The 72,089-nt window shown below is 45.9% G+C and overlaps 1 protein-coding gene across 1 annotated transcript; it reads left to right on the top strand.

The window, feature by feature from the left end:
* Positions 1–12,063: 12,063 nt before the first annotated feature.
* On the top strand, positions 12,064–67,027 carry CDHR3 (cadherin related family member 3; the record flags this gene model as incomplete). The annotated part of the gene is made up of 19 exons (XM_080911993.1): positions 12,064–12,127; positions 13,900–14,099; positions 17,920–18,085; positions 19,819–19,916; positions 32,992–33,086; positions 33,817–33,921; positions 38,907–39,055; positions 41,960–42,149; positions 47,753–47,924; positions 49,100–49,206; positions 50,713–50,807; positions 52,818–53,044; positions 55,295–55,466; positions 56,745–56,989; positions 59,349–59,530; positions 61,539–61,552; positions 63,056–63,078; positions 65,375–65,423; positions 66,879–67,027. The coding sequence occupies 19 exons, from the start codon at positions 12,064–12,066 to the stop codon at positions 67,025–67,027; spliced, it is 2,502 nt and encodes an 833-aa protein (XP_080768119.1).
* Between the last annotated feature and the right edge of the window lie 5,062 nt (positions 67,028–72,089).

Raw genomic sequence — 72,089 nt, 5'->3', positions numbered from 1 at the left:
AGTCTTCCCCTCAATTAACCATGAGCCAAATAAAATTTCCTTCCTTTAAGTTGTCCTTGTCAGGGTGATTTAAAAAAAAAAAAAACAAACAAACAAACAGTTTCCCATGGGCTAAATTGTGTCTCCCAAAAAGAGACATTGAAATCCTAACCTTTCTGTGCCTCTCTTTTGAATATGACTATAATAGTTGGGGCCTTCAGAGAAATAGAATGAACATAAGAGTAAGTGTTCAGATAGACAGATACATAGCTATCTAGGTATAAAGAAAGAGATATAAAGATAGGTAGATGGTAGATAGAGGTTGATAGATGACAGACAGATATAAAGGATACACAAAGATGGATACACAGAAATATCTAGACGTCTAGAAGGATGGACAGATGATGGAATATGATGGGTACATGGATGAATGGATGAATGGATAGATAGTTGAAACCATTGACAGATAGACAGATAGATGTTGGACAATTTTAAGAAACTGGTCATCGGCTTTGAAGTTTTTGAGGTAACTAGTAGTCAGGAGACCAGTGGAGAGCCAAGGTTGTGGCTCACATTTAAAGGCATCCTACAAATACTTGAATGAAAACTTAATTTTTAAAGTGGCCACTAATCATACAAACATATATATATTCAAGGAATCTCATATAAAATTATACTATGCTTCTGAAAAGATGTGTAGTGACATACTTTTTATGAGCTATGATGGTTTGTATATGCTTGGCCCAGGGAGTGGCATTGTTGGGAGATATGGCCTTGTTGGAGTAGGTATGGCCTGTGGGAGTAGGCTTTAAGATCCTCACCCTTGCTGCCTGGGAATCAGTCTTTCACTAACTGACTTCAGATGAAGATGTAGAACTCTCAGCTCTGCCTGCACCATGCCTGCCTGGATGCTGCCATGTTCCCACCTTGATGATAATAGATTGAACCTCTAAACCTGTAAGCCCGTCCCAATTAAATGTTGTCCTTGTAAGAGTTGCCTTAATCATGGTGTCTGTTCATAGCAGTAAAACCCTAAGACATGAACTGAAGTTATTTTTATCACACAAAGGAATAACTCCAGTTTTTTTTTTCATTTTTATTGTTAGTGCTTTGACAATTTTCTATATGTATCTAATTCATTTTAATTGCTTTCTACTCTACCGTTTCTTCTCTTCCTCCCACCCCTATCAATAGTCTTTCCTTCCTATCTGAGCCTTTAAAAGATTTATGACCTTTGGTTTCATTTTTTGACCTTTTAAGTTCAATAAGCCTGACTTCTGGATTGACCTTGTTTATTGGATGCTGGTGGAGTCACCAATGGCTATGGCATAGAATTGAAGGCAATGAATGTTGGCTTTGATTTTTCAAAACCTATCTATAAGAAGGATTCTTAAATGCTCTAACCTTCCTTCTAGTCCACCACCCACTAGAGGTAATGCAAAGGAAAGGTTATTAGGATCATGGGGGAAGCAAACTTGTTTAGAAATAGTTCTTTGGAGCAAATCCAGTCTGCACTGTCAGGATATCAGCAGTTCAGTTCACACGCATCAGCGACAGCTCTATCGACCTGCAAACACTATTCATGAATCAGCAACAGCAGGTTGATTCAGAAGAAGCTCAGAGGCTCTGCTGTATGCTTGTTTAGAAGTAGTTTCTTGGGGCAATTTCAATCTCCAATCATCAGGATACCAGCAGTCTAGTTCAGGTAGTATCAGGATACCAAACATGAATCAGCAACTTTGGCACAACTCAGAATAAACATCCAGGCTTCCAGGCTTCCACTGAATCAGTACAACTCAGCAGGAGTGACCAGAACCAGCAGGGACACTGGGAGAAGTTCTCTCCTTCCTTCCTTCCTTCCTTCCTTCCTTCCTTCCTTCCTTCTTTCCTTTCTTCCTCCTTCATTTATTTATGTATTTATGTATGTATGTATTTATTTATTTATTTCTCTGTGTTAAAGACCAAATCTAAGGCCTCCTATATATTGGAAAGCAGTTCCATTTTTTGAAAGAAAATGCCAATTATAGTAAGTTTTTTTTTTTTTTACCTAACAGATAGATAAGCTATTTGATAATTGTAACTGTCATTAATTATCAAAAAATTGATAATTGTAACTGTCTAGAGTTGGATCTGAGGGTGTCTTCTAAGCTAATTAATGCCATTAATAGGAATACTTTGATAGCAGGTGTGATGGTTTGAATATTGTTGGCCCAGGGAGTGGCACTATTAGGCAGTATGCCCTTGTTGGATGCTGCGGGCATCCTTGAACACTGTAAATGAGGGCTTAGGATGGGTTTGCTTCAGACTAGGTTTAAGGAGCTTGGTGGGATGCTTGTGTCACAACAGGTTTGGAACTAAAAGTCCTCTACAGGCTAATGTTGTGAACGCGTAGTCTCTAGCTTGTTGTACTGTTCTGCAGGCTTTGGAGTCTTTAGGAGGTGGGGCCTGGCAGGAGGAACTGGGTTTCATGGCCCAGACTTTGAAAGCCATCCCTGCTGCTGGCTCTGACTTTTCTTGTTTCCTGGTCTAAGCCATTGAACAAGTTTATTTCGCATGCTCCCACAGAAACTGAGATCCCCTCCAAATCTTCCCTGTTATAAAAGACTAAAATCACTCTGAGGGAACTGAAATAAACCATCTTTTTAAACGTGTTTTTTCAGGTTTTTGCCTGGTTGTTTTGTTTTTGTCACAGTGATTTGAAAGTAACTAATAACAGCCCTGGTACCCGGCTCAGCTGATTGTATGTAGTGTGTTCTATGGCAAGCCGATTGAATACATAGATGGATGCAAGGATTGATGGATGAATGTATGCATGTATAGATGGGTGGATAGATAGATGGATGGAGAATGCTTGGATGGATAGATGTATGTATGTATGTATGTATGTATGTATGTATGTATGTATGTATGTATGTATGTATATGTGGGTAGATAAATGCTTTGATGGATGCATGCATGCATGTATGCATGTATGGAAGATGCTTGTATGTATGTATGTATGTATGTAAGTATGTATAAATGTGTGATGCTTTGATGGATGGATGGATGGATGGATGGATGGATGGATGGATGGGTTGGAAGAGCAGTGCTTTTAGAGTGTTATTGATTGGGCTGGCCAAGTGATTTTTGTCTTTTTCACTTTTACCTTATCATGCACAGAAGATACACTGTAGGTTATCAACTTTTAGGGAATAAACAACTGAATATCACAAAGAGGACAAAAGAAGAAGTGATTAACTGTTATAAAGATATTTGAAAATGATAACAGAGAAGTTACATAAGTGGAGACCCACAGTTTGGAATAGGGGATACTAGCTAAGGATAATAGAAACGGAGCTGCTCCAAAGCAAGTTAGATGATATTTGTGCACAGATTAATCCCTCAGTTGTCATGTGACCTGACATTTATGCTCATATTTCCTGAACAGAAATGCAAACACGTTTTCTTGTTAAAAACTTGTGTGTGAGTGCTCATGGCAGCTTTCAAGAAGTAGAAATAAACCAAATGCCTATCTGTGGATGAGTAAGCAATCACAAAGTAGCTGAACAAACTAAATGTAGCTCATCTACATAGCAGAATAATATTATTTGGCAGTTAAAAAAAAGTTAAGTATTGGGCAGGCTACAAGCCAGGTGGCTCTGGACGATATTGTGTTAAGTGCAAAAAGCCAATCACAGAACCTTACCTGCTAAGTGATTCCATATGAAATGTCCAGAATCAGAAAGTCAATAAAAACCAGAATAAATAGATGGTTGCAGGTTTGGGGGATGGAAGAACCTGGAAAAAAATGAGTTTCTGCTAAGAGGGCTGAGAGGTTTGTTTTTAAGGCAATGGAAATGTTTTAAGATTGATTGTGATGATGGCTGTACAGCCCTGTGGATATAATAGAAATCGAAGTGTTTTACAGTTTAGCTGTAAATGCATTTTTATTGTCTGTGAAATGTATCTTCATCAAACTGTTCTAAAAACACAAATGCAAATGACCTGGGCTTCCTGGACACAGAGTTCTAAAAGCCCTTAGGTTCCTTGTGGTCAGGTGGTACTGAGGCTCTGGAAGATCAGTCTCCCTACTCCTCACCCTGAGCTGGGCAGGCTGGCTGGAGGCTGAGTGTGAGTGCTGCTGTGTGGATGTTAGACCACTGGGTCTACCTGAAGCTGTGTGCCATCTGCAGGCTGGCCCCATTTCCAGTGTGGTGCTGGGAGGGCAGGGGATTCAAGATGCTAGAACAGCAAACCCCACATGTCCTGGGGTAGTGGCTACATTACTGGAAGCCAGAGTTCTAAGCTAGGATAGGCACGTGGAGGTTCACTTCCAGCCTGACCTCATGCCCTCAAAACTGGTTAAACCAAAAGGGAAGCAGAACAATTGAACAGTCACTGCACAGCTTCAATGCCTCACCTGCCTGTTTCTTTCAAGTATGCATAGATTACAAAAGAAAAGTGTGTTCCAAGTGCTAAGCCAACACACATCAGAAGGCAACGTCACTAATACACCAGACACTTGAACTGCTCCCAAGGAAGTTCCTAGAAGTACTCCAAGGCCTGACCAGGCTGCTGGGCTAGCCTAGACTTTGCAGAAGGCTCTGGCCCCCAGAAGTTCTGACCTGGGACTATGAGGAAGACTTGTTTTCCTGTGGAGATAGATGCTCGTGAGTGGACCAACTTGGCATCCTGGAATCTAAACAAGAGAGCGGGGTCCTCGGGTCCCTTGTAGCCTCTCTGACTTGTGAGAGGATGGGCTCCTCCACCTGAACCGTATGCTTTTGGAAGGAGCATTGGCATCCACTCTGGGGCTGGAAACAGAAGCTGTTTACAAGAGAAAACAAACAAACACAGGGCCCGTTCCAAATGTGGCCTCCACCCTCCAAGAAAGGGGGGAGGGAGCAAGCCGGGTCGACCCCAACCCAATGGAAACAGGACAACATTAAAACATCATGTAGTCAGGCTGAAAATTAAACAGATGTGAAGTTTTTGTTTTTTTGTTTTTTTTTTTAAATTCAAAGCCTTAATTATTCTGACGTTTTTTCATAACTTAATCTGAGCCATCATTTCAGCTTTAATTATGCATAATGAAATGGATTATTTACAGTAACTAATATGACAGGAAAAACCGAGGAGTGAGAATTGGTAACTTGGCAACTGCCATGCATTCCTCATTTTACCCAGCCAGGGAATACCGCACACCTACTATGTGTCCCTTGCCTGCCTTGTAGATGTCTGTCTGGGGGCGAACAGTATGTTAGAAGATGTGTATGAGCTGTCTGTTTCACTTCCTTGTCTCATTCACTGTACAGTCATACTAGATAGCAGCTTTTACTTTCCCTGACTGATGGGTAGCTGTTAGAATTTAGATCTGAATGGTTAGGTAATTTACTTAAGGTCATACAGCAAAGAGCCCCCCCCCCCCTTAATGCATTTAGCTGCTTCAAAAAGAAATCTCTAGACTTACATTCTGAATTTCCCTGCTTTATTCAGAAAGTTAGCTAAAGGGCAAAATACTCTGTTATTTTAGCTGCAAAGTGAAGGATCAGAATCATGTTTTGGTGACCTGAGCCTGAAAGTCTCCTGTAGGATGCACAGGCTGTGGAGGTAAGCCGTCAGAAGCAAGGGCCTCAGGCTGGAGCGGAAACGCACACATCCTGGAGGAGATTGCTGAGGGGGGCCAGCATTGGTGTCCTGGGGTTCTGAAGAGAGCACTGACTGTCAGTGCCACCTGTCTCTGAACCCCAGTTTCCCCCAGTCCAGGAGGAAAGGGGAGCAGCCCCCAGAGCAGCCCTAACTCAGAGAATTCTGAAATGCTTGGTTTTCCTCTCCTGGCTGTTTTCAACCAAGCTCTGTTACATTGCTCTTTTCTCTTTCCCTCTTTTCCTCCAGGTCCTCCTCTCTCTCATCTGGGTTTGGGGCTGTATCTTCCTCTGTCACTCAACGCTAGCCCCAAACTCACTATGTAGCCCAGTCCCAAAATCCTCCTGCCTCAGCCTCTTGAGTGTGAGGATCACAAATGTGAGGCTCAAATCTCTCCATCTTGTCTGTCCCTTAAAGCACCTTACTTTCTGGTCACCTGGAGTCACTTATTCATAACCGCCACCCTTCAAGCTCCTATGAATCTAAGCCTCATATCCTTCCTTGCTTTCACTTCCGGACTCATGGGGACTCTGAGCATTTCACAAGGCTCTGACCCCCTCCTCTCTGCCATACAGGTTTTGAGGAAAGGTTGGGCAGAGAGAGAGAGGACGGAAGGACGGGCCATCTCTCTAACCTCAATGCCCAACCTGTACCATTCAAGGTCCTACAAATCCGAATCTGACCCAGTCCCATCTCCTGGCTGACCCGGTGTGCTTGCAGGGTACAATTACACTTCTTGAGAGCACCTGAGACTTCCCCAACTGTGTCCCATCTGGATTCCAGGTTGGCCCCACCACTCCACATCTGGGGCTACTGGGATGTTCCTCTCCTACAGAAGGCTGGAATCCACTGCAGGGGAGTGTGTGGCGAAGACGGTATTTCCACTGACCCAATTACTCTTCTCACAGCTCCTCAGCCATCTTCCCTAAGTCTGCCATTACCCATTTTTCTGAGTAAAGATGGAGTCAAACTGTGATAATTCTCTCACCTCTCTGTGTACCCTGGCACAGTGCTGCCACAGTATAGAAATGTTGTAAATGGCCACACCACTCCCTGGTGGGCAGAAGCCTGACTCCAATATTCTCCAACCAACCCAAGGATAGCATCTGACATGGTTAACATTGTTGCTGGCATCGAGAATCACCTACAGCCCTCACCTCCCGGCATGTGTGTGAGGTAGTTTCTAAACTTGTTAATTGAGGTGGGACAGTCTACCTTAAATATGGGAGGGGGCACCATTGCACAGGCTGGGATGGCAGACTAGATAAACGGGAACAAGCCAGCTTAAGCCAGCACTTGTCCCCTGCTGCCTGACTGCAGATGCAGGCAGCACAGCAGCTGTCTCCTGCTATTCCTGCCGTGCGATGACTACTCCCGAAAATTGTGACATCAAATAAGCTTTTTGTTCCTTCTGTTGCTTTTGTCGGGTGTTTTATTACAGCAACAATCAAAGTAACTAATTCACAGCCACAAAGGGCAACATCAACCAGGTGTCTGCTTCACGGAGCCATCCGTTCCCAGCTCTTAGCTTGAGAACAAGTCTCAGTGAGTTCCAAGTCTAAGCCTTCACCTCAGTTCAGGTCAGCACAGACCCCTCACGTGCAGCCCCTGCCTGGGCAAATGACCACAGGCTTGGTTACAGGGCGGTGATGACAACCGTGTTCATGACAAGGATGAGCAGCTTTGACCAGTTTCTTGTGAAACGTTTTGCCCCCCTCTCTTCTCTCATGGGTTCTCTGTGGAAACTTTGGATAAGGGCTTTGGGGGCAGACATGGGCCTAGCTAGGATGGGCTGGCTGGCCTATTGAGTAGCAGGCTCTCACACGCGTAGGTCATCAAGGAACAAACAGACAGCAGTGTTTAGAATCTCCCTTAGCTACCATCATAGCCTCTGTTTGGTTTCCTGCCTGGCAACAAAGTCAGGAGGGAAAGAGTCGTGGCGTCTAGAGCACTGGATGCAAAGCCTCGGCAGCCATTCGTCCACAAGGAGCGGTCCAGCATGCAGGGGCCAGTCATTGTCCTTGCTCTCCTAGGGATCACCTCAGGTAGGAGTCCTGGGCACTGTGAAGCCATACCTGGCCTGCTTGCTTCACAGGACACCATTCTGTGAGAATTTCCTCTGAGAAGATGTGGCCATTGTGAGGCTATACTGCAGTAATGTCTGAGAGGCAGCTACCCTGGGGTCAGAGGTCCTGGAGCAGAACCTAGGCCTGTACACACCACACTCTGCTGTGACCGGCTGGTGCAAGGAGTCCCTCTGACAACTAAGGTTGGGAAAGTGCTTCTTAGAGTCTAGCTGTGTGTCAATGCCTAGTTAGCCTTTGTGACAATTAGTCCTTCTTAGAGGCACTGAACTTGGCAAGTCATCCTTCAGAGAAGTATTCATAGAGGAGCAATTGTCTCTCTAAGGAGCACACGCCCATCCTTCTGATTAAAGAGCCAAGATTCTACCTGACACTTCCTATACTCTCTCTCCCCCATTCAAGAGCTTCAAGAATGTTCCATGATTTTTAAGAATACCTTTAGGTTGTTGAAATAAAGCTTTTAAATGAAATGTTATATTTTGAATAGGTAATGTATGAGTAATACATTCACTCATGCTAATTTGAAGGTTAATTTAGGAGTAACTTACCTCCTTGATGAGTTATATAGTAAAATACTTACAGGAATACGTAGGAACATAGTAAAGGTAGTGGTGATGATTTCTGCTACATAGTTCTAAATATTTGCTCAAATCTTCCTCTCTTTCCCTAAAAGGAAGTTTAGTTTCCTTTATGTGGATATTTACATTCAGATCTCATTGTTTGGGTGTATTTTTCTTTCTTGACTTTTATAAATAAAAGCTTTTTTTCTCTTTCATCTTTATGTTAATGGTCATACAATGTATAGACACCTGGTAATGAGTTATCTCCCCATTTCAGTGTCTCCTTTGACTCACATGGACTTTTCAGGGCTGAAGAGAAGGAACATTGGCTGTCCCCTGCGTCAGTCGCTATGTGAACAGTTTCTTTCTCTTATCTAATCTCCAGCCCAGTCCTTCCTGACCACTTCTAACTAATAAGAGAAGTGTACATTCCTGTTTCTGTACCCCAAGGCATGATGCTAGCTTTTGGTGTAAGGTAGAAATGTTTTCTACATTTAGGAGATGGCTTTATCTAAATGATTAGTTCTAAATCAAAATGGATTTTTAAATCAAAATGCTTCTTCAAGATCCATAAAAATAAATATTTGATTTTCTTCTTTGATCTGCTAATAAAAAAAATTACCAAGCTTCCGAATATTGCCCTCCTTCCACCGAGGTTTTAGCTGTGGAAGGCAGGAAGTGCACAGAGTGAAAGCAGGCCGTGGGTGGTCTGGGCTCTTGAAACATTTGAAGGTTCCTCAGAAAAATGAGCCTTTGAGCTATAATTGAGTTAAGTGATGACATTTATTGTCACCAGGGAAAGAGTGAGGCTAGATGGATACAGTCAGTGTCTTTCACTTGCACACTGTCATTTGGAATGCTGTCATCAGATGTATGAGAGAAACAAGTTACACAGGTTTACAAGTACTTGTGTACTTGGGGTTTCCTATAGAAAAACATGTCCCACAGATTACACACTTATGCACTCATTGCCAACCATGATCAATCATTTTGATGGATTTCTGTGATATGTCCTTTTTTTCCCTCTCATCTTCTGTGAGCCTAAGAACCCCAGATGTAATGATCGCTCTAGAACTGTAGAGGTCTGGGAGGTTCTGTCTGTGAGAGCAGACAATGTGCACCTGCCTTCAGCGTGAACGACAGCAACCTCAAAGTAAGAAAAGTAGCCTCCTCTTTTTATTCCTTAGGTCCAACGTTTTTTAAAGGCCCATGCCAGGCGCACCATCCCCTACATCCTTCCTACTTGTTCTGGTTCATCATAAACCTTCTTCCCACTGCACCCTGGAATGGCCCTTGCCTTTATTCAAACAACTCAGTACTATTTCCAAATGCTCATCAAGATGTCATGAGCTCTGTAAGTCATCTCTAATATCTTCCCTTCAATCACAATGTCAGCCCAACAATGTCGGGTTTTCACATCTCTAGTGCTTTGAGGGCCCTTGCTCTCATGACAGCATCTAGTTTATATTTTGCTGGGTTGAACATCACCTTTTAAGCATCTGATGCAGGTGTGTTTTATGTTTACTGGTGAGCATTCACCAAATGTAGAGCCTCATATCCTCTGCTTACTTCACATCTGTATTTGACTCAGCTCCTGTCCCTGTCTCCTACCAACATGAGGAAAAGTGAAAGTTTCTGTTTAGGAAGCCATCATGTGACATTCTGACAATGACTTACAAAGAAAACCCCCAGAGAACAGAAAGGACATAGACTTTGTATGTCTCTATGGAAAAGAGTTGAGACCAAAGTCTTTGCATTCTACAAGCGCCAAAGAGTCAAATGTCTTTTGCCAGCCAGAAAATGGAGGACCCTTCCGAGGGCCCCAGAGTCTTTAAACCCTAGGTGTATGGAAGATGTCTACATTTTTAGCAAACCTCTAGAGAACTACATTTTTGTGACATTCAGTAGAGATGAGACATGTCACAACACGTTAGATCATATTATTGAGTTAGTTCCCTCCTTCCACCTTCATGTGGGTCCTAGAACTCAGGTCACCAGGCTTGTTTGGCAAATGCTTTGCCAATCTCTCTAGTCCACATGGCTTCATCTTTACACTCTCATCCTCGTGGTTTGAAATTTCAGGAAGAGAGTAAATTTCCAGAAAGTCTTTCTGTGGTATATACAATGCTCAAAGAGATTGCAAAAGGTTTCTCTTCTTTTTTTATAGCTGGCCTCAGAAGAACTTTCCTCCCAGCTCTCACCCCCGCAATCCCCGCCATTGCCCACTTCTAGAATTAGAAAACGTCTAAAAGAAACAAGCTCTTCTCAGGGCAACAGCAGGGTGAGGCTCGCAGACCAGCACACACTTTTCTTGCTAACTTCAAGCCAATGTGATGGTCAGAATCAGTACTGAGGTCCACTTCTTTTTTTCTGTGTCCTACTGGCGAATTGCCATGAATCTGAGGTCAGCCTGAGCTACATAGTAAGTTCCAGGACAACCCGAACTGCAAAATAAGATCCCATCTCAAGCAAACAGCAAGTTAGGCCTTATTCTCATTTAAAGAGGGTATATTATAGAGCAGCCAGAGTCCCTGACCACATGCCAACCCTCAATTAGGACCTCCTAGCCTGTATAAGTATAAGCCAGACAAAGTCATACTGTCTATAAATTGCCCAGTGGTGGTATTCTGTTACTGCATCACAAAGCAGCTCAAGACAGTATTTGTGTATGCAGCAGTGGGTCATAATCTAAGAAAGTACATTATGCCAAAGCCCTTAGAGAAGAAGTGAAAACAAATCCTGCCTGGCCTCTGCATCTCTTGTTAAGAGGTAGTCTTCAGCTATGATGAGCCTCCTTAATGTGTTTGCTCTATAGTACTTTCCCCTGAAACAAAGGCTCCTGTGGGTGGTCCTTAGCAACGGAACCCTGATTAGCAGTTATTTGGGTGATTCCAGTGCCATAAGAGAGGTGACACTGGAGTCCCACAGAAGTCCAGCACAGTCACATGTTTAAGCAACAGTGTAGCTGAAGGGGTTCCTAGTTCAAATCTCTGCTCCAAAACACTGGCTTCCCCCTTCCTCTGTGATCGAGGGAGAAAATAAAGGACTATCTGTTTATTTATTATTCGTGTATATATGACTGGGGGCATGCCATGACATGCACGTGGACATTAGAGAACTAACCCCACAAAGTTGTCCTCTGACACACGGGCAGAGAAAAGGTACAGAAAGGTGGATTGGCAGCCTCCTCTCAGGTGAGGGTTGCTTGTGTCTCAAAAGTGAGGCTGTAATTTAGAGAAAAGGTTATGCATTACCGTGTAGTGTTAGGGGACAAAGTGGTCAGCTTTCTGCCAGTAACTGAGGCTAGGGAGGCCTCAAGTGTCTCTCAGGAGGAGGCCCCAGAGGTTCATTCCTAGAAAGGCTGTGATTCAGGGAAAACAAGTGCGTGATGCATCACAATGCCACAGGCAGCTCTGTGACTGCTAATCCACTCGTTTTCTACATGTTAGATGCCAACAGTCCTAATTTGATTCTTAAAGCACACATGTAAGTCAAATTCCATTAAAACCTCCTGCCTGCTCACCAGCCTCCAAAAGAACCTTCTAGAAGACCAGCCTTAAGATGGAAATGAAGTGTCTAAGAAGGAGGGTTGACCTTGAGCCTTTGACCTCTCTGCTACAGCTTGGCTGGTCACCTCTGGCTACATCACTTTCAGTTGGGTACCTTGGGACATCCCTCAACTTTACCTGTGGGATGAATGGGTTAGTGCTCTGAGTATTGCATCTTACTAATGCACCATGTTAGCATGCAATGCTACTTAAGCTTTGCAATTGCTGTTACTGTCCCCACCTCTCTGTTGGCATGGCCTCTGGAGAATGGGGCATGTAGATTTTACAGTGGCTACCGTTATTGCCAGTATCTCCAGTGAAGGCTTCCAAGGTATTTTTTTCCTTCGTTGTCATGATCCTGGCACATGACCTCATCCTGAGAAGTCCCCAGAAAGATAGGACATCTCTTGTATGAATGTCAGCAGAAAGGGCATCACTAAGGAAAGCCTGCCTTCATCTGTAAACAGAATGAGCAGTTCCTGATACAAACTGCTTGAGGTTGCTGGATCTATTTGCTTCTTCCAAAATATCTCCCTTGCTGTCATTCAAAGCATGACATTTAAGGACTGAGGATGCTGATCTTGGAGTCGGGCTCCTCAGTTGGAATGCTATTTTTTCCATGAAATTAATCTCACACTCAGGTCTTCTCAAAGAGATGAGCAATGCAACAAAGTCAGCGTGTCCATTCCAGTAACACCAGGGGCTAGCAGTGGCTAACAGAGCTCCTTAAAGGAGAAGTGCCAAGGCTGTCAGCCCCAGCAGTCTTCCCACTGGGCAGTGAGGCTGTGGAAACCCAGATGAAGCTTATCAAGAGTTCCAGGCTCCCACTGAGCTTATAGACTAGCAGAGCTCTTTGCATGTTAACAGGTGTGTGGTATTAGGGACTCAACCCCAACCCTGTGTGTAGTAGGATAGCATTCACCTTCTGTGCCTTTAAAAGAAAATGGGCAAGGTTAGCTTAAACTCACTCTGAATATACACGTATCTTGGGCTTATCATCCTCCTTCTTCTCAGGCTACTAAGGAGCTAGGATTATTGGCCTGTATCACTATATCCAGCTTCTGATCCAGCTCTGTGCTTATATTTTTGCTGCTGTGAATGGCCATTTATTGATGGCCATGGTGAGATCTTTCCAATCTCTTCCTCCTCTACCCCGTACCCTTCTTACTTTGCATGTTTACTTGTGTCCTGACTGCTTCTATGGACATGAGCCACCGAACTAAGTGGATAACCTAATTCAGTATATACACCTGCAAGTGAGCTATTTCCATATAGGATATCATTGAGTTTCTGTGGGACACGAATCTTTGGAGGACACTAGTCGACCCAACCCACTCTCGTTAGCAATGCTGTAAAACTGAGAGAATATGGCCTCCGCAGTGGCTAAATCTGGCGTAGTACCATAGGTGCCTTGCAATGGTCCCTAGTCTTTCCTGGGAGAAACATGTGGTCACTTAAATAATAAAATCCCCTGTCTCTAGTGAGGTCCAAAGAAATCCATATGCCACCCTGACTCTCTCATTTTCTCCTCTGTGAAATGAGGATTGATCAAGCAAGAAGTCCTGACTGGTCGTCTAAAGGGTACCCCCAAAACAGCTTCCAACAACAGCATGCCATTCCTTGTCCTGACATTGCCAATGGCCGGGGGGAGAAATCCCCCATGCTGCTGGAGTTCTCACTGGAGTCATGCACATTCGATTCTCAGAGGACCTCATGAATCCAACAGTACCTCAAGGAGGAAAATAAACTTCCAGAATCTTCTGAGCCCCTGCAAGAGAGAGATGCCATTAGCCTGCTAAAAGCTTTAAGAGATTCTTTTCCTGGCTCTTAACGAGGCCGGAAGGGAGGAGGGCAGCAAGGAGGGGGTGAGGACTGAAGGCTTTGTTCTCCAGTGGCAGCGGATTTCATGCCTTTTTGGTCTGGCTGTTTCCTTGGCTCCCAGAAGAGCCCATGTTTTTACTTCCACTGCTTAGTGAAAACATCCAGTCTTGGGGATGACCAGTCCCCTTTGTTGCCAGGAAATGAAGCTGCAGACCAAGCAGTGAGCCTGTCTCCAGACAGTGGCTTTGTGTTATGTCACCTTGCTTCTGTTTAAACCTACAGGAGAAGCTCTCCACCTGCTCCATCTGCCTGCCACTAGCAATGTGGCAGAGAACGCTCCACCTGCCACGTCTGTGCACACCTTTTCTGTGAACTTATCAGTGTCATTGTCACCTGTGATCCCTGGATTTCCCATGGTAATCAACCCAAGGCCCTTCACGGAGGCCTTCAGGGTGAACAGTCTGTCAGCAACCAGCTTTGAGGTAAGTGGCCTCTCATGTATGCCCCCAGTCTGTAAAGGAGCTGTACACGGTACACCATCTAATGTGGCTCCAGACAAACCGGTGAGACAGAGCAAAGGACCTGAACCCAGGGTGAGGGCTACTTCCTCCATCTTCACGAAAATTCCCTTGGGTGATTGACATCTCCATGCCCCAGATTCATAGGCTAGTGAATTAGATTCAACTGGACAGTGCATGTAATGCCCCGTTTGGCACTTGGTTATGTAACAGCATCCTAATTGGCTGAAAAGTTGTACCTGTTATTGAACTAAATAATAACAGTTAGATCTCCACCCAGATGGTGATCTCCAGAATCTGACACCCCAGGCATCCTTGTAGTCTCTGTCTCTGCTTTTCCCAGACCCAGTTCTGACAGGTGAATCTGACAATTTGTGTCCTTGACTTTGAATCTACTCTGCTGTTATTAAATGCACCTCATCCCTCTCCATCACTACGAGAGCTTCCAATAAGCAGGAAGATCAGGAGCTTAGAGCTGGCTTGTAGAACCCGTGCTCTGAGTCATCATCCTATGGGAGGTCCCAGGATCCAGACACTGGTTCCAGGACTCAACTGCCCTGCCTATCTATTCTTGACATCTGGCCTGCTTTCAGCAGCTGCTGCCAGTCTGTTCCCCTAAGCCCTGCCAACTGCTCACACTTACAGAGTGCTGGACACCACTGAAAAATGATTCTCACTCCTGCTCTTGAAATCCTCAAGGTACACTGGTTGTGATTTAACATTCCCTCCTATTCACAGATGAGGAAACAAAGCACAAAAAGACTGTGCAGTTTGCCGAAGCTTTCACAGCGAATGTGTAGCTGAGCCGTGATTGGAACACAGGGCACATAGTCCTGGACCTCTCATTTTTAACATTTATTGAGCTATTAATTCACAAGTAGACCCCATTGCTGCCAAGCGGAGGGTCTCCTCAGCCCTGTTGGGATAATCATGGTCCAGGAGTTTTCTCCTGAATTATTGGCTCTGCAAGGAACGCTCTGAGTTATTCAGACGGAGGGTCAGCAGGTAGGGCTCTGCAGCTGCAGAGGAACTCTCCAAGGTCCTGTGAAGGCAGTGCCTTCCTCCCTTTCATTCTTCCACGGTTTAGTCTGACTCCTCTTTTCCTGTTAACTGTTCTGAGCACTGTGGACCCAAACAAGTTTTTCAGCTTTGTTCAGGATGATGTCAAAGTCCATTTATATAAAGCCAAATTTACTCTTTACCCAAGAATTCTACAGTCATATTTCCTGCAATCAAATTGAAGCTCCCTCCCCCCCCACCCCTGTGCCTCAGAAGAATCCTTTCTCTTCCCTCCCCTCCCTTCCCCAGACTTAGTGTCTCTGTATATAAAGTGGAGAGACATTCTCCAACTTACAGTTGTTGTGATAAATACAATTTTGTGACGGGCTTGGCAAGAGGCAACCGCATAAACATTTGACAGTCGCTGGTGAGAAGACAGTTTTTCTATTCATGTCGGTAGGAACAGAATCCCTTTGGTTCTAAGATATGAAGTCTGGATGCTTGCTTCCTGTAGGGTGTTCAAGCTGGTTCCTGAGGGTGATGTGGGAGGAAAGGATTATCTAACTAGGGACACAGAGGAGGACTCAAGCCTGAGCAGCAAGTTGGCATATTATAAGTGAGGGGGCACTGAGTGTCTCTACAGGATCCTGGACCTGTGGATGTGGTCTCCTCAGGCGGGAAACCAACCCTTGCAGAGAGTGCTTAATACTGGAGCACAGCCCTTGACTCAGCTCTTTCTTTCTTATTTTCTTTTTTAAATTTTATTGGATATTCTCTGTGCTTACATTTCAAATGTCACACTCCCCCTTCCCCTTCCCTCCTCCCCCTCAGCTTGTTTCCATGCTCCCTCTCCCGGTCACCCTCTCCACCTCAGTGCCTTGACTGATGATGTTGTTCTTCCCATGAGGGTGCAAACCTTTTTCATTGGAGTCCCCGTGTTCAGTCTGATGTTTAGCTGCAAGCATCCTCCTCTATATCTGTATGACTCTGGGAGAGCCTCTGAGGAGACATCTATGTCTGGTTCCTGCCAGTAAACACTTCTTGGCATCAGCAATAGTGCTTGGGTTTGGTGGCAGCATATGCGGTGGTTCTCAAGGTGAGACAGTATCTGTAGATCTTTTCTTCAATCCCTGCTCCTCTATTTGACCTTGTATTTCCTCCCCCGTTTTCTTTTCCCTTCCAAGAAGGACTGAGGCATCCACATTCTGGAGTCAGCTCTTTCAATCCTCACAACAACCTTAAGAAGCCAGTGCTGTTTTTATTCTCAGGTGACAGACGGGGAAACCAAGGCATAGGAAAGCGATGTTACCAGAAATCAAGCTTTGAAGTTTGTTTGGTGCAGAGTCTCTGCTTATGACATGTTGATCCTGTTACACCTTCTGTAGACAGAGTAGATAGCCCAGTTCTGGATGAGTGGCTAAAAGGCTTATCCATAGATAAGGCTGTCTGCTGACACCAGGCCACCTTGTCCCCCTCTTTGCCCTCATCTTGTCCTCCTCCACTGTCCATACACATTTGTGGCTGTCAAATCTCCTTGTAACCAGTTTAGATCGTGCAAGGTCACACCCGATACCCACTACCTCTCCCTTGCAGCCTTCTCTAGATAGAGAGAAGTCACAGCACTCTTCTCCCTCCTGACTCTCACCTCTGCTGTAAAGTGTGAGTTGCTCACTTAGCACAGGAATGGTTTCCTGAGTTATAATCACATGGGAAAAAAAGCTAAAGGGACAGGAACTCCCCTGGGCTTGCACAGAAGTTCAGCAGAGGAATGGGACTAGAGCCAAGTGCTTTAATTACACCATGAGGAATGTCCTGGCCCTGGGTGTAATAGCAGCCAAAGTTCTAGAAGAAATCCAGTGCTTCAGATAGGGTTGTAGTGCAGAGGTAGAGAACTTGTCTAGTATGTGTGAGGCTCTGGGTTCAATCCACATTAATGAGAGACAGACAGAGAGACAGACAGATAGAGAGATAGACAGAGACTGACAGAGAGGAAAAAAGAGGAGAGAAGATTCAGCCCTGGATGTCTGCCTCAGTCTGACTTTTACTACTGTAGCAATGTACCACGGACTGGGTTGTCTTTTATGAAGAAAAGAAAGTTATTTTCCTGTTTCTGGAGGCTGGCAAGTTCAACATCAAGGTGTTGCTATCTGGCCAGGGCCTTCTTGCTACACAAGGGCATGACCAAAAAACTGTGATGAAGGCACAAGAAAGAGAGGAAGAGAGTTAAACAAGGAAAGCCTGGGAAGCTGGCCCGAGTTTGTAATGGCTCACTCTCAAGGTAAAGAAAGCATTGGTCCTCACTAGAGAACTGCACTCACCACCCACCACCACTGCTTACTGGTTAGCCCAACCAGCCAGCACCACAACACTGCGCATTCCACCTCAACACACACATCTTCCAGGACAATTCCACCATAGCAGTGTCTCTGGGCTGGTAGAACCTGTGTCCAGGACAGCTGAGGTGCCTGCCTGGGGGTCTAGTGCGAAGAACAACAGGTTTTTAAATTCTGGGTTTTTCCATTCCCGGTTAACTACAGCGGGATGTCTCCAGAACGGTTTTCTTTCCTATGAAAAGCAGCATCACGCACGGGAGGAGCTTCTGAGAAATGCCACAGGGCTTCTGTCGGAGTGGCTGAGGCAGAAGAACACCTGCTGCCTCCGACACCAAGTGAAGAGTGGTCACCCCGAGTGGGGTGCTTTCTCCTTAGTAAAAGCCCCTTGCGAAATGCTTGCCTGCAAAGCCGGCCTTTCCTGTGGACGCTGAGACTCTTGCATTTCATTTTAGGTTGTCACCACTGGGAAGGAACAACTAGACTTTGAAACAGGACCAAAAATATTTGATTTGCAGATTTACGTTAAGGATGACGTCGGCGTCACAGATGTGCAAGTCCTGACTGTTCAGGTGACAGATGTCAACGAGCCGCCTCAGTTCCAAGGGAGCTTGGCACAAGGTGAGACCTACCCAGGCAGTGGCATCAGGGAGGACCCTGAGGGACAGAGCCAAACAGAAAACGTAGACGAGCGAGCAGCTGCTTCTGCAGAAAAGGCAGCTGCTTAACGAGCAGGGAGGAATGGAGTGTCTTCCTCTCAGCATGCCCAGTCGTGACTCCCAGCAGCTTTTAGAGCTTGGCATCTGTGCTTCTCTCTGTTCCTCTCGGTCCCAGAAGAACACTGAATACAGGGACCTCACAATGTGACATTTTAGAAGATCCTGGGCTCAGCCTACCATGGGTTTGTCACTGTACTCTGCACCCACTGGCCAGATGTCTTATTCTCTCTCCCTCATGGACTCTGGGCACTGCGTGTCCTGGGCCTGCCTGAGAGACAGTCAGGGATGCTCTAAGAAGGTGAAAAGCTGGGGAGGTAGCTTGGTAGTGTGGGATGCTTGCATCACATGCCATGGGTTCACTTTCTGATATCATGAAAAATAAAAATAGGGGTGACGAATGACTCAGCAGGTAAAACTTCTTATGAAAACCTGGCAACCTGAGTTCGATTCCCAGCACCTACATAAAATCAGAATGAGAGGGCTGGCCCATGAAGCTGTTCTTTGATCTTCTGGCATGTACATCCAGGTGAATCATGCACACAAGTGTATGTATGTATTCACACACACACACACACACACACACACACACACACACACACACACGTACGCACGCACACAGAGACATAAATGATAAATAAGTAAAAAACAAAACACAACAGATGATGGATCCCAGCAGCATTTCCCTTCAGTTTTCTCCAAGCTCCTGGCTGTGCTCCCTGGACCGAGAAAACCCCAAGTCCATTGCTCCTCTTGGGATCGCTCAGAACTCATCACCCAGACATCCATCCCTTCTACCCAGTGTCTCCTGGGCCTCCAAAAGACTTCTTAAACTTAACAAGACTCTCCAACCAAACTCTTTATGTCCTGCCTCACCCTACTCCCACTCCCAGCATCCTCTAGTCTCTTTCCTATTTTAGTAGATAGCACATACAAGTTTACCCTGAGGCTGGATCTGAATTCTGACCCCACCACCTACTACGTGAGACAACTTTGTAGCCATTCTGACAGTTTCCTCCATTGTAAAGCCCTAATTACAGTATCAGAATGATTAAAATGTGTTCCTTATAATGGATCTATTGTGAGAACAAAGGAAGGGGTGGATACAACATCTTCAGCATGGTATCCACAAGGAATGTTCTTTTCAATGTCCTTAGCCACTTCTCAGAAAGCAACTTGGATTCTTGCTGCCTGTATCACTAGGAACACCGTAGCAGATGGAATTAGCTTTTGGTACCTTCCCTGAGCATCTGAGACCTCTATAGATTTCTCCATCTCTTTCCTGCTCCGCTGTGTGGCCACTCATCACAAACATTCTGCTGGGAGTCCAAGTGGTTCACAGGGACAGTTTAACATAAGGAGATGGATCTGAATGTGAGCACCATCACACTGGAGACGCTAGGATGAAAGACACCCATCCTAGTGGAGGAGGTGACTGAAGACTGAAGACACGATGCCCAGTGCTGTAGAATTCGCCATAAACAACGTGGTTCAAGTAGATTTTCTCTGGGCCTTATCCTTGCTGCTCTCTGTCCCACACCAGCAAGCATAGTTGGTTCCGTTTAGTTGCAGCATCTGAACGGCTGGAGCTGGCATTCCCTATCTGATGAGACACTTTTATTCTTTGACTTGGAACAGGTTTAAACCTCTATGTCATAGAAAGAACAAGCCCTGGATTCATTTACCAGGTGGAGGCGTTTGACCCAGAAGACACAAGCCAGAACATACCCCTCAGGGTAAGTATCCTCAGTTGCTGCTGTCCATGAGAGCTTTGGGGCAGAAACCTGATGGCCAAGCCTGGCAGGTGGGCATCAGAATCAGCGGGTCTGGCAATGGCTTTAGGTACCTAATGCTTTGTGATCTGGTTGAGCTCCTGTGCCCATGGCAGCAGAAACAGACCAGCGGACACAGGCACGCCTTGCTCATGAAAGGCAGCACGAGAAGCTACCCAGCCCAGGCCAAGTCAAGCTGGCGGCATTTGCTTTCAACCTGATAGAAAGTCACCCCTGTTATTTTAAACCTGTCTAAAAGTGCACCCCAAACTTGGAACTAGCATCCTTTCTAAGAGATGAAATCAAGTTCGTAGCCAAGACATTTTTCTTTTAAGAGAAAGTTAAGTCTCAAGGGTTCTGGTTGCAGAACAGGAACTGGTCCCAGAGAGATGAGTGACAGTTGAGGTCTCCTCCTTCTCCCATTTGAAATCAGATTCCTTCTTGGAGCTGAGACTTTTAGACCCAGCAACCCCAGGTGAAGGCTCTTAGCTATACCTTGGAGGGTGCCTCTCTCTGCTTTCCTGAGGCTGAACTTGCCCTGTAGCTGTCTGGACCAAACCAGAGGAAAACACAATGGGAGAAAAACATTTACCAAGGGAGCAGGCACCCAGTTGCCAGCCCTACCATCTAGAGAGTACTCTCAAACAGGACAGTCAGCCCTCGGTAACGCCACAGCCCGCTGTTCCCACTGGCTGTGAATTTGCAGCTCCAACAGGACCAGTTTTTCTAACAGGCAAAAGTAATGCATGGGAATAACCTCCAGCTCCAATGTAGGCAGCCACAGCTGCTGGAAGGGAGTGGCAGACATCTCTATAACAGATAGATGTTCTTCTTAGATGATGTCTTTCTGTTCAAATCATTCATTCATTCGTTCGTTCATTCGTTCAAGATCCATTCCTATCAGCATTTGCATAAAGACAAGAACATGGACGGGTGGCATCTACTCTAGTGAAAGCAACACTGTTGTGTGATAATTTTTTTTCCAGGGGAGCTGCTACACATACATCTACACGCTCTGAAATCCAACTTGGTGAGCCAATGAGTTTTATTGGCCTCACTTACAGTAATATGGGTGAGGGGTAGCAGCAGAAATGACTCAAAGACAGCGCCATCACCAAAGCACAACTCAGGATAAATGACAGCTCACAACCTGGGGGCCTGGTCACACTGCACAGCCTGTAGGTGGCTCAACAGGTTGGAAAGTGTGCCTCAGTTGGTCTAAACCTCTTCCAGGCTGCCGAGTTCTTGGTCTTCGTTACTGTTTACTCTGGCAGGGGATCTGGTCCATTTCAGGGACTTCCTGAAGCTATTTTGGGTTGTTTACCTTCCTGCTTAAGGAGCTTCCCTATAGGGCAGAACATTTCAGTCTCTGAACACACTGTTCAACAACAAATGACAAGTGCTTTAAATAAGCGTTTACCAAGAGCATACTTGTTATGGAGGGCAAGTGAAACAGAAGATGTAACCACAGTGGAGGATAGGAGGTGTGGGTGACCCTCTATCAGTCTTCGGTTTTATTCCCTTCAGTCGGGGTCTACTACAGAGCCTGGAGCCAGGCAGAGGCCAGCAAGGCTCGGTGAGACTCACGTCTGAGCCCCACACAGGATCACAGCCACCTTTGACCTCACCTGATTTTTGTTTGTTTGGCTCGGTTGCGTTTGTTTGTTTATTTTTACAGGTGCCAGAATCTGAACTCAGATCCTTATGTTTGTACACCAAGTGCCCCTCCCCACTCTCTCTCTCTATCTCTCCGGCCACAGCCACAGGTTATGTGGTTTATAATCATGTTCCATAAAAAAGTAGAAAATTTTCTATGTAAATTAGGTTTTTCTATGTAGAAGAACAATTTGATAAGAACAACAACAACAAAACAGGGTACCTTTATGAGATGTGCCCTCTCAGATTCCTCTAGGCTTTGGTGTATAAAGAGGAGACCCCTGAGACAAATCTTAGCATATACTGCTAAAGGGAGAGCACTAAAGGGAGTAGGGACAAGGTGAGAGAGACCCGCTTGCCTCTTCCTTTTTCTCCACTTCCAAGGTGCCATGTTTGAGGTACTGTGTTCTGTGCATGGTGTGTGTGTACATCCAATGATGCACACGTGGTGGAGCAAGGGCTGTAATGTTAGCATAGGTTCAGGTCTGTACCAGTCACTTTTCTATTGCTGTGATAAAATACTATGAACAGCTGAGTGCTGGTGATGGTGGTACACACCTTCTAATCCCAGCACTTGGGAGGCATCGTCAGGGAGTTTGAGGCATGCCTGGTCTACAGAGTGAGTTCCAAGACAGCCAAGGCTGAACAGAGAAATCCTGTCTTGAAAGACCACCCCCCACAAAGAACAATAAAAAACAAACAAAAATAAAAAACCGAACCAACCAACCAAACCACAACAATGAAAAGGAAAAGAAACAAGGATAAAAAATAAAATAAAATACTACTTAGAGAACAACATAAACTGCATTTCAGGGCCAGACCTGACTTTAAAAGGAAGTCATCCATGCAGGGAACTGACCACCATATGCCTCTCACCAAGCCGTCAGTCCCAGGAACTAGGCTGTAGGTCACCAGCTCCAGGAGCAAGGCCATAAAATCGCCCATCCAAAGAAAAGCCAGGAGATGAGCACAAAGATGGGGAAATGCCTTACCTCAGGATGAGCCATTTGTGCTGGGCATCCGTACATGGCTTGGGTATCTCGTGCTGTAGTTAAACATTCATGACATAGGCCACCTGATTGGCATAGGCACAAGCCAATCAGAAACCAACCATGTAGCTTTCCCAGCCTCCACCAATGACATTTTAGATTACCTAACCCACTCTCTAAGGTCTCACCAAATATAAAACTAACAAAATAGCCCATCAAAACTGTTCTAACATCATTGTTTTGACTCTACTAACCACATTATAGATTACCTAATTCTTCTGGAAAATTCCCCTAGCCCTGTGAGAAAGGGGGCTTGCAAGCTCCCCTGGGCTCGGCATTTTGATGAATGGCTGACCCCTGCATGATGGCTGTTTCTGAAGAATGAATATTATTTTCCTTTGCGTAGTATCTGAGTCTAGGCTTTTCCTTCAGCAGTTCTCCAACCCTAACACTAGGACCAAAGTAACTTAAGTAAGAGTTTATCATGGCTTATGGTTCCAGAGGGATGAGAAGAGTCCATCGTGGCTGGGAGGCATGGCAGCCAGCTGCAACCGATGGCTCACATCGTAAACTGCAGGCTCAGAGCAGAGAGCAAACCACAAGTAGGTGAGGCTTTGTGCTCTCAAAGCCCACCCCTAGTTCTATAAACAACCTGAACTTCCCAAAGCCTACAGGCACACACACGCATACATACACACACACATACAGAGAGAGAGAGAGACAGACAGACAGACAGAGACAGAGAGAGAGACAGAGACAGAGAGACAGAGACAGAGAGAGAGACAGAAAGAGAGAGACAGACAGAGAGAGAGAGACAGAGACAGAGACAGACAGACAGAGACAGAGAGAGAGACAGAGACAGAGAGACAGAGACAGAGAGAGAGACAGACAGAGAGAGAGACAGAGACAGAGACAGAGAGACAGAGACAGAGAGACAGAGACAGAGAGAGAGAGATCAAATTTACAGAGATCTGCCCAGTTTTACTTTTAGAGTGCTTTGATTAAAAGCATATGCCATGACACCTGGCTATCTCTATTTCTGGTGTTTTCAGTGTCTTATAGCCCAGGCTGGCTTCAACCTTGCAATCCCCTACTTCAGCTTTCCAGGTGCTGGAACCACAGGTATACTTAATATACCTAGCTAGATTTCTATTTTTAAATTTCCCTTTTAAAACATCTTTAAGGTTTTGTAAGCAAGGTTCTGTATTACAAGTAAAATCTATCTGGTGGTACATACAGCATTCTCTATTTTGCTCAGCATTACTTTGGCTATGCTGCCTGTTTGGAGATTTTATATTAGTTTTAACTCCTTTTGATAGGCTAGGGCATAAAGGAATTAAGTATTATATTAAATCTGCAGATGTGTGTGGACATTTTTACAATGTTAATTCTTCTAGTCAATGGGTATGAGGTTTTTTATATCTTTTTATTTTTCTTCTCTATATTTGACTAGTCATTATACAGGTTTTTTCTTTTTGCCAGTTGGATATTTTGAGGCACATTTTTTTAATGTAGCTATAATTTGAATTATTTTTTGAAGTCTTACTTAGAATTTTTGTTATTTGTATATACTAAAGATACTCATTTGTGTATGTTAACATTTTATCCTGCAGTCATAATTAAAGTGTTCAATATATTAAAGAGGTGTCTGGTGGTATTTGTAGAGTCTCTTATAAATAGAATTAAATCAATGGAAAGTTAAAAAAAATCTCCAAGTTATATAATTGGCATAAGGGTCCATTCAGTCAGAAACCTATTCCAGGGGCAGTTGTCCTGGAAGGGTGGCAGCCCTCTGTAACCATAAGTCAAGACAAACTCTTACTTATGTTTCTTATCACCTGTGTGACAAAGTTCTCTTTAAACTATGCAGCTATGTCAAAATGGTTTGGAGGGAAATGTAAATCTAGGGCATGTACAGACTGTGTTTTGGTTATTTGGAGAGAGGTACTTTAGGCTTGTCAGAGAGAGCATTAGTGATGTCTTTAATTCATGTATGCAAATCACAGCTCTATGGACAACTAATACTGTCTAGAAGGATCAAAGACTAGAAAAAAAGTAATGAGGGTTTAGACCAACTTCTCCACAGCCTCTGTACTTAGATGCTTGTTTCTGGGGCACAGGGGTGGGGGTGTGGTCATGGAGTGGTGCTAAGAGGAATAGTTTGCTATGCAAAGTAGAAAGGATACAGTTAACTCTCAATTGATGAAATCTATGCTGATCACCTTTGCCTTGAAATTGCAATCTTGGGCGAATTCAGACACTCACGGGTATCCCTACTGCTGAAGTTGCCAAGAGTTAGGGGTTGCAGGGTCTAGATGTAGTGGGGAGTCTGCACAGTGGCCAGTTGTTAGATCAGAAAGGCTAGGACACTGGTTTTGAATGCTTTCTCATGTTTGGTATATGCTGAGAACAGACGAGACTGCATAAAGATTGCAGATTCCTGCACTCAGCAGGCAAACACTGAATTAGCATGCGAACTTCAGACTGTTTTGTAGCACAAGGCTCAGAACCGCTGAGCTGAGTGAGAACAGACTTGAGTAAGCACCGGAGCACATCCCGAAAGCCACCTGGGCTAGGTCTGTGCCCGTTCCCTTTGATATCCATAAGATATCCATCCCCGAAATGACGGGTATTTCAACAAAGATCTGGCACACACAGAGACCCCGACTCTGTCAAGTGAAGAGCATTCCAGTCCATACCCAGTTTAAGGAAGTGACATCGCATCACAGACCGTGTAAAATGGGGGTGCATACGGAAGCCGCCACCTTTCTCCTTCATTCGATCCTTTTAAAAGAAACCCGATAAGCCTGCAGTTGCATATTTTTTTTGACCACCCTTGTTCCTTACTGTACAGACCCGTGCAACCAAAGCCGAGTACTGTGCTGTTTTAATGTTTCCCTGGCCACATTAAAAGTACAAGAAACCAGGAACCATTCATTGCTGTTAGATCACAGACATGCTAGATGCTCCTCTCTCCATCCCAGAAATCAGGCCACACAACCCAGTCTGTCCCTTAGGACAAAAAACTGACAGGTGCCTGCACTGACTCAGAACAGCCCCTTCCACCCCCTCTGCTGCCCAGTCTGAACTAGTTTCTGTCTCCTGGGATGTAGGCCAACTCACAAGCTCTAGGATAGCCATAATTCACCAAAACCTGTGAGTCGGAAAGCACCCTTGGTTCTGGAAATCTGAAGGTTCTTTCCACCAGAACCCTGGCATGCTAAACAAGGCACTTGTCTCTCCTAAGGAAGCTATTCTTTGGAACTTGAAGAGAAGACGTCCTTTCCTTCAGAACTCCATTATGCTGATTAAGAACATGATGCTAAACATGTGCACACACACATATACACTTACACATGTGCGTGCACACACACACAGAATAGTTGAAATCTCTTTCCTAATAACATTTTCTGAAAGATGATCTCATGTCAATTTCTTTCTACAGACCCGTCCCTCTGTTCTTCCTACGTTATGTTACAATAGTTACACTATAGCTTTTTTCAATATGTATAACACACCACCAAGTGACAAACAAAATATTTGACATTCATACACTCTTAAAACATGGTGTACACTTTACTCCTAGACTCGCCTCCATTAGACCAGCCACATTTAAGGTGCCTTGTGGTGACATGCACATGGGCTGATGGCTGATGTGAGGTTACAGCGTGATACAGTTATGTCCTCTGGGATTTCTTCCGTGTTCTTGTGCAGGTACAGGTAAAGCTGGGATCCAGAGTCTGCACACAAAGAAAAAGACCCTCTGCTTGTGAATGCTCATCTCTGGCTTTCTTCTGGTACCCACTCAGTATTTTCCCACCTGGTGAAGGAGGCTTGCACTCCCACCCTCCCTGTATCCATCTCATTGCCAATGGCCTCCTTGGAGACTGTGGGGATACTAATAGGTTTTGCAGCTGGAGGCAAAGTGATCTAGTGCACAGTCCTTCCATTAAAGGGCTTTCTCAGACCCTCCCATTAAGGCAGGCCTTTTGCATGGACCTAAGTGTACTTTGTCTTCGCCAAGGCAGACAAAGCATTAAATTAAAAGAGCAATAACCTCATTGTTAGTAGAGCAACAGAACATCCTCACTTACATCTTCTTGCTCGTGGCTCTGAAGGGAACCTAACCGTTCCTTCTTCCCATGAGTACTCTATGCTGAATGGACCAATAAAGTTCATGAATAGATGTCATATTTATCTATTTATTTAAAATTGTTGTGTTGGGAATATGCGTGTGAAGGTCAGAGAACAGCTGTGAGGAACTGTGCTCAGGGATTGGTGGTTTTCAAGCCTGGAAGTGGGTTCAGACTTTTTACCCTACACTGCCATGATGCTCCAGCCTTTCCTTCCTGGTGACTTTTCCACCACACGTGCCCCCCCCCACAATATGTCACTGAAGTAACCCCTCAAAGTCATAGGAAAAGTCATTGTACCCTAGGTCTTCACATGAGGCTCACAGAGGAAATGTCCTTGGTCTTGGACGATTCCATCCCCAGAACCACAGCTGCCGATGGCTGTGCATATTTCTGGGGAGACCCTCTGGTCAATGGAGTGTTGCCCTTAAGACTGGCAGAGCCTGGGTCATGGAGACAGGACTCAGGACCCCTTATGACTTTCCTCCCAAAGAAGAAAAATAGGGACCAGAGCCGCAGCTCTATCAGTAAGGCAAGCATTAGTAAGCCAGCACTGAAGATGGAGCTCAGTTGTTAGAGTGCTTGCTTAGCGTGCACAAAGCCCTGAGTTCAGTCCTTAGGATACCATAAAACCTGTTATATAACAAGCTGGAGGCCAGCCTGAGATACATGAAATGTTGCCTCTAAAAACAAATAAGCAAGTGCTACAAAACTCCCTATACACAAATTTGTCAACGTCTCTTAAAAACACTTAAGTGGCTGCCATCCCCACTTAGCTCTTGCACACAGACAGATGCTAGGCTGTGCCACAGTGGGGCAACTTTCTATCAGTGTTGTCTTCTTCAGTAAAGTCTTCCTTCCTTCTCTCCTCACCGGACACCCCAGAGCTGGAATGGTAATTGTGTAGAAGAGAGAAAGGGGAAGCAGTGGCATTTTTGTTCATTTGTTTGCTGGCTTCAAAACATTGGGCTTACACCGAGATGTCTAACAGACACGTGGTACTGTATTTCTAACCCTCCTGGCCTGATTGAAAGACCCCATTTGGTGTGCTGCTCTTTCAGGTGAGGCTGAGTTGTGTGTAAGGTAGTGGCTCAGGACACCCCCTCCCCAAAACCAAGTTCTCGGCAGAAAGATTTATTTGCCCCAAAAGAACAGAGGGCAAAAGACAAAGACAGGAGACAGAGGATGAGAGGGAAAGAGAAGGGGACAAGGGAGAGGGTTGTTTGTCCTGGAAAGGAAAGGACTCCCTCTGGATAGAGAGGAGACAGATGTAGCCTATAGACAAATGGCAGTTCATAAAGGTAAAAAAGAAAACTCTATGTTAGGATGAGATGTTTAATTTTAAATGGGCATTAATTGGGGTGGTCAAAGAGGCCTTTTGACTGCTGGACTTCTATACTTTGCGAGCTGGACATCAGTAGTCAGTCCCAGGAGGATGAAGTGGCCAAATGAGGGAATAGACTTTGGTGTTAGCTTTAGGAATGCAGTCTAATGGTTTTTTAGCAAGGTAGAGGGGATGGGTGGACAAGGCCTTCCAGAGCCACGTACTCGAATGGGATAATGTACCCTGTGCCATTCTGAATTCAGTGTCTTGAAGTGCCATTGTTACTTTCTGGACTAGGAGAACACAGGTTCTTGCTTCTGTCTGGACACTGGCTCACTGTGGCACAGATACCCTGCTCCTAGGAGACAAGGCTGAATTCATGTCGATTTCCATACTGAAGGGCTGACCACCAGGGATGGCTGGGGAAGGCACACTCGGTTATATTGCCAGCTGCACCCACGCTGCAGCAAGGAGTAGAGAAGAGGTTGCTGGCCCCCTGGGAGCCGACATTTCTGGAAACTGGGCCACCTCACCTTCCCTCTGGCTAAACCAAAAGCACTCTGCAGAGTGAATGGACAGGAAGGATGGCCTGTGTCTTTTAAAAGGAAGCTTTTGTGACCAAGGGCAACCAGGAGTCACCGGGAGCCTACACACAGAACAGTGGGAGGCAGGCAGGATGGTCCCAGAGGAAAGCAGAGAGCTTGTCTAACAAGCATTTGTTCTCTGAATTGATCTGATTACTCAGGGCTTTTCTCAGCCAGGACTGGGGCAGAAAGGGGCTGCAGTTGCTTTTCATTCTATTTAATTTCTGTTTTCCAAGGATGAATATCAAGGGAGAGCTTTGATTAAACAAGCCTTTAAAAAGGAGGCAAGAATGCCAGGTTTTACAGAAAGCCTTACTGAGTTGCTGGCAGGGGGCCACATGACACAATATTTCTAGTCTACGGATATTATCTTCTTTCTGTGCAATTCGAGCCTGGGAACAAAGCGTGGAGACTGAAGGAAACAAGAATTAGCCTAGCACTGATTATACTTACATACATGCATGCATACATACACACATATATTCATGCATACATGCACACACATTCATACATACATGCATGCATGCATACACACATACATGCATACACACATACATGCATACATAGATTCATGCATACATACAAACATACATACATGCATGCATATATTCATTCACACATACATATAAAGATTTTCAAGATTCCAGGAAATCAGCAAATAAACCCTTATGCACCGATCTCTGTTCCCCAACACCAGTTCTACCTGTTGCTGTTTCTTTGACTCTTTTTCTTTCCTACAGCACTTGTTGAGACTGTAGGCTAAACTCACAGTTTCACAGTCACATATAGTATTATCACACTTAAACAAAATGGTTGGTGTGGTGTTTTTTTAGTTGCTGTTGTTTTAAGATTTTCAGTGCTGCTGTGGTTGGCTTTGAGACACCAAAGGATCTCACTTTGAAATGCAAGCTGGCCTGGACTCTGGGACGATGGTCCCAACTCTGCCCTGTGAGTGTTGGCATTACAGATATACAACACAATACTCTGCTTTTTTAAAAGATTATTTTCAGAGATGGGAACGTTGGTCTCTCATCAGTAAGAAAATCAGAAGGAAGAAAAGCCCATGTTTGAATATCTAACAAAGACCCACTGAGCATCTGTGTGGGATCAGCTCTTGTTATACACTTGTGTATAACATGGACACAAAGGACACCCTTTCCTTCAGGGCCTTACTCTAAGTTTTCAGGTGCTGCGGGAGAACAGGAATTGAACTTGGGGCCTTGTATATGTGAGGCAAAAACCCCTGAGCTGTACCTTCATAGCAGGATCTTACATTTTGGCTGAATAGTAGAATTATGGGTCCAGTATGCTCCAAGCATTGTTATAGGTCATAGAACTGTGATGGTTTAAAAAATAATGGCTCCACAGGCCCATATATTTGAATGTTTAGCTACCAGGGAGTGCAAATGTTTGAAAGGATTAGAAGGCTTGGGAGGTGTGGTCTTGCTGCAGTAAGTGTGGCCCTGTTGGGGGAACTGTGCTGCTGAGAGGTGGGCTTTAATGTTTCAAAAGCCCATACTAGACCCAGATCCTACCCCCTTTCTGTACAATGTAGCTCACAGCTACTGCTCCAAAGCCACACTTGCCTTCTGCTGCTGTGTTCTCTACCATGATAAAAGTAGACTAAGCATCTGAAACTGTAAGCTGCTCCCAAATGAACGCTTTCTTTTATGAGTTGCCTTGGTCATGGTGTCTCTCCACAGCAATAGAACAGTGATGAAGACAAGCATGCTGTAGATTCCTCCCTGGGTAGGCTCTGCTGTTATTATCCTACACAAACTCACAGAGATAGAAGTAGTGGGACTAAGAGTCAAATCCTGGAGGCCTTTCTTCAGAATCACATACATAATTTACTATCCCAGTTCGTGATGTTGTATCTCAAATGTTTCGAATATAATCGCCTATATTGACTCCTCTTGCACTGCCTCATTGATATTGCTTTGTTCTCTCAGTTTACCATAAGCTTTTAGAGGCAGGGGTATTTGCTATCTCTGTATACCAAGGTCCCCACTGCTTATAACCCAGTAGATAGATTTGTCTCCTGGAGTTTTATAAAGCACACACAGAAAGATTCTGATTCTGATATGTATAATAAATGTCCACATGGATCTTTAAGACCCTATTATTCCATCACACTCAGCATGGGCATCTGGCAACTGACATATGAGGATTTCCTACCAGAGTGACTCACCCCAAAGACACAGTACTCCTCTGTATGTGGATAGCTCATGCACAATCTAACTGGAGATGGTAGAGCTTGCAATGTTGAATCTACAATAGAGAGGGGGTACAGTCCTGAGAGAAGATCCCAGAAGAGTGCTTCCTGGCATTACCCAACTGCTCCCTCTTGGAAATGGGCAACCCCCCCTAAATGAACATCAAGAGGAAGTTGTTAAATAGACCCATATTTAAAATACTGTGCTGTCACTAGCTAACTATGCTTGGCAGTCAGATTTAAAGGCCAAGTTTCTGGGCATCATATTCAGATAAGACCTTGTCTTTTCTGATCTCAGAAGTTGATCCAGGTAATAGAATACACAAGGCTATGAGAAAAAAGACAGAAATAAAAAGAACACGATATTGCCATTCGATTAAAGCATCATCTTGAGATTTTGGAAGATGTGTATTTTCACAGAAAGAAACAGGAAGTAATTCATCAAAATGATGAGATTTCACACATAGATTTCAGTTAGTGACTTTTTAATATTTCTCTGTCTTCTCCCATTTTTGTGTAAATGTATACTCATTACAACTAGAAAAAATATCATCATATAACAAACAGAAAGTAAATACTTCTCAAACATGGTTTAAAAACTATATTGACCCAAGATTAAACCTTTAATCTATTTTTCTGGCCACTCTTTTCTGGTCCTAGGAACTCCACATTGATCACACACCACACCGTTGAGTGGAAACCTTGGATGTGTGTCTTTGAACCTAGACTTAGGGGCCCAGAGTTCTGGTTTCAAACCCTCAGTTGCTTATTGGACTCACCATCTAAGGCCTTAGGGATAGATCACCTCTCATCTTAGCCATGGATAATGAAACCTCCTAACCTCGGAGCCTTTTGCAGTAAAGGGTTATAAAGTGTGTTTTTATTGTCCTTCATATTTAACAGTGTGAATTCTCATTCAGTTTTCCCAGTGAAAAGTGTAGCTTTTGTTTGCTACTTTGTGGGTTCCTTTTCCTTCCATGCTTCTCCCCCTTCCAACCCCCTAACACTAGATAGGAAAGAAAAAAACAATAGAGGGCAAAAGGGGTACCCTTATCATTGGACTGCTTCTTAATGACAGGGTGTCGATTTCCTTGGGTTGAGTTTGATCTTTGTCATCAGGATATCTAATCTCTTCCTGTTTCTTCTTTATGCATGACTACTTAACAGACCTTGATCAACAGTAACCAATAGCAACCAACGAACAGCCAACAGCATATCAACAACAGAAAGGAGTGGAGCCATTAGTATTGTCCCTAAGTGACAAGGCAAGAGAAGGACCAGATTATGTACTCAGCCCATCTGATGCAAGCCCTTCTCCCACTTTCTTGACTCCATAACTCAGGCAAGGAAGCCATCTTGATGAGCACCCATATTGGAGCACAGCCAGGGTCCTCCTGTGGCCTGGACTCTAGTGGATTCTGTGCATGAGCCTGTGTGTTTCTGTTAGATTTCATGGGTGTGACAGACAGCTGCCCAGAGAGTAGCACTGGGTATCAAGGACAACAAAAATCCTCAACTATCCACATATGTGAGAAGACTCCTTTTATTAGTAGCCCTTTACTAGTATAAAATTTGGGAGCGGTGGATCCTCAACTCTAAGTCCTGCCATCTCCCACATTCTCAAATCATGACTGTCTCTTCTCTTTCCTTTTCTCATTTCAATGAATGTTGCTCGGGTCCATGTTTGTGTTTTCTAATTGACACCTCTTTCAAGAATAAACATAGGGTCTCAAACAAGCTGGGCATAGTCCTGATACATAGCATGGCATAGGTATGCTTAAGCACCTAAGTGTTGATTAAAGTCAAGTGATATTGTTGGAACCTGAAGAGCAGGAGTCAGAAGACAGGGATGGAGAGAGGGAGATGAGAGATAGCAGCAGAACATACCCAGGCAGGGCCCTTTGGTAAATTTCAGTAGTTGGAACAGCTCTTTAGAGAGTCCTCATCAGAGACAGGCATTCAGATTAACCACATCTAAATGTCTTTCTCCTCAGCAACCATGCATTATCAGACCTGCTAATCTAGGTATCTTCTGAAATCATTCAAAATGTTGTACATATCAAGAGTGCCAGACAAGACGTGAGCAAACACACCTGAGGCTGTCTGTACTGACTGAATTCTAACTTTTCCTTGTACAGTATTTCCTCATTTCTCCCTCAAAGAACTTCAGATTGTCTGCTAATGGCACCCTCTTCTCTACCACAGAACTGGACTTTGAAGCAGGACACAAAAGGTAACCTTACCAATAACCTTCTCTGGTGTATAGCTATCCAAAACTCAAGGAAGATGAGGGACTGGCCAGATGCAAATGGAGTGCTAGGTCCCTGAGCAACCTGGTTTATGGCTAGAAGTTCAGCATCATCTGGCTGAAAAGCCTGGTCAGACACAGGTGGAGCAATCACGATATAAGGGAGGATATTCCCAGACCGGGGACCGGGAGAGGGAGGGCAGTGCCTGGGGCATCAAAGGATACAAGTGTGATAAGAAAGCACCTAAGAGAGGCCAGGGTTTGAGACAGAAGCCACAGGCCTTGGGAAATCCAGGTGAAGCTCCTGGGTCGGTACTAGTCAAGAGAAGTAGAGTAGTTGTTAATGATGGAGTATAGGTCAATGGTGGGGTGCTTACCTAGTGTACAGGAGGGTCAGGCTTTCATAGCCAGCACCTCAAACAAATAAATAGATGAATAAATAAAATGGGAGGCAGAGGTTTGACTGGCTGGAGTGAACATTTGTCCAGAGAGGTAGTCGCCATGAAAAAAGCCTCTACACTGAGAATGAGGGAGTAAGCCTAATGGCTAGAGAGGGTAGGAAGCCACACCTGACCTTTGGAAGTTGTATAAGAAGCAGGCAGTCTGAAAGGGAGCTGCTCACTTCACGCCGTCCACTGTGATCTTTCCCACTCCTCTTGGTAGGGGGGTGAGTCAGCAAAGCTTGTTTCTCTCACTTGGAATTTTCCCCTGGCAGCTTCGACCTCCTCGTGGGAGTAAGAGACAGCAGGGATCTGGAAGCTTCCACAGCACTCCATGTGACTATTGTAAACATCAACGATGAGACCCCACGCTTTGTCAGGTAGGCCTGAGAGCAAGCCAGCCTCGAACGGCTCCACTGCCCTCTCAGATGCATCCGTGACAAAACAGAGAGATGTGCTTTGCCCTGGCCTAGACAAGTCACGCCAAGTAGAACTCTTCAGTGTCCTTCATGCCTCTCAGCCCCATGTTCCCCTTCGCTCCCCACACCTCCTGACCCCCACATTCACATGCCTCACCGCACTGTGGACATGGTAGAGAGAGGGGTGACGCTGAGCACAGTACTCCTGCGAGTCACTGCACACACAGAGAAAACGAATGCAAGACAGGCACTGGTTTAACAAAGTGCCCAATATTAATGGAACCCTAACACCTCAATGGTGTCCCAAGGCCACAGGCGTACCAAAGTTTCCTCTTGGTTTGGTAGATCCAGAAAGACACCTGGACGTGTCTGCTGCTTCCACAGAGAGCTGAGATGAGGGAAAGAATATATGTGTGTTGGAAAAGAGGGTGGACCTGGCCTCAACCCAGGCCTAAAGAAAGACCATGGTCTACGGCACACAGGGTTAGATAACTTGGGATTTAGAGCCAGCAGATGGCCTAAGCAATCTGGCTCCCTGCTGCCCTGAGTGGGTGCAGGTGCCAGCCACGGGGAAGGAGCCCCGTCTTGTGCCTGGGGTCAGCAGCATCAATGGCTGTGCATGAATAAAACACTAGCTAATTTAGCAAGCATAAAGGCAGGAGACAGTCACTGTCTGAGAAATGAAAGTAAATGTAGAGCTAGAGAGACGGCGGCACGCTAAAGAATGCTTGCTGCTCTTTCAGAGGACTATGCTCAGATTGTCAGACTCCAGAACCGAATTAGGCAGCTCGCAATAGCTTATACCTTCAGACCCGGGGGATCTGATGCTCTGTTTTAGCCTCCTCAGCAACCTGTACCAATGTGTTCACACACAAACACAGAGGGGAGGGGAGGGAGGGAAGGAGGAAGGGGGAAATAAATTAATCTTTAAAAATATTAAAAATAAAATGAAAGTATTTGAAAAAGCCACAAGCACACAAGCAAGAGAGAGCACCTGCAGAAACATCTTCAGAGCACTGCGAGAAGCTCGGTGAGTAGAGTACTTGCTATGTTTTATCCCCAGATCCCATGCAAGAAAAGCTGGGTGTGCTTGCACACTCATAAATCCCAGTGCTGGGGAGACAGAGACAGACAAATGTGGGGCTCACTGGCCAGGCAGCCACGTGTGCTTGGTGAAAACTACTGTCTCCAAAAGAGGAAAACGGGCAGACAGCACTGAGGAGTGGCATCCAAGGATGTTCCATGTGCATATGTACCTGCACACATAACAACATGCAAGCACATATGAAAAGAAACATGCTTTAAGACTGAGAGCTATAAAGCCCGTCATATCCCCCAGGCTAGCCCATGTCATTTTGCAAACACACCACAGTTGAAAAGTTTCTGGTCATTTACACCAGCCCCAGACCATGTTTCCATCGGTGCCTAGTACTAGGTTCCAGAGAGCCTGGACATTTCTACAGATGGGAAAGCCTGGAAACACAGCAGTAGGTTTCTCTTCTCAAACTGAGGCTGAGAAACGGATGTGATATATCCGTTCAGACTCAGACTGAGTCATTGGCCCACACAGCTCTGTGGATTCACCCAAAGAGTCTAGGAAGAGGATGGCTATGGGTTGGCAACGAAAGAGCCTGAAACTGTCTGCACAGACAGATAAAAAAGCAAACTGATAGCATGGCGAAGTGAAAACAAGTTCTCCTCTGGGCACCAATCTGCTTTGTACCATGTCTTCTAAAACGCAGCTGTTAGCTATCTGGCAGAGACAGAGACGGGGAATGGCCGCCCAGTAGGCAGCTTCAAACTCCTTGGTTCTCACTTGTCATTTTAGAGGTGGACTTTTAGGCTCTGAGTCAGCTTTGCATCAGTGTTCAGGGACAGTATCAAGGTACGTCTTCAGGAGCCTGCACTCTCAGAAGGGCAGGACACCACCTCATTTTGCTGAGGGTATTTACTCACAAGCACCCCCATCCCTCAACAGCCATGAGTTGAAAGGGTGTGGCTGGGTTACACTAAATACAGAATTGAAAGTTTACCTGATTCCTTGCATTTCTTATTTCCTTACCACTCAAAACTTCTGCTGGTATGAACCATAAACTATTTAATTGTGGATATGAGAGTGAATCTTCAAGCTGACCCAGGTACTACCAAGTCTGAGTGTGAGGCGGCCACGGCAGATGTGGAAACAGCTCTTCGTCTTTATGTCTAGCTAAGGCCACCCACCGCAGCAAGTGTTCTTTCTGTTGTGGAGACTGTCTCCCCATTTCATCCCTGAGTGGAGATGTCTGACTGTCCGCTTGTGGGTATATGTGTGTGCTGAGAGGATGAAAACGCAGACATATTTACTCTTTTCCTGTGTGTGGCGCTGACTGAAGATCACTTTATTTCAGATGTCAGCAAGTAGCTCTTCCCCACTCTGCCTGTTTTCTTTTTACCCACTGGGAGCCCTCTTGTAAGGGTGCCTGGTGGGGCCTTCCTGTAGCATACTCATCCCCAGGGAGGAAGTTGTCCCCTTTCACTCAGAGAAGGTGGTCACCGGCCCCACCTGCTGTGTCCCTGATTCTGGCAGCAAGGTGTAGTGAGGAGCTGAGTGTGGAATATAAATGATGGTCATATTTGTTCTGTTTTGGAACACCTGAAATTAGGCCATTTTGTTAGATAGATGTATAGGCATAGACATATAGGTATAGATACATATTTTTATAGACACAACTCTTAGATCACCAAATCAAAAACTAAAACTTTTTATCTTCTGCCACACTTGCTACCAGAGCAACCAAGGAAAGTTGTTTGGCATAAGAGCTTGAGGCAGTGTCCCCAATAGCCAGCCCTGTTCCTTTCATGGGGACTTGGCACACCAAGCATGTACTATAGAGGCTTCAGGCAGGATTTAAGCCGCACATCTGACTTGAACTAGATGCTGGATTGTGCTTAGCAACATCTCCCTCAATGTGGGAAGAGCAGCTCCCTCCCCAGGCTGTGATGACCAAACAATGTGTCTAGGCATAATCATCTCCCATCTTGGAACCACTGCCTAGAAGGAGTCAAAGATGGGATCAAGAACATATTCCTCCTATGTTGTCTTCTTATTATCCTAGGAAGCCTAATGGTCACCTCTGACACTGAAGACTATATGCATATCCCTGGCTTTTTCAATGGACATTCAGGTCTCCATTAAATGCTCGCAGTCTACATTCCCACTGAGTTCACTGGTGATGCTGAAATTGCTGGTTCGGGGAGTGATGTTGAAAACCAGGGCCAGTGTGTGCAGGCAGCAAAACATCTGTCTTATCCTTTTCGCTTGCTGTGATAAACCATCACCGCCAAGGTGACTTACACAGAGGGGTTGAACTGGAGCTTATGGTTCTAGAGGGTAAGAGTCTATCACCATCACAGCAGGAAACCATGACAGCAGGCAGACACAGCAGCTGGAATCACAGCACAGGGGTCATACCCCTAACTTCAAACTGGAAGCAGAGATCAAATTGGAATGGGGAAGTCTTTGGAAACCTCAAAGCCTGCCCCTAGTAATGGACTCTCTCCAATGAAACCACATCCTCTAAGCACACCCCCCTCAACACACACACACCTGAAATGCACCAACTGGGGAGCAAATATTCAAATGCCAGAACCTGTGGGGAGTAGTTTATTATTCAGACTACCAGGTATCTTTGTGACCCTGGCTAGGAAGTTCCTAGACCCAATCAAGTGGATGGAAGAAAAAAAAAATCCTGCATTAGAAATAAGGTTCTGTTGGTTGTAGAAGACAAGGCTGCCTCTTTCCTATGACTCTGTCTCAGGCCCCTGGTGCCCGTGGCTTTGCCAGTTCAGCTCACCAAAATCACAGGCTCTGCGGGACACTGGGCTAGGAGGCCCAAGCATTGGAGCTACTTTTTGGACAAAATAAACTTGCTCCTCCTCAACAATGAGATAACATGGTGAAATAACTCTCCTCATGTGTGATATTGGACCCAAGATTCAGGGCAAGGCCCATGGGGTAGGCTAGTGGGAGGTCTTGGCTACACATTGTCTCGGCTTCTGTTCATCCTGAGGCTCTCTCTTCTGTTTCCTCTGAGCCTCCCCGGGGGGTAGCTGTGGTGACACAGGGGTAGCAACCAAGTGATCTGAGCCTCCAACATGAAGGCAGCCATTTAGAACAGAGATGAACATTGCCTCTCTTCAAGGAGCAACCACATGGGAAAGTGGCACTTAAAGAAAGGGAAATTAAAGGTGACTTTGCTCCTCTAAAGTGATCTCAGTGTTGGCCTTTCACAAAAGCAAGGAGGTCTGAGAAAGGGCAGTAAGCAGGCTTGCCGAGTTACATTATCCACCGTGCCCCTCAGAGAACAATGTGGTGACTTCTGACTGATGGGGGCTTAGAGACCTGGCCTAGTGGTGAGAGTCACCTGGAAAGATGCCCAAGTTCCATGTGGAAGAGTGTATTCTCAGGAAAAAGAGAGGAGGAGAAGGAAGGGGAGGAGGAGGAGGAGGAGATAAACAAAGACCAGAGATTCTAGAGTAGACAATACTGGGCTTCTGCCATCATCCACATGGAGGGAGTCAGGCACAAATTAAGAAGCCTGGGGCTCTGAACATCTTGTCCAGATGGGTTTTTAAAAAATAATCCTGACACCTTTTGAAGAGAAACGGGGAGGGGAGACACTGACTGGGTAGAGGAAGAGTCTTTATTGGAGAGGATGTTAACCCTGGGAAAGGCATCAGGCGGGCAGGCAGCGGCTGTGACCGTCTACATTGCTGCAGCAGTAGGCTGTGGTCTTTGGAAGCACAGACAGCAGCGTCCCCCTCCTCTCGGCTGCTGTGTTCTCTCTGCGTGTTGATGCAACTCAAGCAGTGTGGCGCTATATTTAGTACACACGGAAACACCTGTCACCCAGTCTGCACCCTCCCCTGCCCCTGCAAATTAGCCACTGCCGCAGTTTCTGTTTCAGCCCAAGGAGAGTGTACTCCATCCCAGAGGAAGTGCCTCCAGGAACCATAGTGGCGAACATCACAGCAATGGATCCCGACGATGGGGGCTCTCCTGGCCAGCTCCTCTACAGCATCACTACCACCATCAGCTATTTCATGGTAGACCAGTGTGAGTCACATGCAGTACCCTCTCCTGCACCCTCCAGTGCAGCCTTGTGTGGTTTTACAATGCTTTCTCTTCCCTCTGGCACTTGGTCCTGCCTTTCTGTCTAGGTTCATGTTCGTTGGCAGGGAAAGGGTGTGTTAACAGCAGCAGACACCAACCAAGATGGTGGCATGTGAGCAGGGCTGAGTGTGAGCAGCTGGGTCACCTTTCACCTTTAAGGGGATATGAGATTTTTTTTTCTTAACTACCATTAAAATTAAGGTTTAACCCCCTATAAATAAAACTCACACATCTCCATCTGTGCACAAATGAAGACTTAAGGACATTTCAGTTTGTTTGTTTGGTTTGGTTTGGTTTGGTTTGGTTTGGTTTTTTTTTTTTTTGAGACAGGGTTTTTCCATATAGCACTGGTTGACCCAGAACCTTCTCTATAAACCAGGCTTGCCTCAATTTCAGAGAGCTACCAAAGTGTTGGGATGCACCACCACTGGCCAGAGATATAGATATAAATATAGATAGAGATAGAGATAGATAGATATAGATATAGATATAGATAGATATAGATATAAAGTTATACATAAAGTTATACATATAGATAGAGACAGAGACAAACACAGATTTTTTTTTTTAAACAAGGTCTTTCTATGTAGCTCTGGCTGGCTGGGAAGTTAGAGCTGTGAGTTATAACAACTCATAGCAATTCTCCTGCTTCAGTTTCTTGAGTACTGGAGTTACAAGCATTTACCACAACACATGTCTGGAAAATTGCAATTTTCATCCTGAGTTTAATGAGGAGGTGAAGGGATAGTTATGGTTGGATGACGAAAATGGCTAAAATGGGAGTAAATTGTGCAAGGCCTGAGAGTAAATTGTGCAAGGCCCGGTGCTCGGATGTCTCTGTCCTCCTAGACACCGCTGCTGTCATTTCTGGGCAGATCTCTCCAGTGAAAGCCTGCTGATCACTCAGAGGTGGACAGAGAGGTGCTCCTGCTTCTGCTATTGTCTAAGACATCGGGACGCCATGTTGCAGGGTAGCATGCCCCAGCCCCTTCTCTCTGGGGAAGGTGGGCCTGTAAAGATGCATGAGATGCCTTCTCCATCCACACATCCCTAAGGATTCAGAAGAGGGGAATGATTACCAATACTGAAATAGAATGAAACAGATGTGTAATGTCAGTATCTTCAATAGTCTAATCTTTAAAAGATGAAACTGAGCCAGGCAGTGGTGGTGCACACCCTTAACCAAAACACTTGATAGGCAGAGGCAGGCAGATCTCTGTGAGTTCTAGGTTAGCCTACTCTACTGACTGAGTTCCAGGACATCTAGGGCTACATGGAGAAACCCTGTCTCAAAAACAAACAAAAGAAGACAAAAAATAAAATACAAAATTACTCTTGGGATCCAAAATTTTGTCTTGATAATGTAATCAATATTTAAAAATAATTGAAATGTGTATAGTATTTTGTTTGGAAGCTTGTTGTGTGTTTTATACTTAAAGCATATCTCAATTCAGAGTGGCTCCATTTCAGAGTCTAAATTTCATGTAGCTACTGGTGATGCACAGGGCGGTGTCCCTCCACATCAGCTTGCTAGGTTGTCAGCGGTTACATTCCCATATGAATATATGAGTGCGGGAGAATGAGCTTTCTGTACTCTGAAGTAGCCACCTCAGTGGAGACGACATACTTACCAGACACTCTGTAGAGGGGCCACACGCAGTCAGTCCCCAGTACTCACACAACCCATTGGACTAACACAATCCGTAGTTCAGAAAGGAAAACCAAAGGCTACAGAGATACCTGGACAAATTCAGTGTTTGCCCAAGAGCTCCAGCTCATTTGGGGCACCTTGATGTCTAAGATAGATGACACTAGAGCCTCTCCTCTTAGTCACTCTACTGTCCTTCATTATAAATCCAGTCATGTCAGCCCGATGGACTTCACTTTATACAATGCTGTTGTGGAAGCCAGCATTGAACAATCCCAGACCTTGTGTCATTGGCCCCATCTGCTCTTGAGCAAAGTACACCTATTCTGGGCCTAAGCAAATGATGGCCATACAAAGCCAGCAGCCGGGATCTGCCTCCGGAGACTTCTAAAGTCTTTGACAGTGATGAACTCACACATCTAAGAGTGTAGGGATAGATGATCTTGGAGGAGAATCTGTTCATTCTGATGTTGCAAAATAACAAGTACATGTTCGTGCACACACATACACACACACACACACACACACACACACTCACACACTACATAGTAGTGTGAGGGATTGAACCTAGGATCGCATCCACATTAGGCAAGCACTACCTTTGAACCTCCCACACCCCCCCCCCTTTTTGACTATTTAAACTAAGACTTTGGTTCCAAGTAATAAAAATGACAGCAAATCTAGCTAAGCACAAGACAGTAGAAAGGGACAGAAGACAGGAGAGAAAGAAAAGGGAGGGGAGGGGAGGAGGCACATCTCATGAGTCAGGTGATCAGGGCAGAGGAAGGGTTTGAGCCAGCACTGCTCTGAGGATTCCAGCAGCCCAAGACCTGGGCTTCTGCCTGCAGCTTCCGATGTAGCTCACTCACTCTCCGATGTGTGTTTCTTAGCAACAGATTCTCCAATAGAGAATCCAGTGAGTCAGATTGAAGTCAGCTACCCACCAGTTCCGTCAGCCATGGACAGTGCTGTGACCGGGGCCCAACCCTGAAGTCTAAGGTGTGGCTTTAGAGAAAGATCAGGTTAGGTGTTCCAATAAACATCGAGCCCAGGAACACACATGGTTGTACAGGTTGACAGGTTGTACATAGGGGCTACTCCCAGTTAGATTGCTCATCATTCTAGCATAGTCTTTTCCTGTGTTCCTCGTGGTCCCTTGCTTTTATTATCCATTTGTCTTCTAACCCTTGTCTTTTTAGTGACAGGGACAATCCGAGTGGCCCAAAGGCTAGATCGAGATGCAGGCGAACTGAGACAGAATCCCATCATTACTCTGGAAGTTCTGGTGAGGGACAGACCCTCCGGGGGTCAGGAGAATCGCATCCAGATAACCTTCATTGTGGAAGACATCAATGACAACCCTGCAACATGCAGAAAGCTCACCTTCAGGTAGTCATGAGTTGGAATGTATTCCCTCTTGGGTGGCCTTGACCCCTGGCTCCTCTGATATGGCATGGCATTAGGGAATGAGTCTACACGTAGATTTGAGGTGTCCCATTCCATTCAAAGGTTATTTTGCCATTCCTTTTCCTCACCTGGTTCTTCCCCTCTCATTATTTCTCTCCCACTTGTATGTGTGTTTATAGCCCGGGTGTTTGTTTGTTTGTGTGTTTGTTTTTTAATTTCGTTCCACTTGCACCGCAGACCCTCTCTGGACTGTGTCTTTTCTTTACGCATTACCACCAAGGGTGATGCTGGGCTGTGAGCTGTTGTAATAGATGCTGGAGAGTCAGGATTAGTTAACCAGGCACTCCCAAAGAAATCTCAGTAAATAACATGAATAAATCAAAACATGACACCTAATTCACCTGGAGAGAATTAATCGCATGTACGTGAAGGGAAAACACAGCTTCAGGTGGGACACAAGTTATTCTATATTTTCACTTCTTCTTTGACTCACAATTAATTCACAATATATTTAAAGTAAAGCCATTTAATAGTTTACTTTTATTTTATGAGTGTTGGGTTTGCCTGCATACATGGCTCTGCACTACATGGTTGCCTGTTTCCCTACAGAGATCAGAAGAGAGTATCAGATCTCCCGGAAAAGGAGTTATACACAGTTGTGAGATTCCGTGGAGACCTTGGTCCTCCGGAACAGCAGAAGTGCTCTTAAACACCGAGCCTTCACTCCAGCCCCATAAAGTTCTGTTTGATTCTGGATTACTGCACCCCCCTCCCCACCCTTAAACTGTAGCTTGTCTCTCTGCTATTTTATCGAAAAGCCACACAGTTAGAAATTCTTCCATAATAGCTTAAGCTCTATGGTTTCCATGCTAGCCAGTCTCTGGGAGTCTGAATGAAGTCAGCTTAGGGGTGGGGTACATCTCAGCAATGACCCTTCGTGGGCAGAGTGCCCTGCATCTGAAGTGAGGCTGGATATCAGAACTGGCCTCTGTTTTAATAACCTTTATTGACAGAGTCTCTTGGGGTGTTCTTGACTGGTTTTTTTTTTAAGGTTTGTTCCGGGTGACTCTGGGGAGTTTTAATACACGTAGCATGGCCATTGGGACCAGGAGCCCCAGACAGAGACCATCTGAGGCTATCAAAAGCTATTCCGCTCATTTCTCCAGTTCTCCAAGTTTCACAGCCTTTCATGCTCGACTCAGCGCTAGAGGGTCTGTGCTGTGGCTCGAACGAAGTCTGTCTGGACACAGCCAGATCTACCACAAGCCTCACCCTACGCCCTGAAAGGCTGGCTGCCCACTACGTTCTTTGCAGACCATCTTCTCCTAACCAGTGGGGAAGCTTTCAAAAAAGGGGAAGGGGAGTGAGGGGGTGGTTTATCTACTGCCTCCCTTTCAAACCTGCCCACCCCATGTTCTGAAGGGCTCAATTCCTGTAAGGCAAACCTTTGCCCACAAGACTCCCAGTCTCTGGGTTCCAGTTTTAGGGACTTCTCCCTCCACTGGTACTTCCTAGTCTCTGAGTAGCAAGGATGCTCCGGGCTTATTAGACCTGAGAGATATACCAGCCCTTAAAATTTCTACACGTACCCAAATACCTCTTTGCAATCATCTCTTGACTAGACCTCCTAGAAGTATCCTCATTTGCTATCTACCTCCTGCTGAGGCACTGGCCTACCCAGTCGCAGGCTGAACCATGTTGTAGACTACTCTACCAACCTGAACATTCAGGATGCTCAGTCTCTTAGATGGGCAGAGATGGGGCCATAGATAATTAGGGAGCGGTTTCTACAACATCACATGCACAAGCCAAGTCTATACTCTGCTAAAAGAAGTCTGGGGCCCTAGAGATGGACTAGAACTTTGCAGATTCTCCCACTTGCCTTGAAAAATCTACATCTATGCAAGCCCTTGGCAGTGGCCCAAGTGTATCCCGGAAAAGTCTTTTCTTGCAATCCTAAGCTCTCGGGCTCTTCTTTCTTCCTTTACACTGAGGGTATTAATGCCCGAAGCAGACTGTGCTATCACGGGCCCCTTTGCTTGTTTTCTCTTTTTCTCAAATCAGTTCATTGAATATTTTGGCTTTCAGTGATCCACAGTCCCCCGAGATGGTAGGACAATTTGCAGACTGCGTTCCATATTACCTGGTGAAATCATTTTAAATATTGAAGGTCCTCCAGGCAAGGCCACAGAGTCCTGATCTTCTCTCCAAATGAGCCCTGAAGTCTATAAGAGTAAATAAGTACTATTCTAATTATAGTCATTACCAAGGATAATTCCAAACAGTGAGGTCATCACCTCCAGGCTCTTCTAGTGAGGGTAACTCCCAGCTTGTTTCTTTGAGCTGGAAAGTAGAAATCTTCACTTCAAGAACTCAGCCTGCATGTCCCAACCCCCACCCCGCCCCACCCCTGGCTCCTAAACATACCAGACCGTGGGACTTTGAAGCTCTGTCCAGTGTATCCACCACCCTATCTTTAATCCCTTCTCCATCCCAGCCATTACAACGACAAGCACGAAAGCAAAAACAAAACCACAGGACAAAGAAAACGGAGCTCCACAGCCTCTGACATTTATACTGGAATACTGTGACTTTCGAAGTCTCTGCAGATAGGCTGAGGAGTGGGTGGGCGGGGTGCCAGCATTCATCAACAGCAGCTGGGGGATAGCTGGAGTCTCAGAGTCTGTGGGCGGTTGGTGCAGGACAGCCCGGAGGAGGCAGGTCCCCGAAGGTTCTCACCAACTTGCATGGAGGGCCTGTGGCTTTCTCAGGTTGATGATGAATGAGTCCAGGGTTCCGGTGGATGAATCCGAGGCAGCTTGATGGCTTCCGCACAGGTTGTAAATTGTCAAACAGTTGGCTGAAAGTGCTTTGCAAGCTGCCCGTGAACAGGAGGTGGATTCAGAAAGCTGCTGGGCATAGTCACCTTTGCACAGGGAGGGCCCCAGTGGTCTGATGGTTATGAGGGAGAACAGCAGCACAGCAGATGCCCTTAGAGGAAGGAAGAGATTGATGGATGAGGGGGAGTGTCTTTCCAAGAGAAATGTGGAGAAAATACCAAGTGTCGAGAAAAAGAACATGTCAAAACTGCTGATGTAGTTTTAAGTGTGTGCCTAGCATGCAACAGGCGGGGGTGGGGGAGACAGTGGGGGGGGTGGAGAATCTGGCACCAGAATCCTGAATTCTCTAGATGATGTACTTTTCCAGTTCTGCAGTATTGTAATCAAACCTTAGATCCACAAACATCTATGGCCTACATACAATTGAGGCTGATATGAGGCACTCGCCACAGACAACCACTTAGTCATAGTGTGTAACCATTAAAATTCATTTATTCAAACCGGATGGGACCACACCCAAGTGAGCATAGACCTAGGTGTAGCCCCGAGTATCCAGACACCGAGTGTTTTAAGGCAGAAACAGCTCTCTCAGCAGCTGCAGGGGCCTCCTCAGAAGTAGGCCCCTTGAAGCAGACAGCTTCACAGAAGCAAAGATATGTGATTGACTAAAAGGGTCCCACAGAAACAGGCAGTTTACGGAAGCTACAATGAGTTAGCTAGGACATCCTGACCTTGGGTTTCTAGACTAGAGTTGGGTAGTTTTCCAAGGGAGTCTCCATCAAGGAGATCAAAGTCTACTTCACCCTGAAATGGCCTCAGCAAGAATACAAGACGGGAGAGCTTCTGCTCCGTCTTGTCCCATCATGATGGAACTTAAAGTCTGCAAAGATCCTAAGAGATAATGATCAATCATGTCCAAAGGCTTTATCTTTCTTGGGTAAGCCTTGAAACCCCTTCAAACTCCTCTTTGCTTCCAGTAAGCTGAGGACAAGAGTCCAAACCTCTTGGAGACAATGGAATTAAAGATACTTCTCAAAACACACAGTTAGTATTTAATGTGGTCCCCACTCAAAGAACCAATGACTAAAATTGTGGCACTGCTGAGTGCCGGCAGAAACAAAATGGCGCATATGCTTTCTGCCAGTGTGGCCTTGTGGAGACACGGGGACACCTGTGCTCTCTAGCAAGAGGATGCTGTTAGCAGTCACAGCCTAACACTATCCTTGCTCGGCAGTTGCTCAACTGAGACTCTTGTGTTGAGCACAAGAGACTGTAGAATGTAGAAGGAGTACACTTTGGTTGCAGAGAGATACCAAGAATCAGAGGACTTTACACACTGTGGTAGTTTGAGTTCTCTAAGAACTAGATACAATCCTTTTTCACCCCTAGTTTTGTGAACAGGACCACCCCAGATCTCCATCCCTAATTTAGCTTCCAGTGATCTCAGACACCAACCATGTCCAACCAGAACTCAAAGAGCTGCCAGATGACACATAGAATGGTGAGCAGCAGTAAATGCTGTTATTTCAGGTCACTAGGATTGGGGTCAGTGTGTCATGTGGCAAAAGCTAATGCCTGTTTTGAATATGAAATAGGAGAAACTGGAGATGTGAGCATAGCCCTCTATGAACTGAAGACTTCAGGAGTTAGGTTTTTCTCAATCTCTCTCACCAAGCTTGGCTAGGCCAGAGGCAGAGGCTAGGACTTAAGAACTCACCCTTAAAATGTCTTTTGGATAGATTGTCTGGCATCAGTGGGAGAAGAGGCCTTTGGTCCAGTGAATGCACATTTTCCTGGTGTAGCGGAATGCCAAGGCACTGAGGTGCAGAGAGTGATTGGGAGAGGGAACACCTTCATGGAAACAAGTGGAGGAGGAGGGGGTGGGAGTTGGGAAAAAGGGGATAACATTTGAAATGTAAATACAGAGAATATCCAGTAAAAAAAAAATTTTAAGTCTTTTGGATAAAAGAGAAAGAAGAGAAAAGAAAGGAATAAAAAGAAAAGACAGACAGGAAGAAAGAGAAAGAAAGAAGCAAAGGAAGAGAGAAAAAGGAAGAAAGGAAGAAATAAAGGAAGGGACACTCAAAAAAGAATTCAGCTAACAGTTTAGGAGATTTCAGATGGTAATGGGTCGGCGCCACTGCTTTGGGCCTATAGCAAGACAAAAAATTACAGTGGAAACCCACAATAGGGTGAAACCACCCCCTTAGTGGCAGAGGATTGAAAGACAGTGAGAAAGAGGTACAGTCCCACAGTCAGATTTGAGGGCTTGCCCACATAACCAGACTTCCTCTCAGAGGACTCCACCACCTCCCAAGGGCACCACCCTAGGGTCTGAGCATTTGCTTATGTGATCTGCTGGAGAAGCGTTTCAGAAGCAGGAGCAAGGACCCTGGGGCTGGAGCCTGTGTAAAGAGCAACAGGAGGCCGGGAGAAGGAGCCAAAGTCAGAGAGATAAAGTAGGTCAGGAGAGTCCTGTGGCCCAAAGTTAGGGTGGAGACTGTGTGGAGGAGCTTGTCAGGTCTTAAGAGCATACTGTCATGACCTAACACTAACGTGATACCTCTGGCCACCGTGTTAAAGGCACTCAGGGGCCAGAATGGTGAGATCAGTGAGGAGCAAACTGGTGGCCAAGAGCTTGTAGAATTGAAAATGGAGTAGAGGTACTTAGCGCCCGCCTAGGTTAGAAGGCCTACTCAGCCACCATTTGTTAGGGGAAAATATTGAATTATGTCTTTTTGCCAGCATTATGTTGCCTGAAAGAGCAGCCAACGGGACGTTGCTTTTGGACCTGAACAAGTTCTGCTTTGATGATGACAGCGAAGCTCCAAACAACAAATTCAACTTTACCACGCCATCTGGAGTGGGGAGCAGCCGCAGATTTTCACAGCATCCAGCTGGCTCTGGGAGAATTGTGGTCAGTTTATGGTCATTGCATCATTAAAAGGACACGGGGGAAGCTGGTCCAACATACATGGTGCTTTTGCTACCCTGCAGAGAGAAATTTGCAAGGCAGCCTCCTCTCAGAGCCACGGTAACAGAAAGGCTTAATAGTGGCCGTGTGTTCCGGCGAGCTCTTTATTTTACCCAGGCTTCGGCACCGTTCATTACGCAGAGCTGTGCTGGGGTGCTCGGGACATTGTGTGGCTTGTGTTTGCATTCGCTTTTGTGAGCCGTGGTAGACATGGCAGTGCCCTTTGCACACAAGCTCGTCTGTTATGTGAGTGCCTGCTCTTCAAAGGAGGTACAAGGGAGAGAAAGCAGGGCCTGGGCCCTCTTGATAGACTCTGCTTCACAGAACCACCAGAGACACTACAGAGAAGAAATAAGGAGGAGATGAAAAGTATGCACAGGAGTAAAGGTAGATGGATGGACAGGCATGAAAGGCAGGGTTCAGCAAGCTTGTGAGGCCTCTGCTCACACGGGGCTCCTGCCATAGGTGCTGGTGGCAGGGTGGGGGTGGGGGTAGTGAAAAGGAAGTACATGGCAAATGGGTGGGTCTTGAGGGGCATTTCCAGCAGACCTTGGGGATGAGAGCAAGCTGCCCACCACCTTCCTCCTCAGCCTGCTTCTTACCTCCCATCTCAATCCCCTTGAGAGTCGTGGTATCATATAAAACCAATTTCTGTTTTGGTGAGATTCATATTTTTCTTAGGTTCTTAAACCGTTTAAAAATGTAGGAATCATTGAAAAGCATCACCATTTCAACAGTTTGATATATTTTTCTTGTTTCATTTCTATGTGGTTTTGTGTACCTCTATAGATTTGTATAATTATGCTAAACAATGGAACTACTCCTGTAGGAGAGGTTCAGTATTGGTCTTTTCTTCCAGTGACCTGGAAGTATGCACCTTATTTGTTGGGCAGAAGCGCTACGTATGTGGCTATCCTCAGAGACATGTTTCTCTGCTGGTAAATCCTAAAGTCTCTGGTAGTGTTATAGTGTGGTCTCACAACTCCTCAAGTGCCCTGGCAAATGCTTTCCCAAAGGATGCTGGGAATTTGCATGGCCAATAACTGTATGAAAGCAGAGCTGTCAGTTCAATAAGAGGGCTGTTCATTCCATGTAATCTATTGCCTGTCTTGACCTAGTTGATTGGTGATCCAGATTATGAAAATCCAAGCAACCTGGCAGCCGGCAACAAGTACGGAGTGACAATCCAGGTGCAAGACACTGCTCCTCCATACTACAAAAGCAAGTACCTTCTTCCTTACTCCGCATGGCACCCCATGGGCATCAATGACTAAACTGCACTCAGTACTTCCAGGTTCGGGACACAGAGTCTCCCTGCTGTGTCCCCAATAGCTACTTCCTCTTGGCTGAGTTACAGCACTTGAGTGTTCTGAGGGCCTCTCCGCCTCCAGTCTTGCTCGTTTCCCACACAGCTTCACCACCTCTGACTTTGTTTTTCAGAAATGCCTATGCCAATGTACCACTCCCTGTCACGTTCCTGGTTAGACTCTTGGATTTGGCACACCAGCACTTCTAGGCTCTGACTGCTGCCTAGCTCATTTGGTGCACCTCCCCACTCCCACCAACTTCCCTTTTCTTCAACTGCACCAAATCATTAACAGCTGCCTGAAAGAATCAAGGAGCTTTATATCAAGGTGGTTTTGTATGAGGCTAGAACTCTTCCTCCCATCTCATACTCCTCCCCTTTCTGTCCTGTCCCAACTTTACATTATCCTAATTCTAAACTGTCCCTCTCTCCATACTATCCCTGTACCTCATTGTCTACCATTAGACACTACCCCCCACTGCACCCTCTCCCATCCCACACTACCCTCCCCTCCCCCATTCCATACCATTCCCCATCCCATACCATCTACCATCCCACACTATCCCCCATTCTAAATCATCCCCCATTCCCAACCATTCTCATCCTACACTATCCCCTATCCCACACTACCACCATCTCACACTCTCCCTCAATCCATACCATCCCCCATCCCACACTCTCCCTCATTTCATACCATCCACCATCCCACATTCTCCCCCATTCCATACCATCCCCATGCCACACTCTCCCCCAATCCATACCATCCCCCATCCCACATTCTCCCCCATTCCATACCATCCCCCATCCCACACTCTCCCTCATTTCATACCATCCCCCATCACACACTCTCCCCCATTCCATACCATCCCCATCCCACACTCTCCCCCATTCCATACCATCCCCCATCTCACACTCTCCCTCAATCCATACCATCCCCCATCACACACTCTCCCCCATTCCATACCATCCCCCATCACACACTCTTCCCCAATCCATACCATCTCCCATCCCACACTCTCCCTCATTTCATACTATCCCCCATCCCACACTCTCCCCTATTTCATACCATCCCCCATCCCACACTCTCCCTCATTTCATACAATCCCCCATCACACACTGTTCCCCATTTCATACCATTTCCCATTCCAAACCATCCCCCGTCCCGAAGTATTCCCTACTCCACAGTACCCCTGTCTTCAGACTGGCCCACTTGGCCTTCTCAATCGTTGTCAGGCTCATCTCAGACTTTCTCCTCCAGGTTCCATAGAGCTGGTATTTGTAAGAGCCTGCAGCTCAGCATTGTGAATCCAGGTTTCCACCTGTATCCCTGAGCCCACGCACATCACAAGGTATTTTCAAAATGCCCACAGAACAAATGAGTACAGGTTGTGATTTGGATTTGTTTCTATTTCCATTTTTAGATAGCATCTACATTTCTATCCTAACAAGCCCAGAAAATGAATTTCCTCTCGTCTTTGAGAGACCATCCTACGTGTTTGATGTGCCAGAGACAAGACCAGGTAGGTGCGGACCAAGTCGCAGACTCTTGCCAGGTTTACCTGACTCCAGGCTCTGCAAAGGCATAGCTTCTGCCTCTCCTTCTCCCCCCCCCCCACTGCTCAGACTACTGTTCCCCCTTTCTTCTTCTCCACCCCACTCTTGAGTTGCTCTTGCCACTGCACTGACCTCTAGGTGAAACAGATTTTGAAAACTTGATTAAACTGCATTTCTCTGAATGCCCTGATTGCTTTCTTTTCTGTTTGCTTGATGCTTTTAATCTTTCAGTCCTTGGTGCTGTAGACTGAGTTGTTTCTTGGGTCTCTTCTGTGGATTTTAACCAGTTCATTGGTTCACCAGTTGAAATTTCCAACTAGGAAAAAGATTTCCCACTTTTCTAGTTTCTTTATTTAAAGACAAAGTGAGAGCATTTTCTCTTTTTTCTTTAGGTCATGGGTGGTCTTATTTTCTGCCTTTATAATGGTACTTTGACTCTTATAGGCTATTGTCCCATCAAGAAAAGATTCTCGTGGCTGACATAGTGGCACATACCTGTAATCCTATCACTTGAGAGGTGAAGACAAGAGAAACAGGAATTTAGAGCCATCTACTCTTACATAGCAAGTTCAAAGTCAGCGTGGACTACGTGAGACCCTGTGAGAAAACATGCGCACATACACACACAGGGTAGGGAGACAGAGATGATAGATGATAGATAGATAGATAGATAGATAGATAGATAGATAGATAGATAGGTAGATGATAGATAGATAGATAGATAGATAGATAGATAGATAGATAGATAGGTAGGTAGGTAGATAGGTAGATAGACAGACAGATGAATGATAGAGATAGATAGGTAAACAGACAGACAGACAGACGGACAGACAGGTGCATGATAGAGATAGGTAGGTAGACAGACAGAGGCATGGTAGATTAGAGATAGGTAGACAGACAAACAGATACACAGACATATAGATGTATGATAGATGGGAGATAGAAAACAAGAACACACACATAAGGGAGAGAAGGAGTCAGAGACGGAAGCAGAAACAGAGAATCCTTGCTCCCAGCTTCAGATTCTCATCAACTTCCCAGGCTTGAAGATAATGAGTGTTACCTTTCTATGTCATCTAGCATATTCTGTCACATATAACGGGTCCTCCCTAGCCATGGACCTTTAGATCACAGCTATTTCTTTTATAATGAAAAACAGAGCCAAATTGAAAGCAGAGCCTCCTCCAATTATTCCAGCTCATTTTATTCTCCTGTGACAGTCTCTATTTTCTGACATGATGTTTCAAAACAAAACACGGAGAGATGGTCCAGAGAGCACATTTAACTCCTTACACTTTGCCCGATGTGTTCTACATATTCAACAGGACCAAACATTTACTAAAGCCACTGATCTCACTACTGTGACTCTGGCCTTCTACGGGTCACACACTTGATGCTAGCCTTTGGGGTGAATAACTGGGTCTCCCTCCCACGTGAATGCAATTCATGATAAAGAACTTCTACAGAACAAGAACTTCAGCAGCTGTGACAACTCTTGTAAAATAGGCAGAAACAAGCAAATTTAAACATCTACACTAGGTATTCCTCCTTTGCTATGCTACTTTTCTAAAGACTTATTTGGTTTTCTTTTACGTGCATGTTTTGCCTGCAGATATGTCAGTGCATTGTGTGAAAGTCTGGTGCCTGCAGAGGCCAGAAGAAGGAGTCAGGTTTCCCCAAGCTGGAGTTATATACTGTTGCAAGCCGCCATGCAGGCGCTGACAATCAAACCTGGGGCCTCTGGAAGAGCAACGGGTGTTCCTAACCACTGAGCCACCTCTCCAGCCCCGATAGCCCATTATAGGAAATCTGAAAACTTCAAGAGCTGGGAGTGGGGGTGGCATCCTCATTTTTACTGTTGGAACTTAATATATAAAACAGACTTGTGACAATTAGGAAGCTTCTGAAAGTCTGTCAGTGGCACTGAGGATACCTCCCTCCAAGTCAGTACTAATAGTCATACTGTATTCCTGCAGCTAGAACCCAGGTTGGGCAGGTGCGAGCAACTGATGCAGACTTTCCTCAGAGTCCAGTGGTGTATTCCATATCCAGAGGAGGGGCCAGCCTCCAGTACCCAAACATATTTTGGATTAATCCCAAGACAGGAGAACTCCAACTAATAACTAAAGCAGACCATGAAACCACCTCTGTCTACGTTCTCACGGTCGAGGCCACCAACGGCGAGGACAGAAGCTCAGTCACTGTGAGTGGGGCTGTTGGGCCTCTTATCTTTCTCCCAGATGGCTGACTTGGGGTCTTCTTCACATCCTCAGCATGCAGCTATCACAGAATGGGTCGATAAAGAGAAGAGTAAGAAGCAGTTCCCAGGACATAAAGATCTGAAACTATCTGAGGCTCATATCTGTGAGCAATTGAGAGAAGCACTAAGACCTATGGCAAGACATATCTACTGAAGCCACAAAGTCCCTCCTAAGGCACTTTAAGTCTTGTGTTTCTTCTATGGGCTGGTTTTGTAGTTCTTTATTTCTTCCTGAAGCAGCCTTGCCTGTTTCTGCCCCACCCCAGGCACACCAGATGAGTAGATAATACAATGATACTGTGACCCAACCTTGTATCATGATGATAAAACCACATAGTGGCTATGGCTGAAGTAAAGAGAAGTTCCCTTTGGCTCCTGGTTCTGAAAATTCAAGCCCGTCTGTTTGCACCTTTGGTGAAGGTGGTGTGTGGTGGGAATGTGTGCTTTAGTTAATGCTCACATTTCAAGAGCCGGGAAGCAAGGAGAGAACGAGACGGGGTCTCACAATCCCATTGAGAGTGTCCCCTCAGTGACCCGTGGACCTCCCACAAGCTCCTACCTGCCATAGTTACAACTTTTTACAGCCTTACCCACATCCAAACCATTGAAGATGCTCAGAGGTCCATGTTGAGACCCTTGTTGAATGCAGATTATCACTGCACAAGCGTGTGGGTCCTGAGTTCACATACCACACCAGACATGCTTCCGAGGGGTGCTGGTGCCGCACACAAGCATCCTATGAGTCCCTGGTGGGTCTGTGGGGGTGATTGTTAGAATTATCTAAGGGCCATGTGGTGGCCATAAAGATCCATTAGTGAAGGGAAAGGGTATGAGGGAAGTGACCTAGCTGGCAGGCCTCTGTGGGAGGGACAGCAACTGGCTTGCAATGAGGAGAATGAATTCCTTTCTTAGTCACACTCCCAATTTTCTGAGAGGGTATGGGCAAGGCTTATCTATGTGACCCCGTTTCTGTGGAAAGTCACGTGATTAACCAGTGCCAGGTCGTTCAGTTCCTCTGGCGACCTGCTTTGAGTTAATGGGATGGTGTGTTCAGGGATTCATGAGGCTCAACATTCCCAACCAGGGAAAGTTAGAGAGAGAATTGCTGCTTTTGTTAGGGTGTCCTTTTTCCTTAATTTCTTAAAGACAGAAATGAATAAACTCCACTCTGGAAGCTAACTAGAGTGACTATTTCAATTTATTCCCAGTATTAGAAGTAGCTGAAATTCTCACATTTCAAACGTACAATGAATCTAACTCAAAATCCGCACGCCTTTAAATAGCGTGGTGAGCCAAAATGATCACATTAAGTCCCTTTCAGGACTGAGAATATGAGGTCCTCTGCTGACAGGTGTCACGGTCAGTTCACCAGGCCTGAGACTCAGCGATGAAAGGTCTACCCGCCTGCTTGTGGCCGGCCAGCTGAGGACTCAGGGCAGGTCTAGTGGCCCAGGCCACAGGTGAGACTGCGGTAAAAGCAGGACTTTGGTCTAGCCCCTGGCTTCTTAGGCCAGGCTGCATGGTATGGTCAGCTGAAGAACATAACAGAGACTGCCTGGGCCACGCCCTCCAAGGACTCCAGGTGGTCCCAAGGAAATGGATTCAGGGTGGAGAACCATTGTGATGTACACCGAAGTTAGAGACTGACTGTAGGTTTACAAGGGACAATGCATGTGCACTTGTACATGTGCACGTGCACACAAACACATGCACACACACAAACACACACACACACACGGGGGGGGGGCTGAGGGTTGCATACACATACACGTAAGCAGAGAAGCTAACAGCAAAGGATTTGGAGCAAGACAAAACCACACTAAAATTGTAGCTCAGCCTCTCACTGTTTGAATGGTTTTATGTCAATTACTTGCTGTCTCTGAGTTCCCTTTTCTCTCATCTGTAGATGGGAGTTATCGAATGTTCTCTCACACATGAGATTAAATCAGTGAATTCATGCAAATTGCATATCCGGAGCAGTGAGTGCTCGGTGCATTTTAGTTCCTAAGGCTTGGGCTGATGAAATGGCTCAGCAAATAAAGGGGATTGCCGCCAACCTGACAACTTGAGTTTGATCACTGGGATCCACAGGGTGATTGGAAGGAACGTCCAAACCACACGTAGTCCTCTGACTCCTGCCCCCCTCCCCACTGAAATATAATAATATTCGAAACCATCTTCCTGCTGTTCCAGGTTACTGTCAACATCATTGGAGAAAATGACGAAAAGCCAATATGTACTCCAGATTTTTACCTCATGTCCATCCCAGTGAATCTAAAAGTTGGTACAAACATTCAGAATTTCAAGTTGACGTGCACTGACCTTGATTCTAGCCCCAGATCTTTTCGATACTCCATTGGCTCAGGTACTGTTTATGTACCTACAATCCTGGGCCGTTACGGGAGGAACCAGGCAGTCAGCACAGTGTTGGGAGGGTGCATTTTATATGATGAATCCAAGGGTCCCTGTTCTTCCCAGGGCTGCCAGCTTCTCTGTCTCATCCAGCTCTCTCCAGGAACATTCCACAACCAGGCTCACCCCCACATGGCTGTTGCAAAGCCCCAGGAAGGATGAATTCTTTTAATGGAATACTCTCCCCAAATTCCCAGAATATAAAGAATATAATTATTTTTTTTATTTCTCCTCTTCAACCTACCTCTTTTCCTGGAAAAAGTGCCGTGGGGGAAGGGACTCCCAGGCCTCTCTCGGGATAAGAACAGATGAAATAGATTAAATACGTTCTGAAACATGTCCTCAACAATACTCCTCTGCTCCATTCCTTTTCTCTCTTTTAAAAGACGCCATTGCGGGAAGGAGGGGGGAAGGAGCACCACTCCATGGAAATGAGACCAAAATAGCTCATCTAATGAAGTGCCGGGGCCAGAGATTTAAACCCAAATAAGCAGAACGAGTCCACATGAAAGACTGAAAAATCTGTCTCTGCCGCCCGCTGAGCCTGGCAGAACAGTGGGAAGCCTCTGAGCCACTGTACCACAAAATCCCGGGGGCAGACAGCTCCTGGAGACCGCAGCTACGGAGGATGGAGCTAGCTAGTCCACACTCAGTGTCCCGGGGACTTTATGGAGCATTTTGCTGCAGAGGAAGTAAAAATTGCATCATCTGCTCCATTTCCTGGTTTTTCATTCAGTAATGAGTCTGCAGACACTGGAGGATGAGCAAGAGCCATGCTTGGGTGGGAGTTCTTCCTGCCCTAGGAACCTTTACGTTGTGGGCCCCAGCAGAGCTGTGTGCGCATGTGTGGGAGGCAGGTGGACCCGAAGTCCTTGCGATATCAGGAGGTACCTTCCTTTAGGGGACTTCAGGACCCTTGACACCAGGATGTCCAGACAGGCTCCACAAAAGGCAGAGGGCAAAGATGGTCCATGATTAGGGGTATGGCTAACTGTGTGGTCCTGCTGCCCACACACCAGGACAATTGCCTCGCCCCCTGGTGGCCCTAAGACAGGGGCACTGTGGTTCTTTATCCAGTGCATCCTCACTTGCAGCATATCACAGACCAAACCCTTCCACATAAAAAATAAAGTGTAGACATTTGGGGGAATAAAAATAAATTCAGTTTTCTTCTGAATCATACCCTCTTTTTAATTTTTTTACCAACCTTCTTGGGTCAAATCTCCTTTAGGCAACATCAACAACCATTTTGCCTTCTCCCCCAATGCTGGCTCCAACGTCACACGCCTGCTGCTGGCGTCCCGCTTTGACTCTACTAACCTTGATACTGTCAGGGACTACAAGCTGCTCGTCTACATCACGGATGACAACTTGCTGTCTGGCAGAACAAGAGCCGAGGCTCTTGTTGAAACAGGGACAGTGACTCTGAGTGTTAAAGTCATTCCTCGCCCAGCCACGGCCATCACAACTCCCAGGGTAAGGACCTGAGACCTGTGATCTCTACTATAAGTCCTTAGGATGTACAGCAATGGAACTCTTTGACCCAGAAAAAAAAAGTTGAGGGCCATTTGTTTGGCAGGGCCATTGATTGACAGATGGAAATCTGGGTAAGAGCTTGGACACACGGAGCCACTGACCTGTCACAGACAAGGAAAACGTGAGCTCACGCCTTCAATCTTAACGCTTGGGAGGCAGAGGCAGGTGGATCTCTGTGAGTTCGAGGGCAGCCTGCCTGGGCTTTGGAGCAAGTTGCAGGATAGCCAAGGATATCTAAAAAAGAAAATAGAGAGAAAAGAAAGGAAGAAAGTGGAAGAAGAACGTTTCTCTGTGAGGATATGTGGTAGACCAAAGACTGACCACTGAGGTAGACGGCACCACTGTGGGAAAGCTCCTGACGTAAGGAACTTAAGTTAGAAAGTGTTATTTTCACTCACAGGTTTTGAAATTTCAGACCACAGGCTATAGGCATGTAGTAAGAGAGGGCATCAGGGCACAGAGGGTGTACTTTCTTCCTCCTTCCTAATTCCCTGCTCCTCTTCCTCACTGTTCCCTCCCCCTCCCTCCACATCTCCCTCCTGTTAGAAAATGGCCTATGCATGAGACCATCATCTGCTTCTCAGAGTCTTACCAATAGCTGACAGTGTTCACCTTTCCTTTTCTTGCAGTCAACAGACCCCAGTAGCAGGGCAGTGATGGCGTGCACCTTTAATCCCAGCAGGTAGAAGCAGGTGGATCTCTGAGTTTGAGGCTAACCTGGTCTACAGAGTGAGTTCCAGAACAGCCAGGGCTAGACAGAAAAAAAAAAAAAAAAACCTGTCTCAAGACATGCACACACACAAAACCAAACAAACAGAAAGCAAAAGGAAAAGAAAAATTAGAGCCCAGTGAGTAGAGACCAGGGGAGACCCGTTGGCTTTGTTTCGCATAGCAGTGGGTGCATGGTAGAGGAGCTGGAAAGATTTACTTTGGGTCTTAATTTTTAGCAGGCTCGAAACCATGGTTGCTTTGACATGTACACTTGAGCAAAACATCATCACAGGAGGAGTGTGAGGGCAGGGGGCCTTACTTCATGATGTACAAGAACAGAACTGGAAAAGGGCCAGAAAGCAGGTATAGCCTTGGCAGGTACACTTTCAGCAAGGGTACCTGTAACTACACCCTGCCCCCTAAAATTGGGGGAGGGGTGTTCATTTCAATGTATTCAATTGCAGGTTTCTTTATGTTTGATTTATGCTCATGTGTACATACTTGCATGTGTATATGCATCACATACATGCAGATGCCCATGGAGGCCAAAGAGGGCACTGGGCTTCATGGAACTGGAGTCAGCTAGTGTGGACAATAGGTGCTCTTAACTGCCTAACCATATTTCCAACTCCTCCTTTAGAGACTTTTATGGCATTTATTTATTTGTTGTGCGTATGTGTGTACATGTGTGTGTGTATGTGTGTGTATATATGTGTGTGTGTGTGTGTGTGTGTGTGTGTGTGTGTGTACACCCCACATGTGTGGAAGTAAAAGGACAACTTGTAGTAGTCAGCGCTCTCTGCAGACCAGGTGGGCTCTAGAAGTCAAACCTAAGCCATCGGGCGTGTCAGCAAGCTCTTTTACCTACTGAGCCTGGGGTACCGGGAGCTCATACTCAAACCACAACCACAGCAAATGCCGAGGACCTTTACTATGGGGAGAGCTGGCAGGCTCTCCTTAGGAACAAATTGCCAAGTCTCTTAGGTTTACAGCATAACCGACCTCAACATTTCCAATCCTGAAATCTCCATGACTTGTTGGTGATCTGTCTCCCACTCTAGGAAGCAGATTCCGAACTGAAAGTCTCACTGTGATCACAGCCCACTCATCTGGAAGTGGCAGCTGGATTGAGGGAACACTGAAAAGCTTACAGGGTATAAAAACAACAGCAACAACAAAACACAAAACAAAACAAAACAAAACAAAAAAAACAACTTTCATGGCTCCTGCCTTCCCAGTGAGAGACAATGGCTAAATTAGTCCCGGTATTATGCTGTGTTGCAACAAAGAAATAGCTTGTGGACCTTGTGGATGTAAGGGAGAGGAAGACAGACAGACAGACAGACAGACAGACAGACAGACAGACAGACAGTGTACTTATGTCAGGAGCCGATACGCAGTTTCCAGTTTTTCTGGGTTCTGAGCTAACAGATAGAAAATGAAGAGGCCAGAGCTGGAAGCGGGAACTACAAGCTCACAGATGTTGGGTCTGCAGAGCAGGACAGTGGCCTAGAGGTGTCACACACTGCAATACTGAATGTCACAGATGCCTCCACCCCTCTCACTCTCCCTTTGTCTGCCCTTCAAGCCCAGGATTACCTACCAGATCCACAGGGAAAACATATTCTCGCCATCTGAATGGTATGTGCCCTTCATCATCACCCTGGGCTCCATAGTTCTTGTCACTCTTCTGGGGTCCCTGCTGGTCCTGCTGGCCAAAGCAGTCTACAGACACTGCCCCTCCACCACCAGGAAGAACAAGAAGCCTCTGTAAGTTCTGGTGGGCTGAGACTTTCCCTTGTTTTTGCTTGTTTGTTTGCTTGCCTTTGTTTCTGTCTTGTTTTGTTTTGTACAGCTTGAAGGGAAGAATAGGAGATGAAGGGATAGAATTCTAGCTGCCCTTAAGCCTAGGGTACCTGCTTTGTCACCTGCGGGGCCAAGACCCTGGCCTTTAGCTTTCTCTGGCAGCTTACCCCAGCCCTGATGGGATTTAGTAAGTAGGCTTCCAGTGACCTTGGCCTGGACAGGTGCTCCTGAGAAGCCCCCTGTGAGTGGTAGTAGAATATAATGTGCTCCTCTCTGCAGGGTATTTATAGGAAGGGATGGGAGTAAAGGAAGCAAAACCAACCAACATCACAACAGATTAGAAAACTAGACTTTGAGTGCCATCGATCCACTTAAGCCTTTGTGTCATTAGATGATCTCCATTCTCTTTCGTGTGACTCTTACTTCCCACTGTCATAGAAACATGCAGTAATTGCATACCAGGTTTCTCCCCTCCCTGCTCTCACTTTCTCTAGCATGTGATTCCTATGAAAACCTATGCATGTCACATACCTCTCCTGGGGCCAGATTTATCCTCAGCAACTCTTACAGCCAGAGCACAATGGCTGTGAGCCAGGATTTTTGGAGTTGGTCAAGTTCCAGGTTCAAATCTAAGCTCTCTCATTTTCTGGGCACCTGACTTTAGGCACGTGAAATGCTAAGCATCTGTTTTCTTCTCTGTAAAACTAACCAGGCAAACGCAGAGAGGGCTCTAGGTAGTGTTCCTGACACCAAGCCAGTGCTTCCATTACACAGCAGTGGTTTTGAAGTTGCTACAGTTTTAACTTCAAAGTCAAGACCCAGTGAGCTCAGGATTCTAGACCCCACATTGAACCGTATGCCCAAAGGTCCTGGGAGCTGGGTTCCCTGACATTCAGAACCTCTCAGAGGGAAAAAAGAAATGAGCGATAAGACTCAGATGCCTCAGAGTATCTGAAGATTAACTATAACTACCCAGTAATTTTACATGTCTGGATGTAAGATGGTTTAAAAGACATTACCTTAAAGCTGTGTGTTGCATTCCACCGCATTTATCGGGGGAAGTTTGCCTATTGGAAACCTTGGCTTGGGGTAAGAAATTCTTGACCATCTCAAATTTAAAAAGATATTTTTGTTTGCATTCTGTTTACAAATGGCTTAGAGAAAGACAAAAAAAACCAAAACAAAACAAAAACAAAAACAAAACAAAAACCCTTGTTTCTAAAAGGGCCATATTTAAGCATGTGAGGATGATGATGTCATATATGAGATCTGAGTCTGAGCCAGGCATTTTAAAAAGCTGTCTAGTGGCCCAATAAACATTGCAACTTACAAGCAAATCACAGCTCCGTGGTAAATATGCACCTTGGATTTGGTTGTTCCTGTTCACATTCTAAATACAGTTTTCATCATGGCCCAATTCAAAAGAAAAAAATAGCTAAAAATTCAGACTCAGACTTATACTCTCAGCAAGTTAGCTGTACCATGTGGCAGCCAACACTTGTCAAATATTGAGGAATAAAATTAGAAAGTTTGAACCCCAGGCTTTTATGAGAAGGGCATTAAGACCCAGTCCAGCTCTTTCATGTTATAGGAAACTGAAGCTGTCAGCCTTCTGGCCTCCCTGCTGTGAGACAACCTCTCTGCTCTGATGGCTCCTGGGGGGAAATGGGCAAAGAATGGGCTGGTGGTCTCACTGCACTGGTTTTGTCTTCATCAAAGTCACTGTATTCCCTGGAATTGTATGAAGCAAGTTTCAGACTCCTAGACCCTCTCTAGTTAGAGGCTATCAAGTGTCAAACTGCTTGGTTTAGAACAGCTAGTAGCCAAAACTTTCTGATCCCCAGCCCCTACCCATTTTCAAACTAGTCCTCAAATTCCAAGAAAGCAGTTGGCTTGAGGCCCTACGTTCTCATGTGTGCATATCTATGTGGAATGCTGTCCAGTCAACTAATGTCTGTTCTTTCCCCCACAGGACAGAGATAGGAGGTATGTGCGGTGCATGTTCTCATGGATTGTTTGCTGTCCTGTGCTTGCTCTGTTAGACTATGCTAGGCTCAAATCTGGGCTCAACCAGGGACTATCCACGTCTTTAGTGGGGAAGCAAAGAACATCTATTGCTGAAGTAATGAAGGGCAGGGTGAAGGGTGCAGGGTGCAGGGTGAAGGGTGAAGGGTGAAGGGTGAAGGGTGCAGGGTGAAGGGTGAAGGGTGCAGGGTGAAGGGTGCAGGGTGCAGGGTGCAGGGTGAATAGTGAAGGGTGCAGGGTGAAGGGTGCAGGGTGCAGGGTGAAGGGTGCAGGGTGAAGGGTGCAGGGTACAGGGTGAAGGGTGCAGGCTAAAGGATGAAGGGTGAAGGGTTCAGGGTGAAGGGTGCCTTTGGTCCACTTACTTGGGCCTTGCCTACTCACTACCCAGTTTTATGTTTATCTCTAGCCAGCTCAGTTTTAATCATCTAGGTCTATCTCCCATGGAACCTAGTTCATTCTTAGCAGTAAGCCACCATTCCTGACCGCTGCCCGTGCAGGGCATGGCTGCCCCCAAGAACAGTGAATGCTCTGTCTTGAACAAGTGCCTCTTCTGAAAGAACACTGACACTCTTTTCCCAGACTGCAACGGACTTGATCATTGTTCACATAGTTAATTAGGTCAGATTAGTTAATTGGTAAATTGAGCAAGATCTACCGAGAGGCCCAGGTCCAAGGAAATATCTCATCCTAACCTGGACAAAGAGTTGTTGCTTCAAGGCTCCAAGCTGTGGGTTAAAGACAGAACATAGAATTTACAGTTCTATAATAAAAAGAATTGTATAAGTCATTGTATCTATGGGGTATGTTGATATGCACAAGGTACATAAATGCAGGGCTAATTTTTATTACAGGGGTTATTGATCACATGGAGAGAGAGTATCTTAAAAACAGAAATGTCATAGACTGCCTTGTGTATATGCATATAAGCATACTTGATGCCTCAGAGGTCAGAGGGGGCCTTGGAGCCCTTGGAGGGGAGAAATGGATGGTTGTGAGCCATTATGTGGGTGCTGGGAATTGAACTTGTGTCCTTTGCAAGAACAACAAGTACTCTTTACCACTGAGCCATCTCTCCAGCCCCAAACTCGATTACTTTTGATCGGGATCTAGGGAATAGATGTCAAAAAATCACTTGTTATGAACATAAAGTCTTTTTTCCCTATCCCTAAATCAATTTGAGAGCTAACTTCCTAAGACCAGTATTAATGATCTAGAAAAGGTTTTGATATTTTAATCATGTGTTGTCCGTAAACGTGTATGATTTCGAAGAAAACTGAAAGCTGTCGAGTAACAGGTCTACAGACAAACAAACCAAACCACAACAGTAAAACAAAACAAAGCCTTTGCTATGTCTGTTAGACTGAAGCCAAAGCCTGTTCAGGAAAATCCCACTGTGCGTGGGAGGTTAAGGTCAGGCTGGCATCTAAAAAGCTTCAATGCTGGTTTGTTTGTTTTTCTCTGCAGACATGAAGAGGAAGGCCATGGTGGTAAGTGTGGTCAGCTACTGGAACCTTGCCTGGGTGCTGGGTAGGGTCACCCTGTCTCTGTCTGCATGCATAGAGAAACCAGGGCCTGGCAGAGTATTCATTGCATTCTGGGAGGTTCGTGCATTTGGCCACTGACATAGCTTGTTTCATGGCAAGATCCTGATAGGACTCCTTCCCTCACTGAACATGTCTGCTCATATATTTGCTCTGGGCTTCATGAATATTGAATTGAGGGGTTTATTATCTACACCAGCTCTTCAACAGGGGACTCAGGGAAGCAGAGCTTAAGGACCAGAGCAGGTGTTCCAATATTCCATGGGATTTAATTTTTTCTCTACTCTTTCACAACCTTGCAAGAAAAAGACAAAGGAAGTCCACGGCTTGGGTCTGGTCTTGGCTTTACCTAGCCCTTAGCCACTCGATCCTCTGGGCCCACAAGCCTTCGGAAGCTTTAGATTCCTCACCATGAAGTAGGAGGGAAGACAGCCACTCTAGGACAATAACTAGGGAAATCTCATGAAAAGTGCCTGATGCCTCACTATGTGCAGCACACAAGCTGGCTAGAGTCACACCTTCACTGTCTTACTTTTCCACTGCTGTGATAAAACACTGAAGCAGCTTTAGTGACTTATTTGGGGCCCACAGTTTATTTGAGGCTTATGATCATCACTGCAGGAAGCATGGCAGCAGGCAGGTAGGCAGGCAGGTAGGTAGGCAGGCATGGCACTGGGGCAGTAGCTGAGGGTTACATCTTGAGACACAACCATGCAGGAGAGAGGGAGAAGGATAGGGGAGTTAGGAGGGACAGGAATGGCATGGGCTTTAGGAACCTGATAGCCCACCCCCAGTGACACATCTCATTTAACAAGACCACACCTTCTAATCCTTCCCAAACAGTTCTACCAATTGAGGACCAAGTAATTAAACATATGAGCCTATGGGGGCTATTCCCATCCAAACCAATGCTCTCATCTTACTCTCTTCTGCTGTCTCTTACTGAGCCTGATAGACTTGTTGGGAAGAGATAAAACTTGGTAACTTCCCTTAGCTCTTCTCTGCTTCCCCCATGACAAACCTTGTTTTGATATAAGACACATACTTTTGGTAAATATGTATCAGTGCAGCTAAGGGGAGATTTTTGCTTTACACTCAATATCTTATCACTTCTACTTTCAGGTTAGTCTACTTACTCATGGGAGGAAAGAACAGCCTCGAGCCTCCAAAGTCTAACCATCTAAAAGAAACACCTTAGGGTGCTTGGGTAACAGCACTCATAGATGTTCTTAAAACTATGCCACATTGATCTATTAAATAAATAAACCCTCATAACTTAAAACGTGGGGCTTCTTAGATCCAATAGTAGAAACACATAAGATTCTTACTTCTCTTCAGCATCCAAGAGCTATGGGGAAGTGGATAGATGGTAGCTGTCAGGCAAAGCCACATTGAAGAGAACACCAATCACCAAATAGCTTCCCACTAGCATGCTGAAGACCTTGTTTTTGCCTTGTCTGTGAGGGAGTATCATATAGTGAAAGGTTGTCTATGGACTGGGGACGGGCACCTTAGACAGAGCTCAGATCTGAGGGATGGCACAATACTGATCATTGAGGATGGGGTTTAGGGAAGACCTAGTTGCAGTTCTGTTGGCTTTTGCGAGGGCAAGCATTAGGGCAAGGTAGGTAGGTAGCTGCAGAAAAGAGTACCTGCCTGCCAAGGCCCAACTTCCGATTCTGCCTGGTGTTGATGTCCTGAGGTGATTTAAATCTTAGTCCAAGGCACTTGGCATTTTAACTCTTGCTTTTGCATTGCTTAGGTAGTATTTTTCTCAGGACTCTTTCTTAACCCATGGGTCTGGATTAATTGCTCATCACCTGAGTCCCATAGCATCTGACACTTCTCTATCATAACCATGTGTCTTCATTGTAGCCCCTGTTGGTCAGTGACAAGTTAAGTAGACAGACATACCTGCTTGGTTCACCGTGGTGTCCCGAACATATAGCCCAGTGGCTGTTGAATAAGTCAACATCTCAAAGCTTTCTTTGAGCAAGGAAAGCCAGGCATAGTGGTAAAATCCTGTAATTCCGGCATTTGGGAGGTAGAATCAAGAAGGACAGACTTAGCTACATGTCCAGTTCAAGAGTAGTCTGAACTTAGCATTGTTTAAAAAAAATAGAAATAAATGAATAAAATAAAATAAGCCTTGTGTGAGGAGCTCATACTGTGAGTGAGGATAGGTAGCCTTGGCTAGGGGGAGAACCTTGGAATTGTGCTTGAAGCAGTCTCTTTGCCTTAGGAATCTACCCAGATGAACTCTGTCTTTGATGGAGAAGCCGTAGACCCAGGTAACCAAAAACAATACCACTATGGGAATACTTCTTGTGTTCTGGGCTAGAAGAGTCGGGAAGAGAGTCTGGTATCCTTCTTTTAAATACTGGTCAGCACCTTGGCCACTTATCCATAATGAGACTGACCGTTTTAGTATAACATGGCTGAGACGGGTGGGAAGTGGAGCCAGAACAGACTCATGGGCGTGGCTCGCCCACCGCCCCGCCCCTTATGCCTCATGGCGCCCCACTTTCAGGCTTGCTCTCTAGGGTGTGATTTACTCCCCCACTGCCTATTTACAAACTAGTATAGGAAACTAGTAAATTCAAGAAGTCATATTCTTTTCCCTGATCACTGATCCTTTCTCACCTACCGGTCCTGGTCCTTCCCGCACGCGTCTAGTGCTATCTTATTAGTAGCAGAAGTGGTGAGTTTGGCTACCCCACCCCCAGACCGGGGCCAAGAATTTGGCCGACGCGATGAACATAAGGTAAAGCTGGCCTCCAGAGTTCTCATGGCCCCCTGAAATCAGCTCCGAATTTAGCTCCTTTACACACATCCCTCCGCTTACAAAGGCTCAATTATAGACGTGAATAAAGGGAAGGAAACCAAATTCAGGAGGCAAGTGGGCTGGCTCCCTGCCACCCTCATATGCAAACGGCTGCGGTCCTCAGAAGGAGGATGGCTCCTCTCCAGTGAGAAGCTGCTGCTGTTGGAATTAAATTTCCCTCTATTATTAGGTACTTGTTACCATAATGTGCCCACATTAGCATAAGTGCTGCTGGGATCCTGAGCCTAGACAGGCCACTTGTGCTGCTTTGCGGCAGGGGCAGGGGCCCGGCTCGCCTCAAACCCAGGCTCACAAAGAGACAGCCAGGGAGGACTTCTGCAGTTCTTATGTGCCTGAGAGCAGAAAGGGGGAAGAAATGAGCCAACTGGCCTAATGTGAACAAACACATCAATTAATGTCTGCCGGCTCTGACACAATAAAAATGGCTGCCCCTCCTCACCCCCAGATCCGTTTGTCTGCGTCTACTCTCTGCCAGCCTGGTGGATTCAAAGGCTCCTGCACTTGCTTGATTTCTTTTTATGAAAGCTACCAGGATCTTTTAAAACAAAACTCAAACAGATCCTATTGGGTAACTCCACTAGAAATAAAAACCTGATGTATTTGATGGTTTACAAAGAACTCAAAATTTACACCCCTCCCCCCATCTTGCTGAGCCGGCAAACCTCCCTATCCAGAGAAAAAAACACCGTGTGTCTGAGATGCACAGGCAGGGGCAAGGCAGGCATTGGAAGACTGTCTGGGCTCCTCACAAACTGCCCTCCATCTCAGGGGGTCGCATCTTCTACTTCTAGCCTTCCTCATCCTTCCCTGATCAGAACAGGGGACAGAAGCGAGAAGTCGGTGCAAGTGGAACTGTTTAATCTTTTTGTCTCATATGATTGCTTTATTATCTGCCCTCTAGTGACAGGGGAAATATATGAATTCAACTCAAAAACTGGTGCCAGAAAGTGGAAAGCTCCATTAACCCAGCTGCCGAATGGGCCCGAGCCCAGTACCCAGCACGGAGGCACGGCTGGAGATGCATCAGTCCCTAAACACAAAGGGAAATGACAGGTGTGTATTGGCCAGCCTCTCATGAAGGACCTGGGCAAGCCTGTGTGTGTGTGATGGAGGTGGGGGAGTACCTCCTTAAATTCCACGGGGACAGTAGCAGTGTCAGGTACAGGGGCACACGTGTGGGCTGAAATGACATAGGAATGTTTTCTCTTCAGGCTAACCTGGGCTCATCATCAGAGTGCATACATTTGAGTGCCTAGTTACCTACCCCACTTCGTTCTTCCTTCTTCACAGCAGCAGTCAGCAATCCCTTTCAGCTCAGCCTCCACCTCCTTTCGTCTAACATGTCTGCCCTTGTGTTCACTTATAAACAGAGCTCACGGGCTGGAGAGATGGCTCAGTGGTTAAGAGCACTGGCTGCTCTCCCAGAGGTCTTGAGTTCAAATCCCAGCAACCACACGGTGGCTCACGACCATCTCTAATGGGATCTGACGCCCCTTTCTGGTGTGTGTGAAGACAGCGACAGTGTACTCATCATATACATTAAATAAAAATAAATAAATAAATAAATAAATCTCAATACAGTACACCTTTGCAAAAGACCATGAGTCATTTTTGAAAGACATAGACGGTACACCATGAGCCATTCATTTGCGAAGAAGGCATATGATGTTATTATTTTATTTTACTTTGTTTTATTTGGAGGTATCTTGCATTTGGTAAAGCATGCCGACCTGAGGTGTTTACCTTGTGAGTGTGCAGGCATCTCCCAGAGACAACCACAATTCTCTTCCAGATGAGTTTTGCCTTTTAAAAACTCATAACACTGGGAGACAACCGTGCTGAGCTCACAGTAGGTCTCCAGGTCTCCTCTATCTGATGCCCTTCCACAACTTTGTCCCGATGGATGACAGTGTCACAGAGCTGTAAGGTGGTGGCCCCAGTGCATATCCCAGCATTAAAGACCGAGAGGCCCAGTTGCTCTGCTTCCGTGCTGACTCTTGGGCTTGTCGGTTCTTTTTGTTTTAGCTATTCGAATGAAGATGACTCGTGGAATGAAATACATTTTTTTTCCAAAGCTGAAATAATACCAGTCTGAAATAATATAACCCCTACCTGCTTCTTCCAGCTTCCTGTCATCAACAGATGTAAGGGTATACACACGGGGGGCGGGGGGGGGGGAACTCTACCCAGCGGGAGACCTCAAACTCCATGTTGGCCTGAACACTGAGCTAAAAGTGTCATAATGAGACTGAACAGGAACTTTGCAGCAGAGGCTTAGAAGAGATGCCCAGGTCCCAGTTGCTCTTGGTGTCTTGTTCCCCAGCTCTCGGAGGCCTTACTGAAATAAAAAGCATCCCTCCATGCTGAAAGCCATTTCCCCACGGTGAAGGCCCCGCAACAGAATCCCTCCAGAAGACAAGACCTCAGACCGAGAGCGCAGGGGCAGGCTTTCTCCGTATGCCCGAGCCGGCGCAGCCTCTTAGGAAAAGCAGACGATTGTAAAACTGACCTAGCTGGAGACATGATTTATTAATAACACTGGACTGCCAGGAAACTCCCTTGAATGGATATAAATCTTGCAAAAGAAGGCTGAGGCATTCCCTTGTGGGGTCAAAGGGGGTGAAATAGCTGATTACCCATTTCAGAGGGTTTTTTTTTTTTTTTTTAAGTCTGTGGAGCCCTGACTCAAACACTTTCTTGAGAAATTCTCGGCGTCCATGCAAGTAAAATGACTCCTATGGCAGCATGCAGACCGCTGGGGCTTCATGGCAGCTTACCAGACCATTAAGGATGTTGAAGGTTGGATGTGAGGATGTCTCTGTTCTCTGTGACAGCAGGAGACAGACTTTGAGAGAGCCCAGGGGCAGAAGAGAGCTGATTGTACTCAGCTCAGACCAGAGGAGCCCAGGGATGGGGTAAGAACAGCTGGAGGCTTCAGAGGAGAGAGCACAGCTCTCCCCGCTTCCTTCTCCGCATTAGGCCTTGTGAGTTTGAGGTCCACGGCTGGGAACCCACGGAGCTAGCTGCCTGCCCTTCGTCTGCCATGACAGACTGTAGGCTGCAGATGAACTGTCCCATTTCATTCTTTTAACGGTCTTCGGTTTTTCCCTTGAGATTTAATCTTTAATTCTATTGAGAGAAGGAAGCATGTGATACAAACGTGATGTAAATTTACACAGTCTATAGTTGATAGATTAGGAAATACCCCTGAGAAAAAGCAGGTGTCCCAGTGGACTAGGAGCACTACTCTACAGAGAAGCTCAGGGAAGGCCCACACAGTGAAGGGGGAATCTGTCAGTAGAAGTGTGGAGGGGTCCATTCAGATACCTGAGAGGAACCTTCCAGACAGAGAGCTACAGACAGGCAAGGTGCAGGGAGCGGGGCACAGAGATGGTCTGTGTGGGGTTTTTAAGTCTGTGGAGCCCTGACTCAAACACTTTCTTCAGAAATTGATGTCTGTCTTAGTCAGGGTTTTTATTCCTGCACAAAACATCATGACCAAGAAGCAAGTTGGGGAGGAAAGGGTTTATTCAGCTTACACTTCCACATTGCTGTTCATCACCAGAGGAAGTCAGGACTGGAACTCAAGCAGGTCAGGAAGCAGGAGCTGATGCAGAGGCCATGGAGGGATGTTACTGGCTTGCTTCCCCTGGCTTGCTCAGCCTGCTTTCTTTTAGAACCCAGGTCTACCAGCCCAGGGATGGCTCCACCCACAATGAGCTGGGCCCTGCCCCCTTGATCACTAGTTGAGAAAATGCCTTCCAGCTGGATCTCATAGAGGCATTTCTTCAAGGAAGGCTTCTTTCTCTGTGATAACTTCCGCTTGTGTCGAGTTGATACAAAACCAGCCAGTACAATGTCATAGGTATTTGAAGAGGAGTTTTGACATCCTGAGGATTATTATCATGGCTTTAGCTTTTTCTCCAAATGTGATGGGGAACCATTGCAGGCTCCGAGGGGCTGAAAGCGCCACCGATTGCTGATGTGAGAGCAGATGTAAGGAAAACAAGGACCCGTGTAGAAGAAGACCAATAAGCCGTTATTGGATTAATCCAGACAGGAGACAGAGGTGGCTTGGGCCAGGCAGCAGGGATGGCTAGGGACGGTAGAAATCTTGCAGCTCTGTTTCTGAAGCAGGGTCTTGGGTAAGAAATAAGTGCTGGGTTTTCTCGGATCTTGTTCCTGCAATCAGGTTAAAAGTCCTTTGTGGAATCTGCCCAAGTTACTTTAGATTACGCAACTACTTCCCCTGAGGGCAACACCTGGTATCTAGCCCGCTCTAGCCTTTGCTTTCAGAGATGTATTGGCAGAGTAGAGAACCCTCTGTATTTCTGCAACACTGAGTTTCCTGCCAAGATGCTAAGCAATGCTACCAAGAAACAGAGAGACAAGCTTGGACAGGGCTTCTCAGTCAGAATTCTTCACCTGCTTCCAAGAAAGGCTAAAGGCTCCTTGCTCAACCCAAATAAGCAGTGTGTTGGATTGGCTCGGCGCAGAAAAGTACAGTTCTGCATGCCTGGTCTCCACCGGGGACCTGAGCTACACGGAGGCATGCTCACTTCTGCGCATGACTCCACGTAACTTCTTTGGAGGCTAGCACTCAGGGCTTGACATGCTGCGCCATTCTGTCTCCATAGGTACAGATCAGAAGGCTCACTCCTAATCTTGGGCCTGGAAAACCCAGAATTCTCTCCTAGACGTCTCCAGACCACGGGAGGCAAGGCATGCTTAGAAGCATTGTCATATTTCTGCATCGCGTCTAGGAGAAGCAGACCCAAACACGGAGCAAGTCCAAGCTCTCGACCTCAGCACGCTCAGAAACGTGTTCGTTTCCACGAAGCAGCCTGTGACGGTTCCGGCTTCCTTGGGGCTGGCGCAGCTGCTAGAGGTTCGGTTGGTTAATCTGATTTATAGGCAAAGCTCAGAAGAGCCCCACGCCTGTGCCGCCGGTCTCGTCTGCTCACCCAGTCAGAGCGCGCGCACTCGCTCCAGCTGGCGTGCCAAAGGGCTTTTCAAAAGTAACCGTTTTATTGTGATTTAATTCACCATGGGATTCAGCGTGGTGGACTCTATCCACGAAAGAATGCGGTTAGTACCGCAATTTAATCCTCACCTGTTTTCTTATGCTCACGAACAGTCATCTCCCATCCCCAGGCACTAGCACCTGCTAATCATCTTTCCGTCTTACGGATTTGCCTATTAAGATATTTCATGTAAATGGGAGCCTTTACCATTCATCCACTTCTGCCCTACAAACTTCACTTAGCGTAACGTTTCCAAGACCCAGGCACATTTTAGGTGTATCAGCATGTCATTCGTTTCCTAGCTACATAATTCACAGTTCATTCATTGCGTGCATGCACCACATATTTATTCATTCATTAGTGGGTATTTATTTTGGCCCTTTTCTTCTTTTTGATACCGTGACTATTGCTGCAGTGAACGCTGCCCTACAGGCTTTCACGTGGACACCGTTCTTATTTATTTGGGGCATGTGTCTCAGAAAGGAATTAGCAGGTCATATGGTAACCGTTTTTATGAGAGGCTGCCACATTTCATCCCGCAGTAGTTGCTCCGTTGCACGTTCCGCCCAGCAGTGCATGAGGGTCTCGAAAGGATCTTGAACAGATAGGTGAGAATTTGTCAGCGTGGCTGCAGAGTGTGGTGGCCTTCGGCCCTTCCAAGATCCCGTCCAGTTGGCTTGACGGACGAGAGAGTTGGTTGAGCTGGAGAACCGCTCAGACCAGCAGACACGCCCACCTATAGCGATTCAAAGGCTGCCCTGGACAAGCCTCTGGGTTGCCATGGGCTAATAAGCGAGGCCTCTTCCCACGTGACTGCTGACCCTCACAGCTTTCTCTGAGTAGGGGCTGTTTCATCTCCTCAGGACAGATGAGAAAGTGAAGATTGGAGAAAATGCTCAGGAGCCGAGAGCCAGGAAGCCAGCTGAGCTGTGTGTCCTCTGCCTACACGGGCCTTAGACTTGTGTTCGGAAGGTGTCAGATGACCAGACCCTAAATGAATCTTTGGACTGAAGAGCCTCCCAGAGCCTTGCCCAACCCAGGACTTTGCTTTGGATGGTGTAAAAAAGAAAAGTGTCTGCAAGGGTCAG

Source organism: Micromys minutus, assembly GCF_963924665.1.
Source record: "Micromys minutus genome assembly, chromosome: 1".
In the NCBI taxonomy this organism is placed as follows: Eukaryota; Metazoa; Chordata; class Mammalia; order Rodentia; family Muridae; genus Micromys; species Micromys minutus.
The sequence above is the reverse complement of the archived record's forward strand: the minus strand, read 5'-3'. Positions and strand labels throughout refer to the sequence as shown.